Below are 72089 nucleotides of genomic sequence, written 5' to 3'. Positions count from 1 at the left end.
CAGTAACTCGAATAAGCACTCTTTACAGCCGTGGTGAGCAGAAAAGCAGCTCAGACACTTGCATATCCTCTTGATGCATGTTTAACGTTCTCCTTATTATGTTACCACGCAGTTCAGTTGCATGTAATACAGATGATGAGAGACAAAATCACTTTGTCCCAGTTAAACCACCATTTTTCTATAAAGATATGTGTATACAGGATGGGTAGAAGTTTGTACACCTTGCAGCTGTAATTAAATTTGAATCAAACCTGAATTAGACCCTGGATGAGTTGGGGCAAGAAGCACCTCAGTTTATACATTTATACAGACACCGGGATAAACCACGGCGAGACAGATTATTCCATGATACACCACTGAGCTTTGTCCTTAGTTCTGTTCAACAAAAACAAGTTCCTCCTAAATCACACTCTCTGAAATATTTGAAATGCAGTCTCCTCCCTAATTAATACTTAATTTCCAGACAGAGAATAGGCTGGTATAACCAGTTAACCTCCTGGAATAACCATGCAACCATATATTCCATGCAATATCAATCATTTTTATTGAATACAAATGAACTCAAAAAAAAGGGATATCTAGTTTAAGTCCCATTGATCCTTTGGCTTTCTCTAAGGGTTCCTGTGTGTTTTGTGGTAGGCTGTAGATTTCTTGCTCATCAGAGTGAATGTATGTACACTATATATATATATGTATATGTATATATATATGTGTGTGTATGTATGTATATGTATATATCTATGTATGTATGTATATGTATATATATATATATATATGTATTTATGTGTATATATATATATATATATATATATATATATATATATATATATATATATATGTATGTGTGTGTGTGTGTGTACGTATATAAAATGTGTATTTTATGTGATCAAGCACCTTCCTGTCTATCATCTTAATCTCTCCATTATCCATCCATTCATTCTTTAATTGGTGTGTGTGAGTTTCATCACAGTGTGTGTGCTTAGAACAGCAGTTTAGAGTATGTGTGTGTGTTCGGGCCCTGCCCCGTCTGGTCTCGTGACGTGAGGTGACGTGCTCTGTGAGGTGCTTTCAAGTTTGCTGATGCAACTGTATGTAAGGCTCCTCTATTATAAAGGGCCCCATGTGTCATTCCTTTATTGCTGTATGTAAGAACCTGTAGAACTTCACCTGAGCTTCGCTAGTTTTAACTCTAAATAAAAGTCTAAAATGGATTGTTTTTAGATCCTTCGCTCAGGTTTAACTGTTATAACTTGGTCTGATTTTGTATAAAGATGTGTTTCTTGAAATTAAACGTCATCCAGAATGTTGAATTCTCAAATCCGATTTATCAGAAGGTGCTGGTTTGAATTTTTCAGAACAGCAGCTCTGACAGTAATGCCAGTTCTAAAGCGCTTGTTCAAATATTTCACTGTTTGTATAACAATTCGCTCACGCGCTCAAAAAGGTGCCGGTATTTAACAAAGCGGGGAAAGTATCATTGTTGATAGGATGAAGCTTTCTGTAAGTGGATGTTTATTTCAAACTTATGGAAGGAGTCTCCAGTGTCAGCGCTTTGTAAACATCAGGAAGTCTTCAGGACAGAAGGGTTTGTAGTTTGTGGTATCTTAGTAATGTGACAGACTTTGATTTTTGTCTTACTGACTTCGAGAGAGGGAAAAAAGAAGGGCTGATGGGGCATAATCCACTTCAGGGTGAGAACGGGAACTTCGCTTTGTATTCGCTTTGTATCACAATCCCGTATCCTGACATAATATTGATATTGTGATGAAATCATGTCAGAGTGTATTTTCCGAGTTATCGTGAGTATCAGCAGTATTTTAATAGAAATGGCTAAATTAATTTACGTAGATGAGTAGAAGTATTTTTAAATTGCAATACTACCTTTTTTGGTTTGATAGCAAACATGTACAGTACCGGTCAAAAGTTTGTGGACAGTCAACTGAAATGTTTCTCATGATGTTAAAAAGCTTTTGATCTGAAGGTGTGTGATTAAATGTTTGAAATCAGTGTCCTAGACAAAAATATAATCGTGCCGACGTATTCATTTCTTTCATTAGAAAATTAACATTTTGTTTACATAAATATTTATTTTAAACGGACGACTCAGAGTGAAATATTCCGAAAAGCCGCCAATAAGAGTTCAGCGTCGGTGTGAACTCCTTTAATACTGTTTAAAAAGCATCTCAGGGAAATTCCTCAAGAAATCGGTTGAGAAAATGCCAAGAATATATTTCTGGAAATTCTAGGCAAAAGGGCGTCTACTTTGAAGATGCTGAAATACGAAATTATTTTGGATTTTTTATCACAATATAGTTCCATTTTTTCTGATAAGCAATTTTGGTGCCAGCCAACATGTCCGGGAACGATAAAGTTTATCTGACAAACTGGAAAAAATCCGGTCATCTCATTTCTGTGTTTATTTTGCACTGTAACGTTTTTGGACTATGCATAGTATATACAGTTGTGGGGGTGGGGGCGTGGTCAAGTGTCAGGTGTGGAAGGAGAGGAGGCGGGTTGAATCAGCAGGTAACTGTGACCTGTGTTGGATAAGGCAGAGTTTACTTGTGTGTGTGTGCTTTTAGTGTCTCCTGTTGCGAGAGAGAGCGAGGACCAGCACAAAGACGTGTGTGTGTGTGTGTATGTGGTTGAATGAGTTGAACAATGCGAGGAAATCATAGTACACGTTACAGTAGAAGCATTTGAGAAAAAAAATATTTGCGCAGACACAGAGACTTTATTCAGGTGTGCAATTGCGAATGTACTAAATGCAGGAAAAGCGACAGTGTTTGATTTTATTGGACATTTTGAGTTTTTAATGGTCAAAAACTGGTATCGGAAACTCTGTGAGAGACAGATATATATATATATATATATATATATATATATATATATATGTATGTATGTATGTGTATATATATAAGATGTTAATGATCATTTTTAAAATTACAAAATGGCAAATTAATAGTCTGATGGTGAATAAATGACATTTTATTTGCTATGTTTTCTCTAAAGTGCCAAAGACGACGGAGTTGACATTGATGCCTTAGCAGCTGAGATCGAGGGAGCTGGAGCAGCAAAAGAACAGAGCAAAGGCATGGGCAAGAAGAAGAAAGGAGGGAAGAAAGATGACTATGAGTAAGTGTTTGTTTCTCTGCGTTTTTATTTTATTTTTTATATAAACCCCCTCAATCACTATGACTACTTTCAGCAGCAGGCCAAATCCGATCTTTTTTCTTCAAATGTGCCACAGATTTGTTACCTGCGTGGCGGTGTGAACGACAGAAAAAAATGCAGCGAATCTGACATTGTCAATTCTGATTTGGGCCGCTTTCATGTGTGGTACCGAAATCCGATCCGTATCCAGTACGTATCTGATGCATGGCGATACAGCCTGAATTCATGCGACTTTTACGTTAGTCCAACAAGAAACCAAGGACGCGAACTGCCCAAGTGGCCGAATAGCATGCCCTTTTTACAGCGCGCTTGAAGGCATCATGTGACACACCGTTCCTTTGTGCATACGTATCAGTTAAGAGCGTGATCTGTTCAGACTATAGTCAGATATAGACCACGCTGAAGACACAATGGAAACAGCCTAACAAAAACACCAATCGGATTTGAGCAGTAAACTGGATTTGGGCCTCTTTTGCCTGCTGTGTGAACGTAGCCTAAGTTACTAATCCAAAACCAGAGATAAGTGTTAGTCTAGTGTGCTAATGGTTGATGGTGGTGTTTTGCAGTGAGGATGACATCCTGAAAGAACTAGAGGAGTTATCACTTGAAACCCAGGGTGGAAAAGCAAAAGAACCAGCAAAGGTAACTCGTAGAGTGTTCAACATGCTGTGCAACTGATCTACATTTACATTTATTCATTTAGCAGACGCTTTTATCCAAAGCGACTTACAAATGAGGAAGTACAAGCAAAGCGATATATCAAGCGGATATATATCAAGTAGTATGTTACCATACAAGATTTTGTATGCTACTATACAAGATTTTTTAATTGAGTTCTAGAAAAGCAAAGTGTGCAGAGTAGAGGTGTAAGAGCCAGAGTAATTATTATTATTATTATTATTATTATTATTATTATTAGGAGGATAATGTGGGGTTGGCATTTTAGCGGTTAGTTGCATGCTCACGGAAGAGGTGGGTCTTTAGCTGTTTTTTGACGATGGTGACAGATTCTGCGGTCCGGATTGAGGTTGGACGTTCGTTCCACCACTGAGGGACAGATAGTGTGAAGGTTCTGGAAAGGGACCTGTGTTAATCGATCGCAGATTGCGTGAGGGAACGTAAGCCTTGAGGAGAGAGTTGAGGTAGGAGGGTGCTGTTCCAGACAAGGTCTTGTACGTGAGCATCAAGGCCTTGAATTTGATCCGGGCGGCTACAGGAAGCCAGTGGAGGGAGATGAAGAGGCATGCTGCTGCGTTCTGAATCGTTTGAAGGGATTTGATGGAGTTGGCTGGGTGATCTAATGATATCTGATGTTACAAGAAATGGGTATTCACCTAAAGTTTGTAAAGCTCCAGTAGTATAAAATTACATGCCTGTAAAGACCTAGACACAGTAGCCATTGTGTGTTGAACTAGAGTCGTTGAACTCTATGCCTTTTTTCCATACGTCCTCTGCTCTGCTTTTTTTTCATGTATTTGTTTCACCTTCTGCCAGTTGAAGACTGCAGCGTAGGATATTTGCATGCATAAGTGTTCATTCCAATGAAGCAGTCATATAATGCATGTATACATAACACAGTATTATTTAAAGCTAAAAGTAGCTTGGGGTGGATTGGAGAGCTTAGCTAATTAGTTACAGTCACAGTTTTCTTATATATATAATCACGTAAACTCTCTTAGCCACTCAGAAAGCCACAGGCTTGTCCCTAATGATCTCCTTATCTCCCACCGGCTGCTTCCAGAAATCCAACTCCATAGAGGACACAGAGTCCGAGCCAGCCCCAACCAAGGCGGAAAAGAAGAAGACCAAGAAGGGCAAGCGTGAAGACGATGAGCGTGAAGAAGCTCCGGGTAAAGACGACATGGAGAACGAGAGCAGGACGAAAGGCAAAAAGGCACCTGCGGCTCCCCCTGCTGCTTCTGCTGCTTCTGCTGCTTCAGAGTCTGACAACGATTCGCAACCCCCATGCAAAACCAAGGCGGTCAAGAAGGGCGGGAGGAAGGGCATGTCCGACTCTGAGGATGATCGTGAGAACGGAGGCGCAAAGAAGGCTGGAGGAGGTGACAAAGAGCAGTCGGACGATGACTCTCAGGCCGCACGCAAACAGAAAAAGAAAACAAAAGTGAAAGCGAAGGCTGACAGCGACAACGACGACGCAGAAGACGATAGCTCCTTTAAGATGAAGACGGCGGCACAGAAGAAGGCGGAGAAGAAGGAGCGAGAGAGAAAGAAGAAGGAGGAAGAGAGGGCCAAGATGAAAGCGAAGAAGGAGGAAGAGTCCGCTAAGAAGGATGCAGCTAAGGATGCTGGAAGTGCTGCGGCCCCTCCACCCATGGAAACAAAAAAGACTGAGGTGGAGGAGGTGGGCGGGGCCGAAGACCAGGGCGAAGGTAAGATTTCTTAGAACGATTCCTCACAAAACATTAGACGTTCTTAGCATCTTTTTTTTTTTATTGCATTTTATCTACTATTAAAATTTCTCTTGCCAAATTTGCCTTGACTGTTTTAATATAGATGTTTAATAGTTTTCTTGCAATTTCTAGTTACTAGTATTACATGTTAATAAGACTGCTTAGTTTAAAAGAAAAACAGTTTAAATAAGTTCAATTCCATGCCTAGGATTTTAGAGCTTGTAAAAAAAAACAAACAACAATGTCGTTTTCCTCAGATGACGCCGAGGGTGAGAAGAAGAAGAAGGACAAGAAGAAGAAGAAGGGAGAGAAGGAAGAAAAGGAGAAGAAGAAAGGGCCGAGCAAAGCCGCAGTGAAGGCCATGCAGGAGGCCCTGGCTCGGATGAAGGAGGAGGAGGAGCGAGCCATGAGGGAGGAAGAGGAGCGGGAGAGACGCCTGGCTGAGCTGGAGGCGCAGAGGCTCGAGCAGGTCAGTCAAACACAACACGGCTCTTCTGAGAGTCAGATTTTCTTGGAGAAATCCGGATACGCGATACATGCTATCTAAAGTAATCTGAGGTTTAGATTTCAGTAGAGAATAAAATGCTGTTGTTTGATTAGCTAGGGACTCTGCAAACCTACCCGTGTGTTTAAACCATACGTCAGTCATAGCTCAGAAGGTTTTTCCCACAGTTGTCGAAATGTCACTGAGATAATGAGCGCCGCTGCCAAATGTTTTCTCTCATGCAGGAGCGACTGGAAGCAGAGAGGAAGGAGAAGAAGAAGCAGAAGGACAAGGAAAGGAAGGAGAGGCTGAAGAAGGAGGGCAAGCTCCTGACCAAGTCACAGAAAGAGGCTCGAGCCCGAGCTGAGGCCACGCTCCGTGCGCTGCAGGCCCAGGGTGAGAGAGAAAGGCAGACACAAAGAATGAGCAGTAGAAGGGGTGAACTTTATATCAGAACATCTTCAGCAGCATATATATATATATATATATATATATATATATATATATATATTATATAATATATAATATATATATATTATATGCGCAGCCTCTGCATGAAATAATTGGCTGTTTCTTAGCTCTGGGTGTTTCTCTAATGAGGTCAGTTGTGCTGATCTAGTTTAGTAAAAGTTATCTTGGGCCTGGGTGTTTGCTGAGCACATTGTCAGAGACCTGGTTATGAAAATGTTTGATTCAATTCAGTTTTATTTGTATAGTGTTTTTAACAATGGACATTGTCCCAAAGCAGCTTTACAGAAATATATCAATTCAGACAATAAATTTTAAACGTATGAATTTATCCCTAATGAGTACGCCAGAGGTGACGGTGGCGAGGAAAAACTCCCTCACACAATATGAGGAAGAAACCTTGAGAGGAACCAGACTCAGAAGGGAACCCATCCTCATCTGGGTGACACCGGATAGTATAATTATAAATAAATCCCTTCTATAAATGTGCTAATACTACATGTTGGAATAGTGCAGGTGTGCAACCAGGAAAATTCATCAGTTTTTACATGAAGTCTGTTTTGTTGAACTTCTCCACTGTTCACTGATTGAGACTCGAGTGCAAAACTGTTTGTGGTTATTGTAGTGCTGAGGGTATAATTGTAGTCCTGGCCAACATAGCAGAACTGTTCACATGAACTGAGGTCCAAAGCCATCTTAATGGTTTTTAAGTGCCATCCTCAGCAATCCCAGTGACCTCCAGGCTGCACCATGCGGGGCCATCCTCAGCAGCTGCATGTGACTTCCAACTGATGAGAACTCCACTCGGAAGTAGGGCATTAGGATAGATCAGGCAGGTCAGGATCATTGGTATCGCAGGAGTATCATGTGTAGCTCGACAGAGAGAGAGAGGGAAATAGAGGGAGAGATTATTAGTTATGCTTATTGTCCCGTAATGGTTAAGGACAATGTACTTTGCGTGAGTGCAAGCAGGTACTCCGGCAAGACTAGCTATGACAGCATAACTAAAGGGAGAGCCAGAAGGTAATACAGACAACAGGGCACCCTGGGACAAAAGGCAGCCAGCCACCCCACCATCAACAATTTTTCAATTCAATTTTATTTGTATAGCGCTTTTTACAATAGACGTTGTCTCAAAGCAGCTTTACAGAAAACAAGCCTGGGTGAACGAGTTAAAGTGGCGGGGTGACTGCATCCAAACATCCCAGTTCACCACATCACACTCTGCCTGTGAGCCCTCTAGATCTGCTCCTTTACCTAAGAAAAAACTATTCACAAAATGCTTGAGTAAACAAATATGTTTTCAGCCTGGACTTAAACACTGAGACTGTGTCTGAGTCCGGAACACTAATTGGAAGACTGTTCCATAACTGTGGGGCTTTGTAAGAGAAAGCTCTTCCCCATGCTGTACCCTTCACTATTCCAGGTACCAACAAATAGCCTGCACCTTTTGAGTGAAATAGGCGTGGTTGATCATAAAAGACCAAAAGTTCGCACAGGTACTGTGGAGTTTTATAGGTCAATAGTAGTATTTTATAATCAATGCGAAATTTTACTGGGAGCCAATGCAGTGCGGATAAGATCGGGGTGATGTGGTCGTATCGTCTGGTTCTAGTAAGGACTCTTGCAGCTGCAGTCTGGACTAACTGGAGTTTGTTTATGCTCCTACTGGAACATGCAGACAGTAAGGCATTACAGTAATCTAGCATAGAGGTGATGAAAGCATGAACTAATATTCCTGCATCATGTAGTGACATTATATTTCTTATCTTAGCAATATTTCTGAGATGAAAGAAGGCTATCCTAGTAATATTATCTACATGAGCGTCAAATGAAAGACTGGGGTCAATAATCACACCAAAGTCTTTTACTGCTGCACATGATGAAACAGAAAGTCCATCCAGAGTAACTGTGTAATCAGAAAGCTTACTTCTAGCTGCACGTGGTCCTAGTAGAAGTTCTTATCAGTCTTATCAGAATTAAGTAAGAGGAAGTTAGTAAGCATCCTTTACATGGTCCTCAACTTTATTGAGCTGGTGTCTGTCAAATGTTGCAAAAAATAGTAATGTTTTAGTGTTAATTAATCAGGAAAAAACCCATCTCGGAAGCATTTTGAATAAGTAGTCTTGAAGCTCTGAAATTCAAAGGGTTTTTTTGATGAATAGTTTGGTGTTAGATAGCTAAATAACTTAACACTCAGATAGAGTCAGACAGAGATACAGCACTTATATATGTATAAATATGTATTTCTTCCAGGATAGTTCCCATCATCACCATAGAGCCCTGTGATTTTTATTTTGTATATATTATTATTATTATATTATAGGCAGTATTCTGCACTTCAGAAGTTTTGTTAATACTTAAAATGTCCTGGTACTATACATTTTAAGCTTTTTGTTTCCTTTTTTCCCCTTTGGTGTGATATATGTATGTTTATGCTCATTCTCAATGCTTATTGTTTAAGGTGTTGAAGTGCCATCCAAAGACACTATGCCAAAGAAGAAGCCTGTTTACTCTGACAAAAGAAAAAAGAAGCCAACAACACACACTCCTGAAGGTAACGTTTCCGTAAACCGTACAGCTTTGTTCAAACCCTTGGTTCATTTATGTAGTGGAATACAACTGTTACAATATTCCTGTTTGCTCTGCCAGAGACCTCAGAAGTGGCTTCACCCACGTCGGAGGTGGCGGAGCCTATCGCCACGGTGATGGAAGCGAATGCTTCCATGGAGGAGCCAGGTAATTGTGCACATGTACCTTTTTTGGTTGCTGTTCATTCCCGGGCTGATGCATGCAGTATTTCGATATTTCCCACGAGGCCAGGTTGTGAACGTTTTCTGTTTGTTTCTGCAGAAGCTGAAACTAAGGCTGAAAGCGCAGACCTAGATGACTGGGAGGCCATGGCCAGTGATGAAGAAAGAGGTACGACCACAGACAACTAGATCCACATCAAGGGCGCTTTCACATGTCCAGCGTTTAGACCGTTTGAATCTATCCTTTGTTTCACACACTGTGCAGAACAAAACAGTCGATACGAGACTGCCCGAGCGAGGCAGTCCAAACTCTGAGAAAGCAGTTCGACCCTGAATTACTTCCTGTATCCAGGAAGTAAATATGCTGTGTATTATGTGTTATGGGCAGCAGTTTGACGTGCACTGAAGAACCAAAAAAAAAAAAAACCTGGATACAATCCACAAAATATCTTAAAGTAGTTATTTATTATTTAATCATTTATTTCGAGTCTGTTCTGTTCTCCATACTTGGTTAAATTTTGTAATATTTCTACACTTATTTGCCAAAGCTTTGTTTACCTTGTCCCGTCATTTTTATTTTTTGTAACCAATGAATGAAGGAGTAGATTTTTCAGGGACTTTTTCCAAGTCCCATTCTAATACAGTTCCTCAGCTGTGTCTTAAAAATCTGTATTGAGAATGTGATCAGTAGGTGGATAAGGTAGTATTCTGCCGTAATTCGAAATGTAGACTGTTTTTTAAATGAAACCTATTGTTGGAGAAGCTCAAAATTGCGAAACTTAAAAATGGACATTATAATGACATTATAATTAACACACTTGAAACTTCTGAAGTGGAACTGCAAGTTTTGTTACCAGACCAGTGGCCAATGTAATATTATTACATAATATTATTACCAATGTAATATGCAACGCTCCAGTTTCCTAACGCCAGATGTGCTGTGGAAAAAGTCCTTAAGCTTAGGAAAGAAAATCCGACAACTTGTATTATCGCGAACATTAATGTGTTATTGTTTTTTCTTGTCTCTCTCAGAGTTGAAGAAGGTTCACATCGAAGTGAAGGAGACCGCAGCCACTCAGCCAACCCGCAAGGCTCCTGCTCCTGCCGAACAGGAGAACGGTAGCGAAGAAGAGGACGACGAAGACGGGGACGACGAAGAGGAGGACGATGAGGACGAGAGCGAGGAAGAGGAAGAAGACGAAGAGAAGGACAGCCAGACAACCAAAGAGAAGAATGGGAAAGAGGAGAGCTCGGAGTCGAGCAGCGAGAGCGATTCGGATGACGAGCGCACCAAAGAGGAGAGGATGTACGACAAGGCCAAGAAACGCATAGAGGTACAAGCGCAAAAAAATGCGACAATGACCACAAAGACATGACATGGAGGTACAAGCGGTAAAACAAAATCCTAAAATGACCACACACACAAGACTTAGAAACGCATAAAAAGTGTAATACACACACATATACACACACAGCCAAGGAGATGAGAAAATGTTGGTATGCTAATGATACTGAGGAATAAAAGGCAGCTGGAACGGAGACTACTCGCAAATCTCAGTCTGAGTTGTTTATTTGTTTTTTTGTTTTGCAGAAACGGAGACAGGAGAACCTGAAGAACATCAACTTGGACAAACTGAGAGCTCCTGTGGTCTGTGTGTTGGGGCATGTAGATACAGGGAAGACCAAAATCCTTGACAAGGTGTGTATGCGCACGCATTGCTGTATCTACCAATTCCGCTTTTGGTTCACAGAGAGTACGGTATGAGTTTATCAGTACAACTCAGTTCTGCTTTTTTACACCTCCAGCTACGACACACGCACGTACAGGATGGAGAGGCAGGTGGAATCACCCAGCAGATCGGTGCCACCAACGTTCCCTTGGAAACCATCGTTGAGCAAACCAAGATGGTGAAAAATGTGAGTACCTTATTACACACTAATAGGAATATGTGCTCTATTTGGACACTTTATAGACAAAAGTTTCAAATATTTTCATGACGCTGGTGTGTGTGTTGTATTTTTTTTTCGTTTAGTTTGAGAGGGATAGTATAAAAATTCCAGGAATGCTGATTATCGACACACCGGGACACGAGTCTTTCAGGTGAGCATTAATCGCCAGCTGTGTGGATTCCTGATCGGTCCCATCGTTTGTTGTTTATATAAGGTTCGTCTGCCTCTGATCTGCCTTTCTTTCAATCTTCGTGCTTTTATTTTTTTCTTCCTGGTCTGTCGTTCTGCTTTTGTCTTCCTTCCTTTTCTTCTTCCTGCTTCTTCCTTTCCTTCATCTCGTTTCCCTTTTTTCTCCCTGGATTCTGTCCATCTCTGCAGTAATCTGAGAAACAGAGGCAGTTCCCTGTGTGACATCGCGATCCTCGTGGTGGACATAATGCACGGACTGGAACCGCAAACCCTCGAGTCCATCAACCTGCTGAAGGAAAAGAAGTGCCCCTTTATTGTGGCTCTTAACAAGGTGGGGGTCTCTGGAGATCTGAGATCAGATGCTCAGCCGTGTTCAGATCGCACTAGTTTTACTTGTGGAGGTGGGGTGATATCATTATTACTGGAGTACATTAGGGATTTTATTTACGGGGCTGCACATCCACGTGTCTGGAAAGGTTACGCCATATTTGACCTTCTCTCAAATGGCCAGTTGAAATAACCCCAGATCGTATACTGTATATCCTGTCTGAATTGACATGTTGGTAAAGATTCAGTTATGTCTTGTGCAGAAAGAAGAGGTTTTAAAGTGTAAAGAAACTCCAGGAAGCACCCCAACACTCTTTTCTCTTGTTTCTCACCAGAACTAAAAATGAAGCAAAGTATTGGAGTTTATTGGAGAGTAATAACATATAGATAACGTTTCACATGAGGCAGAGATACAGCCGACAGGCAAATGATAGTCATGTGACCTACTAATGATCACACGTTGAGGCCACGATCCCTAAATGAAGTGGTTCTAACGAAAATCAAAACATTCTTGTCAGTCAGTATTAAAATGTAGGTAGTACGCATGGTATTAGTGTGGTGACCATGCGTGCATTGTGAAGACCATCTAATGTACTGGGAGGCTGAAAGGGCTGACGATTTAAGTCTTGGTACTAAATATTTAATGATCGTGAGATGTGGTCGCATGTCAACAGGATGAAATCCCTGTTGTCCCAGTTTTTGCTAGAGAAACGTGTATTATTATGTATTAATATGGCACGAAACTTCCGCCTTTCTCTCTTTCTCAGATCGACCGTCTCTACGACTGGAAGAAGAGTCCGGACACGGACGTGGTGGCTACACTGAAGAAGCAGAAGAAGAACACTAAGGATGAGTTCGATGAGCGAGCCAAGGCTGTCATGCTAGAGTTCGCCCAGCAGGTTTGTCCGCACTCGATGCCATTCATGCCTCGCTTATACCTTAATAATCTGAGAAGATCCTTCACTGGTATCTTGTAATATTATAAAACGTGATATTTATCACACAGAAGCACAAGTGTGTGTCTGTACTCCGAGTTAGCGCAGGTCGCTCTACGGGTGAATCTCCACATCGCAGTAGAGCAGGACGTGTGTGTTTAAAGACGCTGTTTTAAGTTAAATTAAAAGTATATATAATGTATAAGTTGAGATGATTCATGTTTTTATTGTGCGTATGTGCGCAGGGTTTGAACGCAGCTCTGTTCTATGAGAATAAGGACCCACGCACTTTTGTGTCTCTGGTGCCCACCTCTGCGCATTCAGGCGACGGCATGGGCAACTTGATCGCCCTGCTGGTAGAGCTCACCCAGACCATGCTGGCACGCAGGCTGGCCCACTGCGACGAGCTCCGAGCACAGGTCATGGAGGTGAGTTTTGAAATTCCGTTCGGTCAAAAAAACGTCAGTGTGCATGCAAATTAGAACGTACACTACCGGTCAAAAGTTTGTGGACACTCGAATGAAATGTTTGTCATCATCTTAAAACCCTTTTGATCTGAAGGTGTGTGATTAAATGTGTGAAATCGGTGTTGTAGACAAAAATATAATCGTGCCGACGTATTCATTTCTTTCATTAGAAAACTAACATTTTATTTACAAAATCTTTTAAACAGACGACTCGGAGCAAAGTATTCTGAAAAGCACCCAATAAGAGTCCAGCGTCGGTGTGAACTCCTTTAATACTGTTTAAAAAGCATCTCAAGGAAATTCCTCAAGAAATCAGTTGAGAAAATGCCAAGAATACATTTCTGGAAATTCTAGGCAAAAAGAGGGTCTACTTTGAAGATGCTGAAATATTAAATTATTCTGATTTATTTTGGATTTTTTTTTTATTGCAACATAATTCCCATAGTTCCATTTGTGTTCCTCCAGAGTTTTGATGACTTTATTATTATTATTATTCTAAAATGTGCGGCGGGAGGATAAAGAATGTGGGGGGGGGATAAAGAATGAGTGTGTCTAAACTTTTGACTGTTAGTGTATTTTCATATTTATTGTATGAGAACTAGTAGTGATGATTCAATTGGGTAAGAGTACAAAACAAAGGTATCGTCTGAACCACAGTGAACTACAGTGAATGTTTAGTCATGCAGCAGATGCTCAGGATAATTCTTTGGAAAGTAGGAAACTGTTTATGTTGTACATTTTTTTATAACCAGCCGCAGAATTACAACAGAATATGCTTCCTGCTGTTTCTTGGCCAGGTAAAAGCTCTGCCTGGTATGGGCACGACGATAGACGTGATCCTGATCAACGGGCGCTTGCGTGAGGGCGAGACCATCATCGTGCCGGGTGTGGAGGGGCCTATCATTACTCAGATCAGAGGACTGCTATTGCCTCCTCCTCTCAAAGAGCTCCGTGTCAAGGTCTGGTTCTGGCTTTCCACAACTTCCAGCCGACATGCTGGAACATACAGTGCCATAAATTCCTACAGATATGTAACAGTTTCCTGTCGAATATCTTTGTATATCTCAGAATCAGTATGAGAAGCACAAGGAGGTGAATACGTCTCAGGGAGTGAAGATCCTGGGGAAGGATCTGGAGAAGGCTCTGGCAGGCCTGCCGCTGCTCGTGGCTCATAAAGAGGACGAGATTCCTGTACTGAAGGTGAACCTTTTTTTCTTCTTCTTTGTCTCTGCTCTTTCTATACTGTTTCATCCACTTAGGAGGAACATATGCTACTGTTTTAGTTTGTTTATTTATTTTTTTAACACATCGTTTTTTTGGCTCTTGTTGTTTGGGATCATGGTGGCACACTAACAGCGACAACGCATTAAATAGTTAAATAGCAAAATGTTCTTCTAGACCACGGTAAATATTTAATGTTGGAGCTGTTAATCATCAGTGTGAGAGTTAGAACTACTAGCAAACTAATGCGGGGGGGCAGGCAGAACAAGACTGTGTATTGACTCTTTCTCTCAATCTTTATGGCATAAATATCTCTTAACTTAAAACACGTTTTTCTAGGACTGATTTATGAAAAATCCTGTTTCATCGCATGTTTGTTTTTGTGTACGTCTGTGTAGGATGACCTGATCAGGGAGCTGAAGCAGACACTGAACGCAATAAAGCTGGAGGAGAAGGGTGTGTATGTACAGGCATCGACATTGGGCTCACTAGAAGCGCTGCTGGAATTTTTGCGCACATCCAAAGTGCCTGTAAGTACAAAGAGAAATCCCGAATCTAATCTGCATTCACTGATTTTTAAAAAATATATTTTTATTTATTTTAATTCTTGGTTTTTTTTACATTGAAGTAGTGTTTTTGGCTCCACTCATACATGCGTTTTCTCATATATGGGTTCAAATCACTACTTGCAATTTTTTTGTAATTGAGCCACGAGCCTCTAATATTTATCAGTGATGCGTTTGTTTTGTAATATGCCTCCGAGGCTGTGTACATGTTCGTAGTATATTGTATAGATTAACCTGAACTAAAACCCGTCCATTGATTGTATTTGTTTATTTTTTGGGTTTTGTTTTTTTTATCTCAGTACGCTGGCATTAATATTGGTCCTGTTCACCGGAAAGACGTCATGAAGGCATCTACAATGCTGGAGCATGACCCACAGTATGTATTTGCTATATGTCTCTCTAAACGTGTTCTTTTTTTTTTTTTTTTTTCCTTCAGAGCATCTAAATAATGGATTCTAATGTTTAATAATATTTTCCACAATATGGCTTAAGGGTATTCTCCTTTACACGTCACGAACCGCTGCATTTTTCTCTTGTCTGCTGCAGGTACGCAGTGATACTGGCGTTTGACGTGAAGATCGAAAGAGACTCTCAGGAGATGGCCGACAGTCTGGGCGTGAGGATCTTTAGCGCCGAGATCATTTACCATCTGTTCGACGCCTTCACCAAATACAGGGAAGACTACAAGAAACAGAAGCAGGAGGAGTTCAAGTACGTGGTCTTTCTGTCTGGCTCTGTAGCTCCCAAATCATAACACTTATGTACTAGATTAGTAAAATCAGACATGTTCTTAAACGGGTTTGTAGATGAGAGGATTTATTATTGAAATAAATACTATTTGGCAATTGAAGGAAATGATACTGAAAATGCAGGAGATAAAAGGGGCACATATTACAGACAAGCTTGCTTGCTTGGTGGTTATCAGCCCCCGCTCCTCCCCAAATATGTGTTTAGCAAACATGGTCCATCATCCTGGTCTTTTTATTATTCTGTATTTGTTCTTATACCTCACTGTGAACACTATAGATCTGATTTTGTCTTATTGTTGTATTCTGCTGTATTTCTATAATCACTTGCCCTTAAAAGTATTTGTTTGGCTCAGATATATATATAGGTTCAGTTCATGCCATATTGTACAGAATGATTTTCCAGAAAGAAAAGATGTTGTGTGTGTAGTAATAACCTATCCCCGTCCCTATCTTTTGCTCATCTTGTCTCTACTAGGCACATAGCAGTGTTCCCCTGTAAGCTGCGCATCCTGCCTCAGTTCATCTTTAACTCCAGAGACCCGATAGTCATAGGGGTGACTGTGGAGGCAGGAGTACTGAAGACAGGCACCCCGCTGTGTGTCCCTAGCAAAGCAGTAAGTGTTTGCGTGTGAGTTTGTGCACGGTTTGATTTGGTTTGGTTTGGTTAGGTCAAGTTAACGCACTATTCCACCTGCCTATACCTTTCATGATCTTTGTTCAGTTCGTCGAGATTGGCATCGTGACCAGTATTGAGGTGAACCACAAGCCAGTGGACACTGCGAAGAAAGGGCAGGAGATCTGCATAAAGATCGAGCCAATTCCCGGCGAGTCGCCCAAGATGTACGGACGACATTTCGAGGCTGTGGATATCATCGTTAGCAAGGTGAGACCGTATTTAACGTTTTTTTTTTTGCGCCTCAAATAGTAAATGGGAACTAATTTCAGGTACGAACTAAATTTGGCAGAACTGAATAAATGTCACACCACACGTGACCTTGAGTCATTGTATTTGTCACGTTACTGCATCAAACCTCATCTGCATAGAATTGAAAAAAAATCTCAATTCAGATGTCACTTGGTGTTGTCAATGAAATCATGGCTCTGTGTTGTGCATGTACATAGAAATACTTACTGTACACGTGCTGGTTACCGAGGTGATGTCACCAAAACATTAATACATGAATAATGCATACAGAAATTCTCAAAAGGAGGAGGGAAAAACTTCAAGTTCGTCTTTTGTTAGCAACATGCTAGCCAGCTAACTGTGACGAGTGATGTATTTTTACCTCCTCAAATAAAGTCACCAACATGTAAAGTCAGGGTTAAAGATTTAGCAAGCTCATTTATTTTTGCTGTAGACTGAAGACATTTGGGTTTGAGATCAAAAGATGAATATAGGGAGAGAGTTTAGCTTTTATAGATTTTAGCTTTTATTTCCAGGCACTTTATGTGTAGATGATAAGAATAAGAACATTTGTACCAGACCACCCAATTCGTAGGCAAGTAAAAAGTATTGGAATACGTGACTGACAGGTGTTTCTTGTTACCCAGGTGTGTTCTTTTAGATTGATTGTCAAAACAGCAAATAGCTCTGAATATCTACTCCTGGTTTTAGCCTTCGGTTTCACCTGTGAAGACTGCATTTGTTTTTAAAAAGGTTTAGCCAACATGAAGATCAGAGAGCTGTCTATGGGAGAAACGCACACCATTTTGAAGCAGAGAAAAGAGGGAAAATCTATCAGAGGCATTACACATACATTGGGCATGGGCAATCCAACAATTTGGAATGTCCTGAAAAAGAAAGAAACTTCTGGTGTACTGAACAACAGGCACTGAATGGGTCGACCCAGCCACGGAAAACGACAACATCTGATGACAGAAACATTGTGAGAGCTGTGAAGAAAGACCGTCAGTAACATCAACAACCTCCCCAGTGCAGGGGTGAAGGTATCACAATCCACTGTTCGAAGAAGACTTTGAGAGCAGAAATATGGAGGCCATGGCACAAGATTTGTTTGTGTACCACTCATCAGCAGTACGAATCGGAAAGCCAGATTGGAATTCGCAAAAGAAATACAAAAGTTTTGGAACCAAGATTAACCTCTACCAAAGTGATGGAAAGGCCAAAGTGTGGGGAAAGTAAGGATCTGCTCATCTGTGAAACATGGTGGAGGTCGTGTTACGGCTTGGGCTTGCATGGCTGCTTCTGGAGCAGGCTCACTAATCTGTATAGATGAGGTAACTCATGATGGCAGCAGCAGAATGAATTCAGAAGTTTACAGGAACATTTTGTCTTCAACAATTTACAGAGAAATGCATCCAAATTAACCAGGAGGAACTTCATCATGCAGCAAGACAACGATCCAAAACACACTGCCAACTCAACAAAGGACTTCATCAGGGGGGAAAAGAAATAATGGAAGGTTTTAAACTGGCCAAGTCAGTCACCAGACCTTAACTCAACTGAGCAGCATTTCACCTCCTGAAGAGGAGACTGAAGGGAGAACCTCCCTGAAACAAACAACTGAAGGAGGCTGCTGTAAAAGTGTGGAAAGGCTTCACAAAATAAGAAACCAACAGTTTGGTGATGTCAGTGAGTCTCATGATTGATGCAGTTATTCCAAGCAAGGGATATGCACCAAATATTGTGTTATTTACTTGTAAATACCAGGAAGTAAAAGCTGAAATCCTAAACTCTCGTCTCATATCCGTCATTTGATCTCAAACCCTTTGGTCTTTGGTGTACATCTCAAACAAATGAATTGGCCTTGCCGTTCCAATAGTTTCGGAGAGGACTCTGTCTCTTAATGTTGATTGATCTAAAGCAAATCCTTCTGTTTATACAATATAAAGTCATTTAAAGGTACTTTGATTTCTGATGATGCTGTGATCAGACATGTTGATTTGACGTCACTTGCTGAAATAGGGATTTGAGGGGTAGGAATTCCTTTAGTCGTATGCACCGTTATTCCTGATGGTGAATCCCAGTCAATAAACTAAGAAACTGGTGACTGCGACGTTGACTAAGCTTTATTTATTATTTTTTTTACCCCACAGATTACCCGTCAGTCCATCGACGCGCTGAAGAACTGGTTTAGAGACGAGATGCAGAAGTCGGACTGGCAGCTAATCATGGAGCTGAAGAAAACTTTTGAAATCATCTGAGCACACACAATGACTTTCAAACTGACCTACATGCTGAGACCACACACACACACACACACACACACACACACACACACACACACACACATACACATATACACTGACAAATGCAGAGGGTAAGTGTGGGTATCTGCAGGGTTGAGAAGTGCTCCTCCCTGTTTTCCCTCCATCTCCTCCTTTATGAGCGGTGGAGACGACTGAAAAAGAAGAAAAGTGAGAGAAAAAAAAAGTTTTTCTGTGAGAAACTGAACCTATTACCACTGTTTTTAACAGTGACCGTTAGAGAAACATTTACACACTATTCCAAACGTGCCTGTTATTTCCTATCGACCTGTTTAGTTTCCCTGGAGCGTGGAGCTGCTTTTAAGGAAGCGTTAGAGGAATAGGTCACCCAAAAATGCCTAACATGGTTAATGATGTATGAAAATGAACGAGAAGCCGTTAGTAAAGTTATTATCGAATGCTAATCGGCTTGTGCTGGCTTTCATGAATTAATAGCAATGTTAACATGTTTGGGTTAAGGTGTAGTGCCAGTTTTGCAAGCTCAGTTTCGGCCGGTCTTTGTGTCAACTTTAGTGTCAGTGGTGATGACACTCCATCAAATCATACACTGTAAATTTGTTCAATACAGCATATAGTGTCAGAGAGGGGAAATGTAGGCAAGAGGGGATTTCACTTGCTTAAAAAAATTAAATCAAGGATTTTAGACTATGAGTAAATATGCCTGGTCAGTGTTTTGTTTTTATATATAAATATAATGGTTTAATTCACAATGGAGCATAAAAGACTGGATTGCAAGTGTTTTATGCTCCTTTGTGAATTAAACCCACATTATACGGTATTTGTCGCAAGACCTTTGCCACTATACTTGACGCTGCCTTGTGCCTGTCTTTACTGACATTGTTCGATTGGTAAAAATCTCAATTTCCCCCGAATGAAAGGAAGAATCATTGTCGGTTAAATTACCAATAAAGAAATGGCATACTTATAGGAGTTGTATTTGAAACGTGATGCGAGTTTCTCTAGATGTTCCTCTTTGGGTACTGTCTTCACCTGCTGAAGGGAAAAGCTTTCTGAAACACTGCATCATTTCCAAGGGAAAGAGCATGAGTTTGAAATGGTATACTACACCAGAATACAGTCCCTTCTGAAAGTATTGGAACTGTTCCATATCTGTTTGCTCAGTACACCACTGGTTCCTTTCTTTTTCAGGACATTCCAAATTGTCGTATTGGCTATGCCCAATGCTTGTGCAATGGCTCTGATTGAGTTTCCCTCTCTTCTCAGAATCAAAAGTGCTTGCTTTTCCCCCATAGGCAGCTCTGTGGTCTTCATGTTGGTTTATCCTTTTTAACAACAAATTCAGTCTTCACAGGTGAAACCCCGGGCTCAAACCAAGAGTAGACATTCAGAGCTATTCATTCTTTAAACAATCAATTTAACAGGGCAAGAAACACCCATCAGTCTTGTGTTCATATGAGGAAATTAAAGCCAATCTATGGTCTCATATTCATCTTTTGATCTCAAACCCAAATGTCTTCAGTGTATAGCAAAAACAAAAGAATTGGCCTTGCTGTTCCAGTACGTTCGGAGGGGTCTGTATTCTACACACTGTTCATCTCTAGTAATATCATTTATCGTATGCTGTATGTGATATTTAAGGAAACCTCCACCCTGAAATGCGTTTTTATATTGAAATAATGGCGATGTGCTTGGTGATTCTTCAGCTAAATTCTTGGTGCTGTGTATTCGCTTTTCCTGTGAGAAGTTAGCGGTCGTCTGCTGTACTAATGTCAACAAAAGAACAAGAGCTTCTTTCACCACTCACCATTCATCATTCGTCAGTGGGCAGTTGAACAGCATTGTGGGTGATGTAGGAAACCAAAGGGGAAAATAGACCAAGATGTTGAATTTTTAAAAAAATAAATAAAGTTTCAACTCAAAACAGTCACAGAGAATTGAATCAAATATTTTGTACAAGACCATGTATTGATTATAAATATTGTAATCAGTTTGTTCAGGGTGGAGTTTTCCCTTTAACTTTTGATATATTAACCAATAATATCCCCCCAATTACTGGTTCCCAAAACATTCTGGGAACAGATCTTTTCAGTTTCCCAGGGAAGTTTTCTGTAACGTTCATGTCTTGTGCATTATGGTTCAGAGAATATTCCCCTAACATTCTCATAACTTTTACATAACCTGCAATGGTTTGGAGAACGTTCCCCTAACATCCTGGCAACCTTTGAATGACTTGAACCTCCGGTGAACCTTGCACAAACCTGGGAGTTTTCAGGAATGTTCCTGTAACGTTAAGGGAACATTCTCTGAACCATTCCTATTCAGACCTGTCCCTATTGGTTGTCATAAAGTTCTTGTTGCATTTGTATCTAATAAAACAAGATGTGCACAAAAAGCCTTGTTGCTGAGAGAGGGGGGGGGGGGGGTCAAGGGAGAATGGCCAGGCTGGTTTGAGCTGACAGGAAAGGCTACGGTAACAATAACCACTTTCCAACCGTTATGAGCAGAAAAGCATCTCAGAACTCAAAAACATCCAACGTTGTGGTAAATGTTCTACAACGGCTGAAGACCCAACCCCACCAGGTTCCACTCTGGTCAGCCAAGACAGGAACCTGAGGCTGTAGTGGGATGTTTTCCCATCTTCAGCTGTACATTTTTGGTATTCTTGTTAACAGTGACATTCTCAATCACCTGAAGAACAGTTGCTGTTTTTCTTACAGAGCACACTGACTAATACACGAGCATCAGTCACTGAATGTGTGCTTTTGATTAAAATTTCCAATCCTCCAATCAGTTCCTAATAATGACTCTCTCACAGTCACTATCTCAGATCTTTTCCTCCTGCCATCCTGATCTAAATTCGGAGGTAAACTCTGCATTTTATACATGACACAGCACATGGCATTGAAGGATGCTCCTTTCTTAATTTTGTCGAGCAGTACACTGGAAGCATCTGCTCTCCTTCACCTCTCATTTATTCACGTTCTTGTGAATAGGAAGCCGTTTAAGGAGCCTTAAATCACAAGACGTAGTGAAAGAGAACGTACATTTCAATAGGAGTTCAAGAAAGTAACAGCAAATGTAAAGACCTATTTTTAATCATGTGTGACGTTAAATGAGAAGAAATTTTAATGGAATGTATTATTTAATTATATAGAAAGGTTTAATATTGAATTATTGATATAACTATTTAATTATTAAGTATTATTAATTAATAAAGTAATTATTTGATTTTTATATTATTTAGTAGTGTTTGGACGAGTCTTCTTGGGGGACACTGAAACATTATTTGATTATCATATTGGAAACATTTTATCGATTTAAAAAATGTCGAAGAGAGATTAAATTAATACATGGAATTAAAAGACACCAAACTGATATAATGATCAAGTAGCAGAAAGTTTAGTAACAAAGTTTCATGTAGTCATTTCAACAAAACTGTTAGGTTTGAAATCTGATCTTTCTCTTTAATATTTTTATTGGATAATGTTATTGTTTAGGGATAAATAAATATTTTCATAGTAACTGAGTTATAACTGATAATCAACATGTCAAAAATATATTAGTTATAATTAAACTTCTTGCACTACATGCACAAAAATCAGTGGATGTACAAATTATTACACCGGGTAATAAATATATATGGGGGGGGGGTGAGAGAGAGCAAGAGCGCACGTTCGCCTCACACCTCGAAGGTTGGGGGTTTGATTCCCACCGTGGCCCTGTGTGTGTGGAGTTTGCATGTTCTCCCCGTGCTGTGGGGGTTTCCTCCCACAGTCCAAACACATGCATGGTAGGCTGGTTGGCGTGTCTAAAGTGTCCGTAGTGTATGAATGGGTGTGTGAATGTGTATGTGATTGTGCCCTGTGATGGATTGGCACCCTGTCCAGGGTATACCCCGCCTTGTGCCCTATGCTCCCTGGGATAGGATCCAGGTTTCCCCGTGACCCTGAAAAGGATAAAGCGGTATGGAGGATGGATGGCTTGAGAGAGAGAGTGAAATTTTTTACATCATTGTGTCTAACAAGGCGATTAAGACACATTGCATGATGCATGAGCAGGGCGCATGACGTTTTACGTTCCTCAAGATATCACAAACATTAATTTCCAGCCGTGTCTGTTAATTCTGGTACAATATAACAATGTACACTAGTTATATATTGTATAAATGGTCGATTATTATTATTGTTGTTGTTGTTGTTGTTGTTAAGGTAATATAGTCCTCCAATACTACAGACTCAAATTTGTCATAAGCACTGGGTATACATGTTTTGCTTGCTTGTTTGTTTGTTTTTAAGGAAGCCCATGTCTTTTCTTTTTTTTTTTTTTTTTTTGTCTTTTTTTTTTTTGCAATGTTTGTTATTCTGAAAACTTTTTAAAAAATTCAACTTATTACTGGTAAAAAAAAAAAAAAAAAAGAGAGAAGAAAAGTTGCAACTCCACCTCATCTGCAGATAGACATGTGTTAAACAGATGGTAGTAGCCCCTACGTGAAACAACATGCAGTACATTTTAAATGTGATCATGTTTTTCCACACGTGATTATATGAGGAATGGACAAAGTGCATTTCAACACGATCTTCCCTGAGAATTGCACACATGAATTCATATGAATCACAATATGTGATCACGTGAACAATAATTATTAGCGTAAATAAAATAAATCATGTACACTACACTACATAGCCAAAGATATATAGACACCTAACAATCACAACCATATGTGCTTGTTGAACACCTCATTCCAGATTTAGTTCTTATGAGAACAATAACGTCTAAATTTGGGGGAAACCAGCCTCCAGCAGGGGGCGCTGTAAACCAACATCTCTCTCAAGTACACAAAACCTATTGCTGGATTATTGCTGGATTATTTGTTTCATCAAGCAGCAACATGTCAGGATTAATGGTGCCTGTGGAGTTTGAGTAAGATCATTTCCAGATGAGAACCCAGGGCCAAATATGAGTTGAGTTTAGACACAAATGTCAGTTCTGGCATAATAATTTCAGTTGTGGTCCAAAAGTAACTCAATGCTAGGCAGACACATTTAAAGTTTTAATGTAGCAAATGATTGTGTGGCATTGACGTTTTGGGCTGAAAGTGGACCAGCTGTAAACATATGGTCTCACCAAGACTGAGTTGTGCTGTGTTCTTGTAGCCAGGTTGTTCAGGTGATGAGGTAATATGTGCTATGTATAATGATTCTTTATTGGTCATGTATATGTATATATATATATATTACAACACAGTGAAATTCTTTTCTTCGCATATACCAGCATGCCAAGGAGTTGGGGTCAGAGTGCAGGGTCAGCTATGATACAGCACCCTTGGAGCAGAGATGGTTAAGGGCCCAACAGTGGCAGCTTAGCAGTGCTGGGACTTGAACCCCAGACCTTCTGGTCAGTAACCCAGAGCCTTAACCACCACCGCCCCCAATGGCAGTATTTATTTCAGTAAAAGCGAATCCCAAACCATTTTTAGTTTCAGAGACGTGAGCTTGGCTGCCTCTTTTCTTTGGTCTTATCCTTACTGAAAAAAACAAAACCCCAACCTTATCCTCACTACATGTGTTTTTAGACACATCATATGATTCATTTATTTTCACACGTTCTTATTCATATGTCTCACAAAGCAATTTCCCACTTATTATGATCACATGTTGTTTACTTGAGTTCAACTTCACAGTGGTCACTTGCACTCTTCCATATTTTTTTTTATACGATCAGTATTACTCACATAATCACATGTGAAATGTATGCTGGGCTATGTGATTTTCCCGTAAAGGAATTCATCACCATCATTCCACAATCATATGTGGACTAGATGATGTGCAATCACTGGGCCGTTACTCATATCCCGTCAGGGATTATTACAGTAAAACTAAATCCGAAACAGGACAACACCTAGGACAAGACCATGGATTTGTTTGCACAACACCCACACCACCAACATTCCTGTTATTATACATGACATATCCTGTATTTATAAATATTTATTAGCTTTGTCACTGCAACTACCTGCAGCTCGATGTTGCACAGCACGGTATTGCGCATACAACTCCACTTTATTCCATATATAGTCTATACAGTGTTTTATATCCTTTATTGTATGTGTTTACATTCTTCTTTTTTTCTTCTTCTATGTAACTACATTCTGTTTTTATGTAAATTCTGTTTTAAGTCACCGTAAGACAGTCGTAAAAGCATGTCACTGCATGTCACACTGTGTATGGTTGTGTGAGACCAATCAGATTTGACTTTGGGTTGTCAGTGTCATGGTTTTTATGCCAAATTGGAACATTGTTGCGGATGGAAAAGTAAGCCTGTGGGTGGAGTATTTTGGGGTTATTTCCCACTAAGATCGGAATTAAACCAATTCACTTCCAAAAACATGGGCTATGACAAACAAAGGGAAAGTGCAAGTGCAGGAAGTGTATCTACAACGTACAGAACCGTTTCTGTTTTAAGATATATCACAACAGGGGGGCCATGGGGGCTTAGTGGTTAGCATGCTTGCCTTGCACCTCCAGGCTTGGGGCCTTGAATCTCTTCTCCGCCCAGCATCTGTGGAGCTTGCATGTTCTCCTCATGCCTCACTGCTTTCCTCCCCCAGTCCAAAGACATGCATTTCCAAAATGTGTGTGATTGTGTCGTCCAGGGTGTCCCCTGCCCTGTGCCCAGAGCTCCCTTGTATGGACTCCAGCCTCCCCCACAACCCTGTGTAGGATAAGCGGTATGGATGGATAGATAGATAGATATATTGCAAAGATTGTGGACTTTTTTTTTTTTTTAGAAAAAAGATGTATTGCAGATACACTAAACAGAAATGTGTGCACACCACAGTGAACTTGTTTCCTGTCTATTTCCCCTTGTCCGCTTCCTAAAATCTGGTGTCTAGCGTCAGGTATTCAGTGTGGTTTTTGAAATGTTCATAAGATGTGTTAAATTGAACTGACAAACCCAGTCCCCAATCATTTTCAGTGTGTGGAGATGGGACTGCTTGCTTTTTTGCTTTGCTCTCAATATTGTATTGCATACAGGTTTTGCAAAAAATAAGTACACCTTTTAAACAAAGCTATCTTTCTTCCTTTGTTTTTTAAACTTCAGCCACTTGTTATCAGCAGCAGTGAATAGACCTACAGATATATATTTGCATGAGATGTCAGTGTCTCCATAGGCGTGTTACTTTTCGTCTGTTGATTTCGGTTACAGGAAAGGAGAGGAGGAGAGGAGAGGAGAGGAAAGGAGAGGGGGGTCACTCTGACATCCTGCCAAAGCAGTTGGAAAACGCACCAGAGCACGAAACCAGACCCCTACTAGACAAATCGAGGCAGCTCGTTATGCACACAGCAGCCAGAGAGAAGGAGGGATCACGTCCACGAGCTACCCCTCAGATGTCTCGCGCTGGAGAGAAAAACAACAGGATGTGTATATGATCTGACGCGACCGCGCGCTCCGATTTGATTGATTATTATTATTATTATTGTTGTTATTATTTTCAAATTGGAGGACGCACGTTTGCGATCATGAATCCGGCCGAGCAGACGGTTACGTGGCTCATCGCGCTCGGTGTGCTGGAGTCGCCGAAAAAGCGTGTGTCGGATCCCGAGAGCTTTCTGCAGAGCTCGCTGAGAGACGGCGTGGTGCTGTGCAGGCTGCTCGAGCGACTGCGTCCGGGCTCGCTCCTCACGGTAAAATGCCTTAAACGCGTTTAGTCTGATTCTAAAACGATGGGAAGCTGCGCGCGCTTTAACCGGGACACACTGCTGCTTTTTGGATCAACCGCGCGAGCTCTTTACTGTCCGATCTTTATTGCGGAGAGCGAGCGCGCTCAGATAGAGTCGATGCGCGAGCTTTATGCGGCGCGGGGTAACGCGCGTGGTGCGCGTATATACCGAGTTTTACGGCTTTGCATGAATACACAGGCGAGCTTTTATTTATGAAAGGCCAAACACTTTACACACGCACACTATTTGAACCGATCACGTTATTAGACACTCAGAATGGTGAGAAAAACAAAAAAACAGCAGTTGTGTGAGTGGTAAAGCCTTGGTGATGAGAGAGATCAGAGGAGAATGGCCAGACTGAACTGATTTGAGCTGACAGGAGGGCTACGGTAACTCAAATAACCACTCTGTACAACCGTGTTGAGCAGAAGAGCATCTCACAACATGATGGACCTTGATCCGGATGGGCTAGACCAGCAGAAGATCACATCGGGCTCCGCTCCTTGAACAGGAATCGGCGTGCACACGTGGTAAACAAAGAAAAACATCACCGGGTACATTTTTACAATGTTCTACTGTACAGTTTGAGTGATTTGGTGTCCACTGTAGCCTCAGAGTCCTGTTCTTGGCTGACAGGAGAGGAACACAATGTAGTCTTCTGCTGTTGTAACTCATCCACCTCAAGGTTTGGTGTGTTGTGCATTCGGAGATGCTTTTCTGCTCACTACAGTTGTAAAGAGTGGTTATTTGAGTTGCTGTCAACTCAAACCAGTCTGGCCCTGTATATATAAAATACTGCTCACATATATTTATGAAACACTTACGCATACCTGCGCTTTCTCATATAATCGTACTTGTACACGTACAGAGTGCTCGCTCGTGCATGTTCGTGAGCGCAGATCATTTTCCGTATGTCCAGAAGTCATTTCATTGTAAAAGGAAGGCTTTATGAAGTTTCTGAACCCTCAGTATATGAAAGCTTTGCCAGAAAGTCTTCTGATGACTTCTTCCAATCTTTAAAGACAAACAAACACTTGTTCCTGTTGATTTATTTGGTAGGTAAGTAATGAAATACTTAATTTTTTTTTTATTTTTCAATATGTCCAACTTTTTATATACTGACAGGAATGTACATATTAAAACCTCTGCCTTCCTGTTACAATGAAATGACTTCCAGGCGCACTAAAGATTGTCTTGCCTTAACACACATCTATCTAGTTGTTGTAGACCTAAATGATAAAACTGAGATGTTTTATTATTATTTTCTATATTACATTTACATAAAATAGATTGTTGTCATTGAATAAACATGTGCAAAACGTCCATTATTTTATACAGAAAAGATGTTATGGGCATAAAGGAATAAGAAAGTATCCATGTAAACCTTTCTAAGGTATATTCATTTGATCTAAAACAGACTGAGTGGCAGCTTTCCCCCCAAGCACCTAGGCGTTGCCATAACACCCCATATGTAAACATACTTTTCTACATCAGCTGCCTTGACAGTGGTCTTTTACTAAAACTGTTTATCCCACAAAATGAAACACCCATGTACAGCAATATTTCCTAAATAACAGTAATAACTTACTCATAGGACAGCAATTAGACAGGCCATTTGAGTAAACACTGAATTGGGATATTGTTTAATAAGGTTATATTAGAGAGGTACTATGTGTACCTAGAAGCGCTGCTGGGCTTCAATGTGGATGATCTTTATACAGTGCTGCGGAAAAGTATTTGCCCGATTTCTTCTGTTTTTGTGTACATCTCATACGAAATAGTTTTAGATCTTCAAACAAAATACAACATAAAACAGTGGCAACCTGAGTAAACACACAATACCGTTTTAATTTTTTTTTTTATTGAAGCAAAAAAAAAAGTTATCCAACACCTCTCACCCATGTGAGAAACTAATTGCCCCCCTTAAACTGGTTGTGCGACCTTTAGCAGCAATAACTGAAACCAAACACTTCGGATAACTGGAGCTCAGTCTTTCACTGACTTCTAGACTTACTCCTATGCTTTGGACCATTGTCTTGCTGCGTAATCCAGTTGCGCTTGAGTTTCAACTTACGGACTGAAGACTGGACATTCTCCTTTAGGATTTTCTGGTAGAGAGCAGAATTCATGTTTCCTTCAATTATTGCAAGTTGCTTAGGCGCTGAAGCAGAAAAGCATCCCCACACCATCACACCTCCACCACCATGCTTGACCGTAGGTATGATGTTCTTTTTGTGGAATTCTGTGTTTGATTTACTCCAGATGTAATGGGACCCCTGTCTTCCAAACGATTCCACGCTCGACTCATCAGTCCACAGAACATTCTCCCAAAAGGTTTGAGGATCTTCAAGGTGTGTTTTGGCAAAATTCAGATGAGCCTTAATGTTCTTTTGGTTTAGCAGTGGTTTTTGTTCTATTTACATGTTGATTTGATTGAACAGGGTTTGCAGTAATCAGGCCTGGTTGCGTCTAGTCCAGCTGAACCTCATTATAAATACAGTTTCATAGATTTGGGGAATTCGTAACTATGGGGGCAAATACATTTTCACACAGGCCCAGTTGGTATTGGATAACTTTTTTGCTTCAGTAAAAACTGTGTTTTGGGTTTACTCAGGTTGCCTTTTTTTTTCTTAGATTTTGTTTTAATTTCTGAAACAATTTAGTATGAGATGTACAGAAAACCAGAAGAAATCAGCACAGTATTTATGGGGTTAATACCCATTTACAAAGTGGCCATTGATAAGAAAGCCAGGAAAGGATTCCCCTCACATTTAAAGGTACAGTGCACATTTTAATAGCTATTGTGTCTGTTATTTATTTATTTATTTATTTATTGCAGGCACAGCTTAATTCATCAGACACAATTACTGCAAACTATATTACGATCTGCTGAGAATATCCCAGTCAATTAATAGACTCCAGTCTGGTTCACATCATCTCTTTTACAATGATTGTAATAATTAGATGTTAAAGAAAGTGTTTAGTCAAAAAATTTAATGTTCACAATTTTCCCTTTAGCCTAAATGTGGTCAATCAGACAAGACACATTTGGCGTCCTAAGCTTTTTTATTTTTATTTTTTTTTGCACTGGAGCTATGAGTATAATGTTAAGGAAGGTTATGGCTACCAGTTTAGCATTGTGCAAATGACATTCATAAAGTGTATAAAGTTATCAAGCAATCTCACAGTAATTTCTGCATGGCACACTGTTGTCTGGACAAAATTATGTCTAAACAGGCATCACAGCCAGGTATCCGAAGCCTCTGTCAGACTAAGGTTTCAGAGCCTACTCTGGGAACACTCAGGATGAGGCAGGAGTACGCCCTGGATATGATGCCAGTCCATCACAGGGCACCATGCATACACAAACTCATTCACATGTATGGGTGATTTAGAGTAGTCAGTACTGGCATGTTTTCTTGGCCAGTGGGAGGAAACCATAGAACCTGGAGGAAACCCACACAGACACGAGAACACGCACAGAAATTCCACACAGACAGTAGATAGAGCATTGTGGAAACTGTTACCCAGCAGACCAACATGTCGATGAAAGAAGTATACTGCTGAAAAAAACAAACAATAGAAACCATCACAGAAATTCTAATGGTTTCCACTACAAATAGCATTACAAACCATCCGTTAACCATTACAACCATTACCAAATATCAAAGGTGTTCATTGGTCCTTAATGGTATCCACTTGACATAACACGACACCAATAGAAGGCAACAAGTGACCATTAAAACCAATAAAATTCTCATTGTAACCATTAAATCTATTATAAATTCTATGAGGGTTTCTATTGTTGGGCGCACGGTGGCTTAGTGGTTAGCATGATTTCCTCACACCTCCAGGGTTGGGGGTTTGAATTCCGCCGTGGCCCTGTGTGTGTGTGGAGTTTGCATGTTTTCCCCGTGCTGTGGGGGTTTTCTCCCCCGGTCCAAAAACATGCATGGTAGGCTGATTGGCATGTCCAAAAGTGTCCTTAGTGTATGAATGGGTGTGTAACTGTGTAGTGATTGTGCCGTGCGATGGATTGGCACCCTGTCCAGGGTGTACCCTGCCTTGTGCCCCATGCTCCCTGGGATAGGCTCCAGGTTCCCCGTGACCCTGTAGGATAAGCGGTATAGAAAATGGATGGATGGTTTCTATTGTTTATTTCAGCTTTCAGGTTTTTTTTTTCTCAAACATTTGAACAACAACAAAAAACTCCAAATGTACTCATAAAGTGAATCTTTTCCACATATCGATCATAATATCGGTACACAGTTATTCGGGGTGGACTTTTCCTTTTAAGAACATGAGTAAGGTGTCTTAGAGCAGGTCAGGCATGAAAAATTTCATGAAAATATCCAATGTAGAAAAAAAACAACAACTTTATTTATTATAGATAGCACGTTTCATTTTGAGTCCAAAATGTGCTGAGTTCAAAGTGCTTTGTTTAAAAGATTTTAAAATGAGGAATAAAGCAATAAACAGTCACAAAATTACACATGCGAATAAAAAACATTTAAAATCAAGCATTTATTTGAAAAATTTTACAAACATTTTTAGCATATAGCTCATTTGGAGTATCGTTTTTAAACACTCCTCCACTCACTGCGTGTCGCCGTCATCTTGCGTCACTTCCGTTTCTTTAACGCCTACTCGGTGGATAGGTAGCGTTTTCCAGCTACAGTGGAGATGTGAATAAACGTTTCTTGACCACTCTGTATGGTGTAGCCGGAGAGTGCGAAGTGAATAGCCGGGTTTTAAACCACTGGAGCAGAGAGGGAGAGAGAGATAGTTTCAGCCATTTTCCTCTCATGCACACAGGTCTTCCAGGAACCGAAGAACGACGGCGAGTGCTTGGGCAACATCAGGGAGTTCCTCAAAGGCTGTGCTTCATACCGAGTGGAGGTGAGCAGCCTGCTGTTGACTTGTTTATGTTTACTGTTTATCTCAGATCGGGTGCTGTTTTTGTTTATATCTGTAGATGCAACTCTGTTTGAGCTTGTGGCGTTTGAGGCAGATCGGGTAAGGCAGTCTAGCGCTCAGTGGGACGCTGGGAATCATATTGGACTAATCCTTTATAAACCGAATCAAACCGCAGTGGCACGCTGTGACTTGTACTTCAGTAGGTTAGGTGTTGAGGGGAAAAAAACCCTATGGCTTAGCTTTCATGTTCCAATAAATATGTGCACAGTGCAGTACTAAATCTTGTATCAGAACATTGCGAAACAATACTGACAATGAGGTTATTTACATCCATAAATATTGGAGTCTCTAAACGACTCCTGATTCGATTCGAATTTGATTCAGTGCCATATATTTAAAATGAATCTTTTAAATGAATTGATCTTGATTTCTGCTTCCTATAACCTACATTATGACCCCCCCCCCCAATTATTATGCCAGTAACTATGGATACAATTTTCATATGTATTTTGAGTGTGTAAATCCAGCCGCATGCTTTTGCAGCTGTAACTCCTTTCTAGAAGTTATAACTTTTACATGCTTACTAGGAGGCAAAACAAACCTCTGCAATTTCTAGTCTGGAAAATGCAGAATTTTAATCTAACACATTTGGTGTCCTTTTTGATTATATGATACTTCCCACCATTGTATGTTTTTTCCCCCACATTTTTAAATATATATTTCTATTACTTTAAGTAATTCAAGTAATAATCTATGAACATTATTTTTTAATGTAAATGCAATAATTTGTGCAGTAGAGGGTTAAAATGAACTGTTATGTTTAAAGAATATTATATGATCTTATGCGAGGGTTATAGGAAAATAATCAGTGAAAGGGTTAGTTTAATGCAGCCTGATGTAAAGGAACTGTTACCGCCCAAAAGTTGATTATCTTCCAATAGCTGAAGTGTCCTGAAGTGTTTTACTCCTCTTATACCACAGCAATTTGCCAGAGAGTCATTTTCATGCTTTTTAACCATTTATAGTTGCATTTAATATTGTTTAACATCCACAAAAAAGCGAGTTCTCGTTATAACCGCTATAAACAGCCGTTCCCTTTTTTCCTTTTTCCTGAAGTTAATGAGACAAAAAGAAAACACAGTTTCCGCGATCTCAAGAAACCGGAAAGTGCAAAGTCCTCTGTCCAAGATTACTTGGAGTGGTCAATACACAAGCTCCTGTTACTATAGAAATGATTACAGCGGCAGCATTAATATAAACTATTGTCAGAGCTGCTGCTATAGAAAATGAACCATCACCTTCTGACCAATCAGATTAGAGAATTCAAAAGCGCTTTGGAGTAGCACATTACGTGCTTTATTTATTGTTCTCATAATACTAAAGGTGTAGAAGCTTGCCATATGGAACTGATCACTTTAACAAGCCGAAGTGTTTCTTATTGTGTACCGTAAGCATTCTCACCTCTTCAGGGTTCCAGATAAGGGTTCCACATGGGGGTTTCGCAAGATTGTGGGATTGGTGAGCTTCAATCTTTAACTGTGACGCACATTCACCGGTTTTCTTTAAATAGATTGCGATGCACATCATGATCATCATGATCACAATGTGTAGTTGCAATATTGTTGTCAATATTGCGCAAAGAGGGCTTCTCAAAGGTTCCTTGGAATAGTTACGGGTTCTTGGATTACTTAGGAGTGTCTACTGAAAGGGAAACCATCTGTGTAGGGTCCTACATAATCGTTTCTCCAGAGAGACAAGCCTATCATCAGAAATCTTGGGTTGCACTGACTTTTTTTTTTTTTATAGTATAAAATTGAGATTTTGTCTTAGCGCAACAACTGTTTCACCATTTTCTGCATTAAAGCTGGTTTTATCTATAGCTCTGGCCCATGGTCAGCCTCAAGACAAGCCCTCTATTGTAGTGAATGGAGCTGTGTGTTTGAACGAGCCTGTCTTGCAGTTCATTAATGGCTTTCAGGGACAGGCACACTCCAGCCCAGTGAGAGGCTCTCCAGTGAATAAGAAAGGGGGGAAACCCCAAGAAAGGAAAACAGTTCTTCTTTTAGGAGGAAAAGAAAGGTTAGACAGTGACGGTCCAATCGCTGGTAGATTAGTGGCATCGCAGTAGTGATTTTATCACGCACCACATGGATACACGTTGTATTGTGAACACGTTTTGTGAAAGATATTTATTACAGTTGATAGATTGTTGTGCATGCTTTAAAGGAAGTGCAGCTTTGGAGTCAGCGAATTCACAACATCACTGTGTCACCAGTGTAGGAGGGTGAACGTTTAGTTCCTGTTAAAGTGGTAAACGATAAACATGATGGAGTCTAATCTGCCATCTGTGAAGTTCATTATTTACTACCATTATACCACAGAGCTGTTGAATATACCACAAAGCTGCTCTTTTTTTTTCTTCTTCTTCTTATTCCCTTTTTGGGACTGGATTTCCCCTATTTTCTCCCCAGTTTGGTCAGCTGCCAATTCCCACCCACAAGTCACATGACAGCTACTAGTTGGCAAGAGTGGAGGCTGTTGTGTTGTGCGAGACATGGTGAAGCTAAACAACTGCGTTTTTTTCTGTTGCTCTTGCTGCCCCACCAGACAGAGTAACTGCACTATAAGAACACGCTATCTGCCCTCTTCCACATACATGAGCTCACAAATAGCTCATGATTGACGAGCATGCCATGCATCCAACCCAGTTTTGCTCTCTTGGTTCTTGGCCATGGATGGCTCAAGCAACATCTGGATTTGCGTCAATCTACTGATGATCGTGAGAGCTTTTCTGTTTTGGTACTCGAGACCATCTTTTCCCCTCTTTATAAGCTGAGAGAGAGACGAGGGGGGGGAAGGCTGATGAGGGAACGACTGTTTACAGATGTTATAATGAAAGTGTTCAGAGGAACCAGCTTGGCATGTTTGATGTAACTATAAACAGATTAAAAAGTACATTTGTAGAGTTCTTTACTAAATAGAAAATGGTAATTGTTTGCAAACTACTGTGCTGTGATGGGAAAATAATAACCTTGGGGTTGTAACAGTGACTGCATTGGGCCGCGTAACACCACGTTGAGGTTGATTATTTCCCTATAAAAGCACTCCATGACATGTGCTATGTCTTATTCTTGATCACTTATACATTATACCATGATTGTCACGTTTTACTTTTCAAAAAATAACTTCTGTTGTTTGTTCTATTGGAGAGGATGCCGCCTTGGAAGGCAGACCTTTTGGGTAGAGTTTGTGCTCCCAAGGTTTAGAAGGTTGCTGTTCATCTACAGTTTCCTATTTTGGACCGGTTTGAAGGCTACAGTCCAGAGTCTCGTGAGAACTCATGATGCTATGAAAAAAAGGTCATTTATTCTAGTTCCTGTTAAGTTTATGGGTGAAAGTGTAGTTTTTGTGCTTTGTGTGAAAGTGCTGAAAATTTGAAAAACTGACTGTTTCACCCAAGCACCACTTGATACACCACCTGAAAACATCAGGGTCAATATGCAGATCATATTATATTGCTATATTATTTGTATTTTATGTAACTGGATTTCTGTCAGTTTTAGGTGTCACGTCTTCTGAATTTCATTTGCACCAATTGACAAAACCTTTTGTAGAAATGGTTACCTACAATAAAGTTGTTTCACCCGTATACCCTCATTATTATAATAACATAGTGCTTCTATGACAGATTGTATAATTCTGGAAGAAGTAAAGATGGTATTTATCTCTATTTTTTCAATCAGGGAAGTGGATTAAAGTGTACACCTCGGCTCCATTTCAGACCCAGTTAAAACGAAAGCAAGAAAGAAAGACATGTAATAAACAAAATGTCTGATTATCTTTTGCTGTTAGCTTTCCAGGTTAAGGCTCTTCTCTGATGTATAGTAAAGCTCTCCAAAAATCTGTCATCGGCATACCTCAGCACCTCTCAGTGTGATTTTAGCAGCTCAGTCAATCATCCGTAATTGCTTTGGCTTTAAACAGACTGCAGTTGCCAACGGTTTGAAATTTAACATCGGCTTGTTGAGTTGCAAAACCAGACTTTGCCGATTCAGACCGAAAAGCATTAATGAGAGGATGTGCAGAAAAGTTGAGCAAACCAAAAAAATGCAACGGCAAATGAGCAAACCCAACATATATAGCAAAATATAGATGCAAGCAGCGATTAGTGGGTCCAAGCACCGGGGTGCACCAATGTCTCTTTTCATGAGCAAGTGTTGGCATTTGGATATTATTATTTCACATCACTGAACGTACATGTGAACTTTGCACCACATCACGTGACATACAGTGGAATTACACAACACCTGCAGAAGGTGCACGAATGTGTTAATGATTTCTGTTTGACGTTAACCATTTGATTGCTGAAAACATGCTCTGTTTCATTGCATGATTTATAGTGGAATTATGCCACTCTTCCCATTTGAGCGTCATCACACGTTAAATTATGGCCTCACCATGGTAATACCATTTAAGATATGATAAATTCCTGCACAGTTTGAATCATGGATATCTTCATTTGTTGTTGATCAAATTGAGTATGAATCCGATGAACCTTCTAGTCTTGTGGTCGCCAACCCTGTACCTGGAGATCTACCCTCCTGAAGACTTTAGCTCCAACCATATTCGTGCCCACCTGACCATCTAATCATTGTCATAAGAAGTTCTTGATCAACTAAAACAGGCGTGTTAGATTTTGGTTGGAGATGAAACCTACAGGAAGGTCGATCTCTAGAAAGAGGGTTGGTGTCCACTGCAATTTAGCATCCTGGACATCTCGTCATCATTCTGACCAAATTTTGTTTGAACCTGACGAATCCCCTACGAGGACACTTTAAAAGTTTGATACCGGTCAAAATCCCAAATGGCTGACTTTGTGTTGAGGGGTTAATTTGGGGGTGATTGTGAAATGTATTTGTCTTGAGAAGAACCATATGCTTAACATTTGGTGCTTGTTGGTGAAACTGGATGCTCATACTTAAGAGCAATGTCCGGCCTCAAATCCGTGGCTTAGACGGGACACAGAGGCTGGAGTGAGCCGGGCTTATCAGGCCAGCATGAGGGCTCTGAAGAAGTGCAGGAGCAACAGGGAGTCTGGAGTCAACCTGGAAAAACCAGACGGATACGAATACACACACTCCCACTAGTTCACATAGGTGGCTGAAAATGCTCAAGTCTCTCTCTCTCTGTGTGTGTGTGTGTGTGTGTGTGTGTGTGTGTGTGTGAGAGTCACAAGCAAGGGAAAGTGTGAGAGAGATTAATAATAAGAAAGCATATATTACAAATGCTTCTTGTTTTCTTTTTCAGCTTTTTCAGAGGTGTCCCAGCACTAATATTGTGGTGCTCATCCAAATTTAGGAGCGTCTGTCTGCTATGTGTGATTGTGTGAGAGATTCATGGCAGAACTAGTGAATAACGGACTCCGTGCGACATTTTGCATGCCGTTGCTGTGTTTACATAAGCTATTCTAAGCTGTGCTCAGAGGCGCTAACATACGGTTTTAGCTGTAGCATTTATGAGATTTGATCCCGTGCTATGATCATCTTCTTTCTCAGTGAAACAGCCTTTAGCAAATAACAAACGCACATAAAATTTTAGCTGGCGGAAAAGGGAACGGGAAAGGATGTGGGTGTGTAAGAGACGTGCTTCTGGTAGTGCAGTAGTTACTTTCACTTCACACCAACTTTATCAGGGTGAACGTTGACCTGTGAACTCTCAGACCTCAGTCTTGGGAGCTAGTAGAAAACAAGAGACCGTGGTTCCCGCTCTTTTCAGTGAATCAGAGTAGTCGGCTCAGTTCGTCAGTAAGAGTCGATGCTTTTAACTCTCTCATGGCTCCTTGATGGTTTTCCCCCCAAAGTTGGCCAAAGTCATCGATCTTTGCCTGTTGCACATCCTACACACAAATGAGTCATTTCTGTGCATTGCTAACTGTTAGTCAGATCATATTTTAGCTTCTTTCACTGGTTTGGTTAAAAATTGTCAGCTGAATGCAATGTGGTTAAAAAGCCTAATTATTATTAAGTCATGTGTAGAGTCTAATCGAGTTAAATCTCGTCATATACCCTCAGCTGTGGAAGCTATTTTTCAGCCGTATTTGTTTATGATGTGATCTCCAGGTGTCCAGTAAAGACAGCAAGGATGGTAATGGTTCCACAGGTTGTAATGATGTGCTAGAGAATGAAAAATGTCCAGCATAATGTCTGGGACCAATAATCAGTTTTGAATTTCCAAGTCGGAAATGTGTCGTTATTGTAATTCCATCATTGTTTAGTCCTGCATTAACGTACGTACCAAACATATTCATTTGATTATGATCGTTGTGCTGTGTCTAAAACCGCACTTCAGAACCTGCTATTGTATTAGTATAGTTTAGTTTTTGTATCGTTAGTGTTGCTGTGGTTCAGCACCTTGTTTTCTGTGGCCGTTAAAGCTTCCTTATCCTAAGCTCTATGTGAGGCCTGGATAAGATCTGTGGAAATTTACATCTTTCTATTCAAACTTTCTACTTCCACACGTAACTGATTTGGGGAAGGATACATAAGAGCTCGGTTTGTGATGTCACAAAACATGCTCCACAGTTTTGAAACTGATATGCACATCTGATATGCAAATTCTTTGAGGATAACAGTCAGAGCCTTTTAGCCAATGATACTGCATGCTAAGCTATACGCTAGCTGTTAGGGGAAACCGATTGTGGTTTGTAGTGTGTATTTTGACATGTTTGGTTGCTGTTCAACAAATAACTGATAACATGAGTATGCAAATCGATGCTTGGGTACTGAATCTCATGTCTACCTGTGACCAGTGTGAGCTGTTTTGCTGACAGGTAATTTGTCAGCTAGTTATTTGAGATGGAAGTAACGCTGTTAGCGAAGATGAAATGGGGGAAAAAAACTCATTATAACTGACTACTAAACTCACTAAAGTCATAACTGCTAAAATGTAACCATGTGATATCAGCGCTCTGCTAAATTTATGATCAGAAAATGGAGTAGTGGCTGCTCTGGCCTGAAGTGTGGCTTTTGTCATGGCGTTAATTTTTGGTCTTGTCAGACGGGTTTAGCTGGAATAAATGTGTGCGTGTGTATTAGTGAGTTTAATAAGTTGTTGTGCTGTTTTTTCTTTTCTCTGTGTGCAGACATTCGAAGCTGAGGACCTGTTTCAGGGCCAGAACTTCACCAGGGTGCTGAGTTCCTTGGTTGCTCTCAACCAGGCAACAGCAGGTAAGGGGTGTGTGTGTGTATATGGGTGTGGGTGCAGGGGAATCATAGTGCATCTGGGCACATGAAAGTTTTGTTTAACTGCTGAAATTGTCTATTCACATATTCATGCTTAAGCGCGTTTGCTGTAATGAAGTCGAATGAGACTATTTGCAAGCATCTGTACAATGTGCTTGTGTATGCCAATGTAATATAAGCTGAATGTTTCTCTGGATGTGTAGATACTGGATCCGACAGTGACTCCATATGTGTTCAACACTCCTCTCTGCGAATCAAGTCCTTTGACTCCCTGAACTGTCAGCCTTTCCGCAGGAGATCATCCAAACGAGTGCACAGCCAGTACTGCAGTCTGGTGAGTACTACTCAGTTCAATTCAGTTTTATTTGTATAGCGCTTTTTACAATGGTCATTGTCTCAAAGCAGCTTTACAGAAATATATAAACACAGAATACACTAACACTATTACTAACAAAAAACAGTATCACAGTGTGCTGAGTGCTAGAACTAATTTAGCATTTTGTTGAATGTGGTAAAGCTAAACGCTATTACTAAAGCTAATACCAGGTTTAAAATATATATATATATATATATATATATATATATATATATATACACACACACACACTAGTAAAGCTACCATTTTTTACCTGCTCCTAGCTTTAGTAATAGCTGTTTTTGTTTTTTTTCCTTTTAAACCTGGTACTAGCTTTAGTAATAGTTTTTTAAAAAGCTGGTACTAGCTTTAGTAATAGTTTTTTTTTTTTTTTTTAAACCTGATACTAGCTTTAGTAATAGTTTTTTAAAAAGCTGGTACTAGCTTTAGTAATAGTTTTTTTTTGTTTTTTTTTTAAAAAGCTGGTACTAGCTTTAGTAATAGTTTTTTTTTGTTTTTTTTTTAAAAAAGCTGGTACTAGCTTTAGTAATAGTTTTTTTTTTTTTTTTTTTTTTTAAAAAAGCTGGTACTAGCTTTAGTAATAGTTTTTTTTTTTTTTTTTTTAAACCTGATACTAGCTTTAGTAATAGTTTTTTAAAAAGCTGGTACTAGCTTTAGTAATAGTTTTTTTTTTTTTTTTTTTAAAAAAGCTGGTACTAGCTTTAGTAATAGTTTTTTTTTTTTTTTTAAACCTGATACTAGCTTTAGTAATAGTTTTTTAAAAAGCTGGTACTAGCTTTAGTAATAGTTTTTTAAAAAGCTGGTACTAGGTTTAGTAATATTTTTTAAAAAACCTGGTACTAAAGTTAATACAGGGTTTTTTTTTTTTTTTTTTTAAAAAAAAAAAGCAAAAATAAACCCCAAACTAATACTAGCTAGTAGCAGTTTTTTTAAGGTTTTCAACTTGTGGATTATGCTGTTTGAGGAGATTTGAGTGTAAGAAAAAAACATAAGAATTAGATTTCTTTTGAAACTAGCATTTATGTATCATCTTTCTTTCATTTTCTCTCTCTCTCTCACTCTCTCTCTCTCTCTCTTTTTCTTTCTTTTACACATCAGGACATGTCTGAGAACAGTTCAGCTCAGCCTTTGGTGAAGGCGCGGTTTAATTTCCAGCAGACGAATGAGGACGAATTGTGCTTTAACAAGGGTGACATCATCCAGGTGACTCGGCAGGAGGACGGAGGCTGGTGGGAAGGCACGATTAATGGCAAGACCGGCTGGTTCCCTAGCAACTACGTTAAAGAGATCAAAGGAAGTGGTGAGTTTTTGGCTTACCCGGTGTTTCCTTTGATCTTTCCCAAGATGTGTTAAATCCACATAAACTCCATTTTTCTTTTTCTAGTGCTTTATATAGGACATGGGATAATAGCTGTTAAAGGTGTGGCTGGGGATTTAAGTACATTATGGGGGGGGCACTCATAATGAAACAAAATGATGTGTTCCCCATTCACACTATCACAATATTAATCAAAAACAAACCGGTGGAGAAAATTAAAAGGCTATATTTATTATGAAATCTATGTACAGAAGTATCTTTGCACATCCTTGTGTGTGTGTGTGTGTAATATATATATATATATATATATATATATATATATATATATATACACACACACACACACACATATATATAAGCAAAAACTAATGCTAACAGTTCTTCTAATAGTTCTATCTCTTCCTCCGTCAGTGTTTCTCATGCTGCTGAAAGAGAAGGTGGCTGTGAGGAAAGGTGGCGCACTGATGTCAGGCACTGGATAAACATGATATTCGATAATGGACAGAAATGCAGGGGGCATGGTGACTTAGCGGCACCCCAGGTTTGGGGGTTCGAATCCCACCTCCACCCTGTGTGCACTTAGTTTGCATGTTCTCCTTATGTTTTGTGGGTTTCCTATGGGTACTTCGGTTTGCTCCCCAGTCCAAAGACATGTTGTAGGCTGATTGGCATTAAGCTCCAGTCTCCCCACGACCTTGTGTAGGATAAGTGATATTTCAAATGGATGGATGCAAGGAAATGCATTTTAATCGGATTGTACACCGTGACGTCATAACAACAGGGCCAACATCTAACCTATCAGAACTAGGAGGCATCTTTACTTACCTGTCCATCACAAAGCTCCACCTCGTCACTAACATTCTAGCTCAGTCATGTTTGGAGTGTTGAGGGGACACTTAGGGGAGGAAATGTAATTGTTTGAGGTTTATTTTTTATTTTTTTTTATAAATATAAAAACCTCCAGTTCCAGCAAACGTCTCTGGGGTGGGGGTTTCACTGATTAGACCTTTAAGCCACATATAATGGTGCATGAAGTAATTGAAAGGATTTGGCCAATGTTTTCAAACCATTTGGCTTTATTTGTTTATTCCAAAAGAATAAACAAACCTGAACCTCACAGTCCTGATAAAATTCATTAATGCATGGATTATTATGTTATTGATAGAATAATAACTTTATCTGTTGTGTGTTATGTTAGATATGTTTTATCTGCTATAGATTTTAAGAATTGTGTGCCTCAAATCCGGCCGTCAAAATATCACCGGGTGTTTGAAAACCCCATTTGGTTTGGTATTTGTGAGTCAAGCATCATTAAGCTTCCTCTGAGCACAACGTAGGCTTTTAAAAGGACGATTAACCTTTACATAGATTAAAGCTTGGGTGTTAGTGGAGAGAGCAACAGCATGGAGGTTTTAAGACTCTGGATTGGATTGCACGAAATGATGTGACCCCAGTTTGATTATCAAAAAATGCTTCTTTTAAAGGAACCTGCATTCCCCTCCGAAACTATTGGAACGGCAAGGCCAATTCATTTGTTTGTGCTGTACACCGAAGACATTTGGGTTTGAGAGCAGAAGACAGATATGAGATGAGAGTTTAGGACTCCAGCTTTTACTTCCTGGTATTTACATCTCGATGTATAAAACAACATAAAACATAGAACCTTTTCCCTCAGACCACCCAAGTTTTAGGTGAGCAAACGTATAAGAACAGATAAGTCTTGAAGTAAATTAAAGTAAATAACACTTAATATTTGGTGCATATCCCTTGCTTGCAATAACTGCATCAATCATGAGACTCACTGACATCACCAAACTGTTGGTTTCTTCTTTTGTGAAGCCTTTCCACACTTTTACAGCAGCCTCCTTCAGTTGTTTGTTTCAGGGAGGTTCTCCCTTCAGTCTCCTCTTCAGGAGGTGAAATGCTGCTCAGTTGAGTTAAGGTCTGGTGACTGACTTGGCCAGTTTAAAACCTTCCATTATTTCTTTTCCCCTCTGATGAAGTCCTTTGTTGAGTTGGCAGTGTGTTTTGGATCGTTGTCTTGCTGCATGGTGAAGGTCCTCCTGGTTAATTTGGATGCATTTCTCTGTAAATTGTTGAAGACAAAATGTTCCTGTAAACTTCTGAATTCATTCTGCTGCTGCCATCACGAGTTACCTCATCTATACAGATTAGTGAGCCTGCTCCAGAAGCAGCCATGCAAGCCCAAGCCGTAACACGACCTCCACCATGTTTCACAGATGAGCAGATCCTTACTTTCCCCACACTTTGGCCTTTCCATCACTTTGGTAGAGGTTAATCTTGGTTCCAAAACTTTTGTATTTCTTTGCGAATTCCAATCTGGCTTTCCTATTCGTACTGCTGATGAGTGGTACACAAACAAATCTTGTGCCATGGCCTCCATATTTCTGCTCTCAAAGTCTTCTTCGAACAGTGGATTGTGATGCCTTCACCCCTGCCCTGGGGAGGTTGTTGATGTTACTGACTGTCGTTTTTGGGTCTTTCTTCACAGCTCTCACAATGTTTCTGTCATCAGATGTTGTCGTTTTCCATGGCTGGGTCGACCCATTCAGTGCCTGTTGTTCAGTACACCAGAAGTTTCTTTCTTTTTCAGGACATTCCAAATTGTTGGATTGCCCATGCCCAATGTATGTGTAATGCCTCTGATAGATTTTCCCTCTTTTCTCTGCTTCAAAATGGGGTGCGTTTCTCCCATAGACAGCTCTCTGATCTTCATGTTGGCTAAACCTTTTTAAAAACAAATGCAGTCTTCACAGGTGAAACCGAAGGCTAAAACCAGGAGTAGATATTCAGAGCTATTTACTATTTTGACAATCGATCTAACAGGACACACCTGGGTAACAAGAAACACCTGTCCGTCACGTATTCCAATACTTTTTATTTGGCTGAAAGTTTGGTGGTCTGATATAAAACGTGCTATGTTCTATGATGTTTAACACAGCTACGTATAAATACCAGGAAATAAACGCTGAAATTCTAAACTCTCTTCTCATATTCATCTTTTGATGTCGAACCGAAATGTCTCCAGTGTACAGAAAAAAAGAATTAATCGTCCTTGACGTTTGAATACTTTCTGAGCGGACTGTATTATCCAAAACCAGCAGTTTGAATGAAGGAGTCAATGAAGCTAGAGGAGAGCTGATGGACTGCTAGCGTTAAGTTATTATTAGCCATATGAGTTTTTGGGTGAGGTTTTCCTGTTTGTGTTCCTGTGTTACGGCCCACGTGGTGGTGTCGGCTTCACCATCTGCTCTGTTTGGAATATTGTTTTTTTTTTGTTACAGGTTTATCATACTACGAAGCCGGCTGTTTAGGTTCCCGGTATGTTTCGCTACCATGTTGGTTCTTTTTAGCAGGTGGTGTGGTGTTATGGCATTAATGCAAGTGAAACTTTTAGTTCTACCCACACACACAGAGCTGGGTTAACCACAGCGTGCCATATGCCTCTGTGGTTTCAAATCACTGCATAATGCGGATAAACGAGGGTTCTTTAGGATGATATCACGGCGCGCACTAACGTCCGGATCAGGAAGGAAACCGTGTCCTCAGACAAAGGCAGGAAGTGGTGCAGGCAGCGAGTGCTGTTTCCCTTCAGTTAAACACAGCAGTGTTGTGCTACTGCCTCTGTTCACTCCGCTGGCTGCCTCCGTGCTCACCTGTATACACACTTACACACAAACACTTGGAGCTCTGTGTGCGTGTGGAAGGAGGGGTGGAGAGAGAGGGAGAGAGAGAGAGAGAGAGAGAGAGAGAGTGAGTGAGTGTGTGTCTTTACACATGTGCTGGCATTCAGGCCAATCAGCAGCTCAATCACATGTTGTATGTAGATGGTCTCTACGTAAATTTTTTAGAAACTTTTTTCTCATTCTTTCTTTTTCTTTCCTTCTTTTCCTGCCTTTTTTGCTTTTGCTTTTTGATTTCTCTCTTTCTATATCTCCCTCGACCCTTTTCTCTCTGCCTCCCAGTGCTTTTCTTCTTTCTTACATTTCCTTTATTTCTTTTTGTTTGTTCGTTCTTTCTTTTTTACTCTTTCATTTCTCCCTTCTTTCTTTCTTTCCTTCTTTCTTTTTTCTTACATTTTGTTACTACTTTCTTTTTGTTCTTTCGCTTCTTCTTTCATCCCTGCTTTCCCTCCATCTTTGTTTTGTTTGTTTGTTTGTTTCTTTTTTCTTTTCTCTGGTGTTTTCTCACTTTCTTTTTTCCCACTCTACCATCTAAATTTCCTGGGAACACAGACAGTACATTGGGTTGCTCTTCCGATATTTGATCCGTTTCGGTTGTTGTTTTCTGAAAGTCTCAGGACGTCGCTCTCTCCTCCACAGCTACATTTCTCATTCCTCTCTTCACACGTGAGGTGTATGATACTGCCCCCCACAGTGCCTGAGACAAGCACACACACTCGCTTTGTCTTGGTATCCTTCACACTGAGCTGAAAGAGATCCACAGAGCGATGTGAACTGATCTGCCCCTGATGGTTAATCTTTTATCTCCTTCATCTTGCTCTTCAGGAGCAGCTCACCTCTACTATTCAATCTAATAGAAAGAAAATGTCTCCACAGGCTGCATGGAGTATGTGACCTATTTGTTTTTCAACCCTTCCTCTGTTTGTTTTGCAGACAAGCCCATCTCCCCCAAGCCTGGAACGCTGAAGAGTCCTCCCAAAGTGTTCGAGACCAGCGCTGCTACTAAAACCTACTATAACCTGGTACGAGTCATTCAGCTCTAATGCTGAGAGATGAGCACATTATAGCACATTATTATTATTATTATTATTACTGAGTGTGAGCTGAGTATTTCTACTGCACTCTCGCTCGCTCTCACTCTCTCGCTCCATTTGTTCTTGTTCTTTTTGTTTTTCTTTTTCTTTTTTTATTTCATTTTTTTCTTTCATTTTTTCTTTCTTTTTATTTCTTTTTTCCCTTTCTTTCTTTTTTCTTTCTTTCTTTTTCTTTCTCCTTTAATTTTTTCTTTCTTTCCTTCTTTCCCTTTTTCTTTCTTTCTTTTGTTTATTTCTTTTGTTTTTTCTTTTTTTGTTTTTTCACCCTTTTGTTTCTTTCTTTCATCCATCTCCCATCCATTTTTATTTAGCTCCTTGTGTATTTCCTTCATAAATTGCTAATGGTGATTATTATTATTATTATTATTATTATTATTATTATATGAGGTTGAACCTGCACGTTCAGCTTGATTCATACTGATTACACTCGAAATATTCATTTTACGCAGTTCATCATTCAGCGTGCCGCCTCCTTTGGCTCTGGAGACAGTGCAGGTGTTGAACAGAAAGGGGTGTAGCTGAAAGGGTTAAATGGTAGCTGCTCGTAGGTTTGTGTGTTGTGCTGAAATCTGTAACATCTAACGTAGACATTTTCTAGAAATAGTGCCGTACACAACTTCGTGTCATCATGTTGAGTAGTGTATTTATGTGTGTGTAGTGTGTATGAGTGAGTTTGGGTTCATGACCTGTAGTTTTGGTGAAGTCTCGTCTCCCGCTGTTTAACCATTAGAGTGTCAGGTCAGAGTGATGTTTGCGTGTCTCTGAGTCAACCAGGCTGTGTTTAAATTGGTGTGTTACAGTGTTAGTGGTTCATGTGTGCGCATGTGTGTTTTTGTCCGAGTGTGTAGCTGTAATGTAGGTCATTGTTTCCTTCTCACTGATCTTTGGGACAGCTGTGCCTGGGGCCCTTAGCGGTGCGTGTCTGTGTTTATGAGTCAGGTCCTGTTTCATAGTTAGAGAGATCAAAGGTTTATATAAATTTGATTTAGTTTAGTGTGTGTATATTGTTGCGTGGGATGGAATTAAATTATTGGCAAGATGTCAAACTAAGGCCTAATGTCCAGAATTATTGGCACCCTTCAAAAATAGTATTTGAAGGAAATCCAAGCAAATTGTCATCCTTGAATTATCTTTGTTTTTTTCGCACATCTCCTATTGCCTTTGACCAGTTCCTGTTTCCCTTGGTATAAATATAAGGTCGCGCACACGTAGAATCCCTGTGTCACCAAAGCTAAAAACGCTTTCAAAACAAAAGCATTAGATGGTTGTTAAAGTTGTTTAATGTAACAGTTGTAAAAAAATTTTTTTACCTCAAACATACATGCACATCTGATCTGAATCGAAGAGTGCTTGCAAATGTGCAGACCTTCTAATATATGGCCGAGTGAGAGACGAATCGGGCCAGCGGCAGCGGTGTTTACATCTCTGTGGTGCTGGGTCAGGCACGTCCCAGTGAACAGAGACCCAGTGCAGACTCTGGACCCGCTGGACTGTTGGCTTGGGAAACGTCTGCGGATTCCCCAGGACGAGCTGGAATCTGTGGCTGGTGTTCGAGAAGTCTGGACTGAAGGAAAGAAGGATACATCCTCATACATATTTTACATCCTTGGTAGACTTTACAGAAAGAGGCTCAGTGCTGGTGTTCACTCCAGGGTAGATCGAATATGAAATTCAAGGGTGCTGATTCTGAAATCAGTGTTTTTCAGAAGAAAAATCTTACTACTTGAGAAATCATACACTTGAAACATATTGTATTTGAATAGAACTGTACACCGATCAGCCATAACATTAAAACCACTGACGAGTGAAATGAATAACATTAATTATCTCATTACAGTGACACCCACCAAGGGCTGGGATGTAGTACTCCGCAAGTGAACTGTCAGTTCTCAAAGCAGGGAAAATGGGCAAGCACAAAGATCGGAGCAACTTTGATAAGGGCCAACTTGTACTGGCTAGACAGCTGGGTCAGAGCATCTCCAAAACGGAAGGTCTTGTGGGGTGTTCTCGGTATGTAGTGGTTAGTACCGCCCAAAAGTGGTCCAATGTAGGTCCACTGCCGACAGCGCCTACAGTGGGCATGTGAGCATTAGAACTAGACCATGGAGCAATGGAAGAAGGTGGCCTGGTCTGATGAATCACGTTTTCTTTCACATCATGTGGACGTGTGCGTCAGCTGTGGAAGAGATGGCACCAAGATGCACTATTGGAAGAAGGCAAGCCGGTGGAGGCATAGTGATGTTCTGGGCAGTGTTCTGTTGGGAAACATGGGTCCTGGCCTTCATGTTGCAGACCAAGTAAACCCTTCATAGCAACGGCATTCCTTAATGCCAGTGGCCTCTTTCAGCAGGATGATGCGCCCTGCCACACTGCAAAAATTGTTCAGGAATGGTTTGAGGAACATGACTGAGTTCACGGTGTTGACTTTGCCTCCAAATTCCCCAGATCTCAATCTGATTGAGCATCACTGGGGTGTGCTGGACATCAGTGGGGTGTGCTGGACATCAGTGGGGTGTGCTGGACATCAGTGGGGTGTGCTGGACAAGTCCAATCCATGGCGGCCCCACCTCACAACATACAGGACTTGAAGGATCTGCTGCTAACATCTTGGTGACATATACCACAGCACACCATCAGAGGTCTTGTGGAGTCCACGCCTCAATGGGTCAGGTCTGTTTTGCTGGCACAAGAGGAACTGCATAATATTAAGCAGGAGGTTTTAATGTCCTGGTTGATGGGTGTATTATATATGTACATTTTCATTAAGGGTGCCAATAATTCTGTAGTTGATAGTACTCCTGTGTTATGTTTGACTCTCAGAGATGGAACCCACTTTAAATGTGTTACTCTTACTATTACTCTTAAAGCAACGTGGATTCTCCCAGTCTGCCTTCCTCCTATTTTGGGCTCTTCATTAGAAGAGCCCAAAATAGAAATAGAAGAAGGTGGCTTTCAGACTTATTTCCACTGTGACTGGCCTGATTCTGTCGTCGTCGTCCCCCCCCCCCCCACGTTTTTTTCCCTCTTGGTTGTGGTATAAAAGAGGATGAGTCCTTTCTCTGTTCTCTGTGTGTTGTAATTGCTTTAGAGATCCTGGTCTCTGTGCACTCAGAGATGAGGGCATGAGTCTGAGGCTGTATTAAAGCATCTGTCAAAGTGATCGGCTGTCAGGGGGAAAGCTTTTATATGTGAAATATGTGTGCTGTTTTGAAGTACTGTGCATGTGAGTGCAATTCTACATTCAGGCTGCCAGGCTAGTTAATCAAATTGCTTGGGCCGCTGGGCCAGTTAATTTCATTTTCAGGCCAAAATAAGTGAATTACGGATGCGATCCCTGCTCTCTCGTTCTCTCTCTCTCAGCTCAGTTTTGGCCATTTAGTGCTGCTTTTCAGTTTTTAATGTGTTAATCTAACTGAGCGGTATGTGAAAATAAATGAATGGCAGCATCAACAGCTAATGACTTCATGCATTTCAGGAAACATGATACCATTTGATAGTCAAAGGTGTTTTTCATCACAAATTTGAATGCTGTGAAATATGGATTCCTAGTTTCATCGTATTGTCTGTGTGTGTATATGTACAGCCATGTGAAAAAATAAGTACACCCCATGGAAATTGTTGCGCTTTTTTTTTTTTTTTGGACAAGCAAGCATTTGATCATCTTTGAAGCAGTGTCTATTAATGAAGTTGATTTACTTGAACAAAACCACAAGGAAAGGTATAATTTTCAATCATTTATTCAACAGAAATGTCAATAGATGTGATATTTTTCTGTGGAAAAAGTAAGTACACCCTTGGCCTCAGAAGCTAGTATTCCTCCCTTTAGCAGAAATAACTTCTTGTAGGCATTTTGCAGAATTGTCCACCAGGCTTGCTGGAATTTTTAACCACTCTTCCATGCAATATTCTTTCAGTTGCAAGATGTTTGAGGGTTTTCTTGCATGTACTGCCTGTTTCAAATCCCTCCCACAACATTTCAATGGGATTCAAATCCGGGCTTTTACTAGGCCATTCCATAACAGTCCATTTCTTCATTATGAGCCATTCCTTGGTGGATTTGCTTGGCATGCCTCCCATGCAGGTTAAATTTTGTGTTATCTCTTTCTGATTGTAGAAGCACACACTTTGACAGCAACAGTTGCAAGACTTACTAGCAGATTCTGCGATGAACTGTTGGGGTTCTTGGAGACAGTCTGCTCTTGGACTGAATTTGCTAGGACAGCCAGTCCTGGACAAATTTGCAGTCATTTGAAATCAACACACAGACACATTTGTAGATTATTTTCCTTATGGTGGAGTGATGTATTTCAAATGATTTGGAGATCTTTTTAAATTCCTTTCCAGACTCCTAGGCTTCCACAATCTTTTTTCTGAAGCCCTTACAGAACTCTTTAGATCTTGCACCACTTGCACTCCCTAAGCAGGTTCTAATCACTGGCACACAATCTTGAACACCCGATTCTAATTTTATGGATTTGACGGCATGATAAATGTAGGGGTGTACTTACTTTTTCAATGTGACTGATAATTTAAGTAGTGAAAATTACTACAGAATGTCATTTGGGAATGTATCAACTTTATTAATAGGCACTGTTTCAAAGAGAATCAAATTATTGCTTGTGCAACATTTTCTATGGAGTGTGCTTATTTTTTCCACATGACTGTATTTTTAAAATGTCTCGTTTGTGTGTGCGTGTGGCTTTTATTATTTTTATTTTATTTTTTAGGTGATCCAGAATATTGTGCAGACAGAAACGGAATACGGCAAAGAACTGCAAGCACTGCTTTCGACATACTTGAGACTACTGCAGCCCACAGACAGGTAGCTATTGTATCCGTTGTGGCTCATCCACAGGGGCCATACAGTCTATACAACCAATTTTGTATAGTCTTCAAAGTCCTCATTCACAACTCCATACATCTTCAGGTCTGTTCAAATTCTAATGATGTCTTTTGAGTGACCAATGATTAAAAAAATGTTGGTATTTGACAGTTATATGCAGATGTTCTATTGATTTGGTTTTTTAAGTGTTTTTAAGTGTTTTACCGCTATAGACTTATTGCAAATTCCTAGTGGTCAAAAATGGAACTGCAGCAAGCATTAATTGAGGCCTATTGGGGCACGAATCACGTTGTCCCATACTCACACTCTGATAATTTTTTACTGGAGGAGTCACAGTGGACAGGAACGTTAAATACTGTATAAACAGGGTCATGGGTTTTATGCCGAATTAAACTAGTTTAGAAACACTCTCTGGCCTCCAAATTCTTGTTTTAAAGCAAATAATCAGAATTTTAGCAAATTATCACAAACAAATGCATTGTTTATGTGCAGACAGTGTGCCTATGATGTACAGAACCATTTCTGAGAGAGAAAGGGGGATTATGGAGTGGGTAATGTCCGTACAGTAGAAATGCGTGTATACTACGATGACCCAGACGCAAAGGCTGAGGAAAAGGGAAAATCTCTCTTCCTTTTCCAGTGTTCAGTTTTTGGTCTAGTTTCATATCTTTTCTGTGGTCTTTGAGACGTAGTTTGTCAACTGCCTCTTAGGGGTTTACTAAAAAATTTCATGAGATCATAGCCTATAGCGTAATTCAAGTGTTATTTCCTATTGACGTCATTTTTGTTTGAGGCTATGTTTATATTAATGTCGTTCTGCCACACCAACAAACTTTGGTCATGATCCGTTGCTATATTTTAAATTCTCTAAGAAGAAGCTAGTCTAGGATCAAATTTAAATATAGCTGTATATCCAGTGTAGCCTTCTCATGCAAGCTTACTGCTGCAAAGCAACATTCACTGTCGCTGGAAAAAAGTACTTTTATTCATTTTCTTTTTGAAAGCATATGTAATACCCCTCGGTATACAAGTGATCTAACACAAATATACTTTTAACTATTACGAGTTGATAATGTGTAAATATTCTCCTTGTGTAGTTGTTTTTGTTAATGATCAGTAAAATCAAAGCATTAAAAAATGTGTTATTGACAAATTGAATAAACCTTTTGTCAACAAGCATTTTTGCTTATTTCCTTCGCTAATGCTTCTGTCTTTTACTCTCGTTCTTAGACTGACCGTGGCCGATATCGCTCACATTCTGGGTAATCTAGAAGAGATCAGCTCCTTCCAGCAGACACTGGTACAGTCACTAGAGGAATGCACCAAGTAAGGCTAAGCTGATGTGATCGTGCTTGTGCCATTTCCTGTACTGAAGTAAAAGTTAGAAATTTCTGACTGAGAGACCCTCAGCAGCATAAAAAGAGGATTTAAGTGAAGTGTGCTGTATGAGATTCTTCCTGTGAGCTTCCGAGGCCATCTACTGGTGGATTTCAGCATTTCACCAAGCACTTCAACATCAACTATATTGAAATACATGTTCATTTCTCTGGATCGACTGATATATTCCTATTTCTGGTATTACGGTGCATATATTTGACACCCTCAAAGACTCTACGATCGCACAATAGTCAAAATAGTGCAGGAGTTGGGATTAATGTTTTTAGAGTGACTGACTAATATACTGAATACAGTTTTATACCTGAAATAACTAAGTCATTCTGTTCATGTGTCTCGTGTGTAGATTTCCAGAGAGCCAGCAGAGGATCGGGAGCTTCTTCCTGTCCCTCATGCCCCAAATGAAGAGCCTTTATGTAGCGTACTGCTCCAACCACCCTTCTGCTGTCGATGTCCTCACGCAACACAGGTATATACACATGTACACGCTAGTGTCTATAGATATATACATGCAATGTGTGTAATACGGTTCTATATGTATATGTACACACACCAGAACTGTAACAATAATTGCGTTTTAACTTTTAGTTACTTAAAATGTTCAGTATTCATGTACCTTTCAAATGCATTCGCTTTATATGCTATTAATACATGCTGTTATAATTTTATCATTTAAATACTTCAGATTTATATATTGCGTTCTATATTTTAGACTCTCCAATACAGTTAGACCAAACCCAAAATGGCTTCCATAATTACTGTGCATGCTCACGACACAGGGTTGAACACAATGATGTCATAAAGCCTACTTAGTTTTCTGTCTGCCCCCTTTTGAGATTTTGTTCACGTATCATGATGGTATGTTTTCCTCGCTTCAGAGGCTTGCACAGTCCCCACAATCTTATTCCTGTTTAAGATTCTGAAGCTTGCATCCAGAAAAGTGTACAAAACATATCAAATGCTCTGAGTCTGAGACTAAATGGGGTACAATATGTTACTAGATAGTTGTGTCTGATAAACAGGACTAATGTGTGTGTTTTTGTCGCAGAGGGGTTCATTTCTCTGTGTTTGTGTGTGTGTGTAATTTAACCTGTGAGAACGTTTGGAGAGCAAATACACGTGTTCTTGGATGTAACATGTTTATTTTTAAAAATACACCCCCCATTGTGTGTGTTTGTGTGTGTGTGTGTGTGTGTGTGTGTGTGTGTGTGTGTGTGTGTGTGTGTGTGTGCGTACAGTGAGGAGCTGGGTGAGTTTATGGAGAGTAAAGGTGCAAGCAGTCCTGGGATTCTCACCCTCACCACCAACTTGAGTAAACCCTTCATGAGACTGGATAAATACCCCACACTGCTCAAAGAGCTCGAGAGACACATGGAGGTGCTGCTGTTTGTATCTATGTGTGTGTAGGTTAAGAATTAAAATCATGGTATGTTTATTTGCTTAGCGAGAACAGTGATGGATGTTCAAATCGAGGATTTGTACATGTCATGATATAATATTTAGTTTTGCTCTGTGTGATTATTGGAGACTTATTTCCTGTTTTGTTCCTGTGCTCTCCTCAGGATTTTCACCCGGACCGCCCAGACATTCAGAAAAGCTTGACGGCTTTCAAGAATCTTTCTGTAAGTCTTCCTCAGTGTGAGCCGTGTCTAAGAAATAGCTCTCTCGGAAATGGTTCAAACATGCCGTTAGACTTTTGCTCTTAGTGTCTGGTAGTGACATGAAAGGATGGGAATTGTCAGGAAATCCGACTGTGCTGAAGGCTTTTGAGGAGAGGCTGTGGAGATGCCGTGTTGGGCAATAATTAGTTTAAATAATAATTTAACTCTGTTTCCCAATAAGTATTATATTCACTTCTGTAAGTCGCTCTGGATAAGGGCGTCTGCCAAATGCCGTAAATGTAAATTATATTCAGTGCCCTCCAATAATATTGGCACCCTTGGTAAATATGCGCAAAGAAGACTCTGAAAAATTTTCTTTATTGTTTAACCCTTTGATCTTTTGTTCAATAAATTTACAAAAATACTCTGCTCTCATGGATCTCAAACAATTGCAAACAAAACACCGGCTTATAAAAAAAAAATCTTCATTAAATATAGGTGTGCAACAATTATTGGCACCCCCTATGAATTCCTATGATAGAAATATATTTGAAGTATATATGGTGGTGTCTCTTTTTTTTTTTTTTTTTAAAGTAGCACAAGTTGTAGCTTACTTCAGTACATTTTATAAGTATGTTGCTCAAGACTACCGAGTCATTGTGGTTCTAACAAAGACTGTATCATCCGCCCCCTTTCTTTTTTTTTTTGAGCAGGCCACAAAATGCACATTTTGCTGTTTACTGTCCCCCCTCCTGGTTTGTTGGACGACCAGAATAATAGCTGTGAACCTCCTTCTGTTGTTCTGAAAAACCATGAATCAGTTCATTTTAGGATTTTTTTTTTTTTTCCTCTCCAGAAACATTTATGGCAAAATATAAACCAGAATATAGTTTGATGGAAATAAATGTACTTTTTTGTGCTTATTTATTATTTTTATTATTATTATTATCATTATTATTCACATTTTTTTAAACGTACAGAGTTAGCCATTTTGTGGATTTTCTCAAACCATGTTACATTCACCCATGTGCATTTTCTATTTAAAACATTCCGGACTGCACGGGTTAGCTGGAGTCCAGGGTGTGTAGTCTATGTTGGAATAAGACGTGTCTATAGTATGGTTTGTTTTGTAAAGGGACTGTGTTAAGAGGTTTGCACACTTGCAAAATCCTTTGCTTGGCACAAATGTATAAAAATCCTCCATCCCTCTCGCACGTTTCTCTTTCTACATTGTTCTCAGGCTGTCTATCACAGCTCAGCTTATCCCCTCAAACACCTCTTATCATTCTGTTACAGAGAATAGAGAGAAACACAGAGATGAAGGGAGAGAAAGTGGACACAGTGTGCTATTTCATTAGGACCGGCCACATACGGTCCACTATTGTCCTCGGTTTTTATTTTCACTTCCTGTCGTCTCGTAAATTATTGTTGAACGACGTTCAATCTTGGAATAGTTGGAATACAGCTTTTGTCTCGCCCATTTGCTTTCACAATAATGACTGCTGGCTAAACGCCTGTGTTACGCTGGAGCACAGAGGATTGTTGGACCTGCAATACCAATCATAGTAATGTAATGACATGTAGTGCATCCTGTGGGGTGTGTATGTGTATGGTATAATTCTTTTGTGTGTGTGGTCTCAGGCACAGTGTCAGGAGGTGAGGAAGCGGAAGGAGCTGGAGCTGCAGATTCTGACCGAGCCGGTGCGTGGTTGGGAAGGGGAGGGCATTAAGACCCTGGGCACCGTCATCTACATGTCTCAGGTCCTCATGCAGAACCATGGCAGCGAAGTGAGTCTACATACACACGCCACTGTCCTCAGGCACGTCCTGATTTGTCTCTGCATCAACAAGACAAGAGCTTCAATTAAATTTGGTCAGCCAAACATGAATTTGATCATGTGACATCACTTTGAAACTTTTGTGTCCAGTGTCACTGTTAGCATAATTTGAATTTTTTGATTTACTTACACAATATAAGTCGTATACTAAGCATCGCTTCTCCAGCAGTAGCTCCCTGATGTTAAACCGCTAGCCTACATCAAGTAAACTATTTTATTCTGTATTCAAAACCAATGAGTTACTTTTTCTTTCATGAGGGCAGTGTGTAATGAGTAGTTTTGACCCCCCGCCCCCCCCCCCCCCTTTCAGGAGAAGAATGAACGCTACCTCCTGCTCTTCCCCCATGTGCTGCTGGTGCTTTCTGCGAGCCCTCGGATGAGCTGCTTTATCTACCAGGTAAATTAACAAGGAGTGTGGGTGTTCGTTAGCGAGCGCAGCAGTTTGCTTTTGGATAGTGTCTGCAGGAAGTCCCAGCATATTTTTGTTGCTCCGCAGGGGAAACTTCCTCTAACAGGGATGGTTGTTAACAAGAGTGAGGAAACAAGGAACACTTTTGAACTATCCGGTGAGTGAGTAATTGCATCATTGCTGTTAGATAAGTAGACAAATACACACACGATGAATAATTCAATATTGTAATATATGGAATGATGTCTGTAGCTTAATGTGCATTGATTTTGTGTTTGTGTGTCTCCTCTGTAGGGAGCATGATTGACAGGATCCAGGTGATCTGCAATAACCATCAGGATTTACAGGAGTGGGTGGAGCATCTTCACCGCCAGACCAGACGCACGTCAAGCAGCATTTCCAGTTTGAAACCATGCCATACGGTCAGAACACACTCGCAAACACAGAGTGGACATTCCACATACGTAGTCTAAACTGAACAATCAATGGATTTTATTAAACATAAAGTGATGTTATTTACCATCACCATTATATTCATTGATTTGATGAGAGGTTTTCTGTAACTTATGGAAGGAGTCTCCGGTGTCAGGACTTTTGTAATGATCAATAAGTTTTCCACCAGTGGAAAGACTTCCGGCTAGAGGACTTTGCGCTTTGTGGATTCTCTGAAACATGTAAAGTTGTAGGGAACAACAGGAACTAACACAACAATATAACTATAACCTGATAAAAAAATGTGACACGTCATTCTTTAATAAATAGGGGGGAAAAATCATTATATTTGTAGTGTGCAGATGAGATGGTGTATGTAAATATATTCAGCTCAGCAATCTTGTATTTTGATTCCTCCTCTCAGCTCCCCGCTCACCCACCCACCCCTTCGAGACACTCGGAGAGCCGGGGAGCCTACCACACCCTCCCTCACCCCTCGTCCCACTGCACCCCCCACAGCACCATGATGTGGGGACCCTTGGAGCCACCAAAAACCCAGAAACCATGGAGCCTGAGCTGTCTGCGACCAGCACCACCTTTAAAAGCATCAGCAGCTCTCTGTTATAAAGAGGTGTGGATATTGGAGTGGTTGCTACATTTATATTAGGAGTTAATATACAATTGTGTGCAGTTAAAGTGTCATATGAGCTCAGTATAGATACAGAGTTTGTTTGAGAACATACCAAAGCAAAGAGCATCATTAAGACCAAGGAGCTATCGAATAAATGTCTGGTTTGGTTATAAATATATCCCAAACATCTTGCAGAGCGAGAAATCCAATATTAAAATGTGGAAAGAATATGGCACAACCACGAGGCTGTGACTAGGTAAGGAATTCGCTTTGGAGACGCAACCAAGAGGACAAGGGTTACGTGCAACACCATGCTACCACCACCATGCTTCACCAGAAGGATCAGTGATAAACAGTGTAGCGATTTGTGCCAAAGGAAAAAGTTCAATTTTAGACAAGATAGTAGACAAGATAGTAGGATATTATTTCCCCAAACAAAACGGATCATCCGCCGAAACACAGTTCTGTGTTTGATAGAGTATTGGCACACCAGATTGGGCCTCCTTTACTGCAGCTTAACAATCTTCTTGTGCCTCATGCTTTGTACTTTGCCCTCCGAGGTACTAGGCAAGTGGCCATGCATATTTTGATGCGCATTGTATGCATAATCTATCAACTGCTAAGATGATGGATCTAGATTTATGCAGATCTCAATCCATTCATTGACTTGCACATGCTCATACTAGCTGTAATTCATTGCTTGAAATTTTTTTTTTTCTTTCTTTTTTTTTTTTTCTACACGTATTTTATGAATAGAATGGCTTTACTATTCTTCTGTCTTTGCACAGGATCTCAGCAAAAGTCCCAAGAGCATGAAGAAGCTTCTGCACAAACGCAAAGAGAGGAAGCCATCAGATGAGGAGTTTTCTATGAGGAAAAGTATGTAGATGCATGTCATGTTGAGGGCTTATGCTTTTAAGGGTTTTTTTTTTGATGCATTTGTTATTATACATGGCATATTTTGTGTATCTTAAGTATCCTGTCCCATTTTCCATTCAGGCACTGCAGCCCTGGAGGAGGATGCACAAATCCTAAAAGTAATAGAGGCGTATTGCACAAGTGCCAAGACAAGACAAACACTCAATTCAAGTAAGAGCATGCCATAATTGAACTTGTTAAGCTCTCAAGCTCTAGGTGTTTTTGACTTGATTCTTTGAAATGTAATTGCTCATGTCTCCTGAATTTCTTTATAACGCATACAGCGTTTTTTCCTGCTTGGCCGTGTGACAAATAAAAATGGACAATGATAATCACAGAGACTATGGCTGCATTTACACTATAGGTCTTGATGCCCAGTTTCGATTGGTTGACTATATCCAATTTTTTTACGACCCGCGTACATCTTCTTTTAAAAGCGACCCATATCCGATATACACTATACACTTCGTGAAACAACCCGAGGCAGACGTCACCGGAAAAGCTTGGGCCGAAAAGGAAGTAAAAAAATGGCACAATTCACAATGGACGCAGACGAAAATATAATACAAGGTAAGCAAAACCCCGGCCTCTTAAGGCGGAGAAAAAAAAAAGAAGAGAGCCCTTGTTGCAGTCTGGGTGAGTGTAGCAATGATTGCTGCTACATCGGTTCAGAGAGGCGTGTGGATGCGGCAGAGGACTCAAGATTGGTGGGATCAAGTTGTTGAAACCTGGGGTCAGGAACAGTGGATCAGCAACGTTCATATGAGACAAGAAACTTTTTATATGTCGTGTGAGCGGTTTTCACCAGTGCTCTCTTATGAGAATACGACTTTTTTTTGGTGTCCACCCGAGTTGACGTCATTCGCCATCGTCGCTTTTTCAATGACGTACGACTCGCGTTGACGGGGGAATATCCGATCTGTCCACTTACACTGCAGACGCAAATGCACGTATCTGATTCGTATCAGATTTATTTCCACATATGAACGAGGCCTGAAACCAATCTGAGAATATCGGATTTGTGTGCTTTTTTCCCTGCTTACACGTTCGTGAGTCATATCCGATCTGCGCCACATGGGAGGAAAAAATCGGGATTGGGTCACTTGAACTATGTAGTGTAAATGCGGCATATGTTTTATTGTAATAAAACCCTAGTATACATGCTGAATGATGCCTTTTTCAGTTTGTTTAGTGTTCAGCATTGTTGAGCACTGTAATTTCCCACACATAGCCCAGTTGATACCTGATCTGGATGTTGAAATACACAACATTTTATTTCCCAAGATCCTCTGACTGTTGGTGGTGTACGGCACCTGGAATTAAAACCACAGCAATTGGTCAACGATTGCGATTTTTTAAAAATGAATTAATGACCAACACTTTATCCATTGTATCCAATGTTGTGGAGAATCTGTGAGAAGTCGGTTGCTTACTTTAAAACAATAACATAGTAGAACAAATTAATATCAAGCTGATTTGCCTTGAAGTCGTCCACTACTGTCAGACCTGCCATTATAGAAAATGAATCTATGCCTTCTGACCAATCAGATTCAAGAATTCATCAGAATTCATGTGGTATAAAGTATTTTTACGATGATGATTGATGATGATGACCCTGTGGAGCGGTTACTAGTTGGACTCTTCTCTCATGCATTGGACTGGCTTTACTGTGCAGACCCTTGGAACAACATTTAAACATAGCAGTGCTACTTTTTGAATGCTGTGAAGAATAATGACATCTTAGTCATCGAGCTATTTCTGCCGTCTCAACATCATTTGTGGCACAGCATCTGTTCGGTCTAAAGGAAATCAAGGTTGTGCTTCATCCTGTAATCTTCTTTCCACTAATCTTACCTTCTGTCTTGCATTAACTGTTATTTAGGGATTCTGTTCTTCTGTGTAACAAATCTGATTTTAACCACTTTCTCTGTTTTCTGTCTCCTTTTTTCCTCATTCACTCCCTTCTCCTGATTTTCGGTGCTCCATTGCGTTTACTTCAATAAATGTCCCATTTATTTCTATTTGATTTGAACATGCTTTCATTTCAATATTAAAATTAATTGTTTTGGCCCTTTTTTTTTTCCACTCATCATAACAATATCTTTTGCTTCTTGGTTGGTTTGCTCCACCCCCAACACCCTCCCCCTCCCCCCACTTCCGTTTGATTGGTTTGAACATTTGACCTGCCCCAAATCATTAGCATGGCAGGGCACTGATTTGATGCATAATCACGTGCTGGCTGACATCGGCCAGTCGCGTGTGGAAGCTGCAGGTTGCCGTGCCAGCGTCTTGCGCCTGGAACTGTCGTCTGACCAATCAGAAGACTCGGATTATGACAGTATATGGACAACCCATAGTTACAGGATGGGTTCAACCTCTCGTAAGGGTTACTGTAAATAAATATGCTTTGAAAAGTAGAGTTTTCTACTTCCTTGGTGTGAATGCTCCCATTTTGCTCGGTTTTTTTTTATCCTCATAATCTTGATGTTAGAAGTCAGTTTCTCTGTTGACTAGCTGCCTCTTTCCTTGCATTTCTTTTTGTATTCCAGTTTATTTGAATATTATACTTGTTTCTCTGACCGCGTGTGTATAGTGCACTCTCCATTAATATTGGCACCCTTGGCAAACACAACACAGGTTTTTTTATATATTATATATATATAAAACAGTGTAAATATGTGTGCAACAATTATTGGCACCCTTTTAGTCAATACTTTGTGCTACCTCCCTTGTCAAGATAACAGCTCTGATTCTTCTCCTATAATACCTGATGAGGTTGGAGAATACAGGGCAAGGGATCTGAGACCATTCCTCCATACAGAATCTCTCCAGATCCTTCACATTTCGAGGTCCACGCTGGTGGAGTCTCCTCTTCAGTTTACCCCACAGGTTTTCTATGGGGTTCAAGTCAGGGGACTGGGATGGCCATGGCAGGACCTTGATTTTGTGGTCAGTAAACCACTTTTGTGTTGATTTTGATGTACGTTTTAGATTATTGTCCTGTTGGAAGATCCAACCACGGCCCATTTTAAGCTTTCTGGCAGAGGCAGTCAGGTTTTCATTTAAAATCTGTTGATATTTGATAGAGTCCATGATGCCATGTATCCTAAAAAAAAAAAATGTCCAGGTCCTCTGGCAGAAAAACAGCCCGAAAACATTAAAGAGCCACCACCATATTTAACCGTGGGCATGAGGTACTTTTCCATATGGCTACCTCTCTCTGTGCAGCAAAACCTCTTCTGGTGTTTATTACCAAAAAGCTCTATTTTGGTTTCATCTGACCATAGAACCCGATCCCATTTGAAGTTCCAGTAGTGTCTGGCAAACTGAAGACGCTTGAGTTTGTTTTTGGATGAGAGTAGAAGCTTTTTTCTTGAAACCCTTCCAAACAACTTGTGGTGATGTAGGTGGCTTCGGATTGTAGTTTTGGAGACTTTCTGACCCCAAGACGCAACTAACTTCTGCAATTCTCCAGCTGTGATCCTTGGAGATTATATAGACAATACAGAGACACGTCCTCTTCCAGGTTGTTTCATAACAATTCCAGTTGACTGGAACTTCTTAATTATTGGCCTGATGGTGGAAATGGGCATTTTCAATGCTGGTGCTATTTTCTTATAGCCACTTCCCATTTTGTGAAGCTCAACAACCTTTTGCTGCACATCACAGCTATATTCCTTGGTCTTACCCAATGTTATGAATGACTAAGGGATTTTGTCCTGTGTTACCTCATACTCATACCCCTGTGAAACAGGAAGTCATGGTTAAGTAATTTCCTGTTCCTAGTCACCCAGGTGTACTAACAAATGTCAAATATCAGTGGGAATATACTTCAAATATATTTTCCTTACATGAATTCATAGTGGTGCCAATAATTGTTGCATACCTATATTTAACAAAGTTTTTTTTTTGTTTTTCTTTTTGATAATCCTGTTTGCGCAGTTGTTTGATATCCATGAGGACAGAGTATTTTTTTATTTTATTTTATTTTTTTTGTCAAAAGGTTAAACAACAAAGACAATTTTTCACAGCCTTCTTTGCTCGTATTTACCAAGGGTGCCAATATTATTATATTGAAACTAATGTGTTTCAATATGTAGTTGTCTCTGCCACTAGGTTATATTATGCTTTAGATTTAATTGTACATCTCAAGTAATATCTCAAGCTTCAAGGGCCAAGTTTCCAGCATTTCATATGCAAAGCTATAGTCACATTCGTAAAATGTGCAGAAATATATCCGCTTCGGTGGTATAAAATATCGTGCTTTAAAGATTTGTGGGAATAAGAAAGATATGATCATGAACGTCTTGACTGATTTTAAGTGTTATACTTTAATGTAATGTGAAATATACTTTCTTGACTGATGTTGTCAGTCTTTTGTGCATCTTCTTAAGCATTGTCACCTGAAACAGCAGTAAGTTAACGATCGTTATCCGGATGACTTCCTCCAACTGTGACATTTTAAACCTCCAGATTTTTGTTTTCCTTCTTTTTTTCTGTAACAGGTTCAAGGAAGGATTCAGGGCTGCATATGCTTTTCCCTGAAGAGGAGAAGATCATTGTAGAAGAAATAAAGAGCAATGGTCAGACAGTGATTGAAGAGAGGTAGGAATAGTATTTTAAAGAAACACACACACACAAAAAAAAAAAACACTAAAAAGTGTTCTGATTATATCCATTCAGTGATATTCATTTAAGAGTGAAGACTGTTCAAAATCTGAAAATGATCACTGCAGAGAAACCAGGTCAGCTGAAAATCCCATTCGAACATATGAACTAGTATTGAACACATTACAGGAAATATTATTGCATCATCAAATGTAAGAGCCAATCAGATTCTTCTATGTAAATACAGTCCATTCAACACCAGTCTCTCAGGGGGTGGGAGTGGGGTTATTTTCACACATGGCATCTGGATTTAAGCGTAAAAGCATGGCATGGGATACCATTTTCTGTTTTTGCCCTTTAATTTCAAGCAGTTTTATATTTAATATAAAAGTATGTTTTCTATGAGTAGATACGGTTCGTGTAATAATTATTGTACTGTGTTGTAATCACTTTCATCAAAGGAGTTTGGTGGACACTGTTTATGCACTGAGGGATGAAGTTCAGGAACTCAAGCAGGTACGTTTTTTATGACTTATTTATGACATATGAGTTTATGATGAAATGTTTCAGTGGATGCGATTTCAAGATTGATGTTTAACAGGAAATCAGGTACATCCTGCATATTCTCATAGTTCTTTAAATCCTGAAAGTCAAGGACAATTCAATTTTATTCTTCAGGCATGGAAGAGTTTTGGAAAATTGTACAATATTGCTTGAATGTTTTTTATTTTTATTTTTTTTATTTATTTTTTTTTAAAGTCTATGTATTTTTAATTATCCACACATTACCCACTCTTTAAAGAAGGTGATTTTAGTTTACTGGTGTAAAGGACAGATGTGTGTCACACACATTCATATAGACTTTAAAACTTTATTTATTTTACAACAGTCTACATGTTTGTTACAATGTTTATGAATTCATCAAGAGCCTATAAAACAAGAAACAAAATATGAGCTGCATTTCAAATGGCTGGAATATTCAGTGAAAAAAAATCTATTCTAACCATTCGGCATGCACTCCTGAGCTTTAATTGCTTATGAATCGATATCTGGTGCCATGACCCGGATTATTCAAATTTTATTTCCCCAGGATAACAAGAGGATGAAGAGCAGTTTGGAGGAGGAGCAGAAAGCAAGAAAAGAGCTGGAGAAGATAGTCAGGAGAGTATTAAAGAACATGAATGATCCTTCATTTGATGAAACAAACCTGTAAAGTTCAATGAAGATTGTTATGCATGTGGGCCATGCCGGCACGGACGGAGGATTCAAATAAATAAATAAATCAAACACTGTAGAACTGAGAAAAGCATGATGCAGCTGAAGAACTAGGCAAAACTTCGGACCAAGAAAGCCTTTTCAGCTGGGCATAGAGTTGAAGGTAATGGCGATACTAACAGGCTGGAATGGATCCAGTCGCTGAGTAAAGGCTCTTTAAGTTTGCCTGTGCCAAATTTGCTGATCTTTGCCAAATAGCCTCTGAACTACAAGAATAAATCGAGGAACAAATATTAAAATAAGTGGCCAAATACAGCTTATGGCTTTGCCTTAAATTGTTTTTTTTTTTTTTAAACGTTTTAAGAAAAATACACTAATATATAATTAAGTATGAGTTACAACTTTAGTAAAAAGTTTCCTATTCACTGCGGTCATTTCCATCACATCCTTTCTGCACCACTGACGACTTGTACCAGCATGTACCCCTTCTTTTTTTTTTTTTGCAAAAAAAATCTGATGTCACATGGTTCTCAGATTGACAGCAAACTGGGAGTCTCAGGGAGTCCTTGAATAAATCTTTCCGTCAGGATCTTCTTAGTAATCTGTAGCAACACTGTGAAAAAGCAGATTTTCAACAAGAAAACACAGCAGGTACAGTACTGTAAACATTCAGAGGAAACTGTTTTTTTTTCTAAAAACCTTCTTTTTTTTTTTTTTTTTTTTTTTTTTTTTTTTTTTAATGTTGTAAATTACCTTCTTTTCCTTTTTTTTTCTGGTCAGCTTATACTCAAGCACCAACTAAGCAATTACTTTTTTTTTTTAATCGGTTGTTTTTCTGCTAATGAATTTGTACAAAAAAAATCTATATTTCAAAAGTGCAGATGTGCCTTTTTTTGGAAATTCCATTTCCGAAACTTACTCGGCATTTTGTCTGCAATTCCAAGACCGATTTAAAGACAAGTACATATGCAACAGATATTTTTTAATATGCAGCGCTACTAACTGGCAACTCAACATTCTTACATTCTGTCTAATTTATGTATTTAAATGAAATGCAAACATTATTGATTTCTGTTCCATTGTCTGTGTACCATTTTGACCAGGAATATTTCTGTTAATTGCTTCCTAATGTACTTACTTACTTTCATAGCTTCTCCTACATTTCTATTCATTCTGTTCTGCTCTTTCTACGACTCCTTTAATGTATATGATAAATTATGTGAATTTAAATAAAACATTGCTTATTTATCCTTTAAAACCTCTGTGATCTGGACATTTGTGCTCATGGCTTTGACCACACTTTAGTACTCTACCACAAGAGTCCCTCCCTCTTAGGACATTGCATCAACAAAATGGTGTATTTATCAAAAATTATGTAATATGATTCCGAAAGTTCCTTTTGTCTGTGCTTTGGTTCCACACAAGCAGTAACACATCTGTCTCCAGATGAAGAAATACAGCAATGTTTTAAGTGATTGAATGTGTAGAATCAGCGCAGTGAGCAACTGACTGGATCAGAAGTCAGGACCCACAACTCGGCTTTAGTTAGTAATGTAGCTAAATAAAGTTTAAAAAAAAAACAAAGGGGTTGGTAAATAAGTGAAGTTAGGTTAGTATTTAATAGTAAGGTTTGTAAGTAATGTTAGTAAGAAAAATAAGTTGGTTAAGTAAAATTGAGTAAATAAAGTTGGTAAGAAAATGAGGTGCTGTTACTAGGTAAAGTAAGGTATGTAAGAAAAGTAATGGAAGTTTGGTTAGTAAGTCAAATAAAGGAAGTAAAGTTGGTAAAGAAAGTAAGATAATGAATGTTAACTTAGCATCAGTTTTCAAATTCTTGAATCTCTCACGTGTCGCCAGACCTTTAAAACACTTCCTTGCTCTAATTTCTAATTGGAGCTTTACTTTTCTGTCGTACTCTGGTGCAACACACTGTTGTTGTAACAGTAACTCTAGTGTAACACGCTGTTGTTTGAGCGAGTGGAACAACAGCTTTTGGACACATGTCCCTCTACTCTGCCATTGCTTTTATTAGATGTTATTGATCACTTCCTGGGTTTATCTCGTACTCAGAGATGGGTAGTAACACACTACATTTACTTCATTACATTTACTTGAGTAACTTTAGTTTTTGGGAAAAGAAAAGAAAAGTATTTTAAGAGTAGGTTTAACTGTCCATACTTATGCTCTTACTCAATCACAGAAATGTACTTCTCTATATTCTGTGGTGGTCCAGTACTGCTAAATGTTAATGAATATATGGGTGTAGTTTTAATAATTAGTTGATATCCTGTATAATGAGGTCACGAGTCTTGCGATACGCTGCAGTCATCTGAATGCGGACGCAACAACCGCTCACTTTTTTTTTTTTTAGTGGTTCAGTCCTGGAAGATAATGGAAGAAGAGGGAGATGAAGCGAGCGTGTCGACGGAGCCAGGACAAACAAACATGCTAACACACGCACACACTCACTCTGTGTCTACACATGCTTTCTCTTCTGTTCTGTTACAATGCTGACAGGTTTGTGGTGTTAATATGTTATGACAGTTGGGAACTGTGGGGAAAGTGTGTGTTTTTTGGGGTGTGTGTGAGATTTTGTGGTGAAAATAACAGGTTCTGTGTTATTATACCCTTCACAGGACTGGGATATGCTGCTTCATCTTGAGCCCAAGTTTTATATATCATATAAACAGAACAGACAGACGTTCAAGGAGAGGTGTGACTCAGAGTTCTCCATGTAGTCTGAGATTCAGACATTTGAATGAGATCTGAAGTAACTGGTAACTTGCTACTTGAGTAGTCTTCTCATTGGATACTTTATTACTCTTACTCATGTAGTTATTACTTTTACTGTTACTTGAGTAATTATTTTTACAAGTAGTTTTATTTGTACTTGAGTAAAATGTTTGGCTACTCTACCCATCTCTGCTGGTACTCTATCGTTCATCACTTACTGTCCATTTATAGTTAAAGCTTTTGTCTTGTCCCTTTGGGGGAACCCTTAAAGAGGTCCTGAGTAGAACCATACTGGGTTTCATATAGAACATGCGTCCAAAGTTTGTGGGCACCTGACATTGACGCCCATACGTGCTTCATGAACAACCCATTCCAGATTTCGTCTCCTTTTTCTATTATAATAACTCCCACTCTTCTGGGAAGGCTTTCCACTAGATTTTGGAGCATGGCTGTGGTCATTTGTGTTCATTCAGCCACAAGAGCGTTAGTGAGGTACTGATGTTTGTCGAGGAGGCTTGGGGTGCTGTGGAGTTCCAGTTCATCCCCAAGGTGCTCAGTGGAGTTGAGGTCAGAGCTCTGTCCTGCATTCAAGTTCTTCCACTCCAAACTTTACAAACCAGGTCTTCATGGAGCTCGTTTGTGCACAGGAGCGTTGTCATGCTGGAACAGGTTTGTGCCTCTTAGTTCCAGTGAAGGGAAACTGTAATGCTACAGCACACAAAGACATCTAATAAAGTTGTGCGCTTCCAACTTTGTGGCGAGAGTTTGGAGAAGAACTGCATATGGGTGTGATGGTCAGGGGTCTACAAACTTTTGGCCATATAGTGTATTGAAGAAGTGAAGAACCCTTAACAGAAATAACTGCCTCATAAAGACAAAAAACATTTGACTGGCAGTTTATATCTTTTCCTTGTTGCCCAGGATACCTGCTGGTATCCAAAACGTCTAAAGTAAATATCTATTATAAATCTGGCATTTGTCAATTCTGAGCACAATTTACCTTGCAGGATGGAAACACTCGCACACTCTTTAATAGTAATTATTATACCATTTATAGCAGTTTAGCTTACCTTTAAGCAAGTGACTGTTCAGGGTTAGCATCAACAGAGCATCGAGCATCAATAGCATCAGCAGCAAGAGAGTATAGACTGCTTCTGAATCAGATTTGAGTAAATGTACAGTGGGGATGATGAGCTGAGATCAGCAGTGCTGGCTGCTTTGTATCCCTGGGTGTTTTTCTCTTCCAAACCCCATTTTGTCACATGAACCTTTTTGCTCTGACCAAGAATATTGGCTTGGCGTAAGCTTTCCTGGAGCACTTCTTGTTAATTCCTCTATTGTCGCTTCGCTAGTCATTGTGTGTGGCTAATCCAGATTTGAGGTAGAAACTGTGGAGCCAAGAGGGTTTGTATGTGGATTTCACATACAGGGAGTGGCCAGCAAATGCAGGAGGACAATGGTGGGATTTGGGAACAGCATATTATCTGATATTGGCGTGGCTTAAGCAGTCTACATTTTGTTCTGCTGATTTTTTTCCTCTTCTTTCCCAGCTGATATTAGACTAAATGAATAACTATGATGATCAGGCTCACTGGGTGTGAGGCGTGAGGGAATATACCCTGGGTGGGACACCAGTCCATGGCATGGCAACAAGGACACATATTCACATCTAAGGGTAATTTAGAAAGCCAATCCAGGCATGTTTTTGGGAAGTGGGTAGGAACCAGAGAACCCAGAGGAAATCCATGTGGACATGGGGAGAACGAGCAAAACATCACCCTGACAGTAACCCCAAGCTCAGGATATGAACTAAAGTTATCTGGTAGAATTAAACTCTTTCCATTGACCATGTAATCAGAAATGCTTTTTTTCTCCCCATTCTTCAGGGGTTTCCTCTGGGTTCTCTGGTTTCCTCCCCCTGTCCAAAGACATGCATTGTAGGCTGATTTGGCATTTCCAAATTGTCCGTAGTGTGTGAATGGGTGTGTGATTGTACCCTGCGACGGGTGGGCGCCCCATCCTGGGTGTCCGCCACCTTGTGCCCAGAGTTCCCTGAGATAGGTTTCAGGCTCCCTGTGTAGGGTAAGCGATATGGGAAAAAAATCCATCCTGTTTGGATTGAGGTTGTCCCAGGAAACAATCTGTAATGAAATGTTTAATACATTAATAATATGTTTTTCTCTACTCAACTGCGATTGCTGTTTTTTGTAGATGTGTCGGGTTCCTATGGCTTCCTAGTTGCAGGTGTGACAACTGTTTGTGTGTGGGTGTGAAATGTGAAAAGATGTGTTTTCCCTCACATCCACCTTCTGCCTATTATAACAAACAATGAGCAGAATCAAAAGATTCAAAAGACACGCGATCCTCAGGGATAGCGAGCCATTGTGCGAGATTTTAATCGCTGGCTATGGCCCAGGCGGAAAGAAGGCAGGTTCTTTTTGTATGGGCATTGAGGCGATGGTGACATTTGGGGGAGAGAATGACGTTCTGAAGACATTTACATGAGGACAAAGCCTGTGGCGGCAAAGGAAAACAAGAAAGTGAAAGAAAATGTTAGCTGTCAATTAATTGGGCCTGTCTGGCTGGCTGGTTTCAGCTGCAGGTAGACACTGTGTGAGATGAGTAAAGATTAATGGCTTCCTTTCTATTCCGAAACACCTTTAAAGCCAGAATGGGATGTAGGTCTACAAAAGAGGTGTAGCCACAGAACCACGAATAGGTGCTTCACTTCTTAACATCAGGGTTACCATTTTTGATGAAGTGTTTAAGATGACACAGCAGTGTGCATGAGAGCTGACCTGGAAACAGTTTTGACTGGTGCACCTTATATTTGCAGCACACACACACTGATCCTAAAGCTGTCTGTAACTTCAAAGAGAAATTGTTTCTTTATTCCCTTCACAATAGCAGTGTTTTGTCAAAGCCGGCCTGCCGATAGCTTAGTTCCTATTCATAAGCATACAGAATGAACGACAACGGTCTATTCACTCTCTCTCTCTCTCTCTCTCTCTCTCTCTCTCTCTCTCTCTCTCTCTCTCTCTCCCCATATGCATATACACCTGAGGATTTGGGATGTATATACCGTGCCTTTATTGCGTTGACAAGTCAATTTCATTCTTTTTATGGACGCTGGCCGGCCCTCATTGACTCACAATGGGAAGCATGTAATTTTGCAGATGTTGGTGAAAAGCTCAAATGTCAGCCTCTTTTCAGATGGCCGCTGCTGCCTATGCCCACGAATGAATAATGTATCATTCACCTTTTGTCTAGAGTTTAATATTCGTACATGAGTACAAAGGCGCATAAAAAAACATGCAGAAAGAGCGTCTTAATTTATCATAGAGCCTCTGCGATAAGGGCGAACTCCATGGTCGGGTTTCCTTAACAAGAACACGAAGGAGGAGGTTTTAGAGTCTTATACCGCTGTCTCTGTTGAGATAAGAACAATGGGAAATTCTGCTTGACTGATGGCCTCTGGGTCAAAAGAACTACTGTTCATGGCTGAAGTTGAGGAAAGGAAGTGGAATCTATACCTACACCTCTGCTGCTAAGTTGCTAGCTCTCTCCATTCCACTCCATTCTCCCAGTTCTGACTCTGAATTTTGTAATTAAAATGCAAAACATTTTTTGAAATGTAACAAAGTATACTTTGGTAGAAATTAGATCCATAGTAACTGCTTTATCATGAGCAAAATGCTCATAATAGGTACATTGGATCATTAAGGGTCCCTGGCTTCCTAAAGGGGTTCTACTTGTAATCCCCTTTCTACATAGAAACTTGAATGTTTTTACCTGGAGGTGTGAGCGAAAGATCCCTTACAGGTCCTTTAGTAAGTAAGGCCAGCCTAAACCTACTGCAATGCCTCACTGTATACGTAATGCATACACTCATGGAGCACTTTATTAGGAACACCTGTACACCTACTTATTCATGCAATTATCTAATCAGCCAATCATGTGGCAGTATGGGCTAATTCTTTACATGGCTTGCATTACAGTGTAGCCAAAATTTCAAAGAAGCATTTACAAATATATCACATTCATTCATTCATCTTTAGTAACCGATTTTATCCTGGTCAGGGTTGTAGTGTATCCGAAGCCTATCCTGGGAACACTGGGCGCAAGGTAGGATAATTCACTTTGGATGGGTTGCCAGTCCATCGCGGGACAGCATGCATGCACACATTTACACACACTCATTCACACCTAGGGAAAATTTAGCATAGCCAATCTGCCTACCAGCATGGATTTGGACTGTAGAAAGAAACTGAACCTGGACAAAACCCTTGCGATCAGGGGGAGAACACATATCATTCAGTATTAATTTTATTCAATAAGATAATTTTAAAATTAGACTTAGGAATGTCTCTGGGAACTTCAGTATTGGCCCAATACAAAAGGTTTCCTGAGACAATTTACAATAAAAGCATTTGTAATTGCATTGTAAATGGAACAAGTTTAGCTATATGACATAACTTTAGTATTTAACTATTTCCTGAGCTGAGGTTACTGTCTTTGAGGAGTTTCACATGCTCCATATCCACGTGGAAGCTTGAATCCTCTGGATTCTCTGGTGTCCCATCCAGGATATTTTCCTGCCTCTCTAACTGTCTTTATACTAAGCATTTAAATGACCAACACTACTAAATAATTAATGTGACCAGGAAGCATTCTTATTGGAAAGCATTTTACATTTGATTCAGAGTTTTATACGTGTGAAGCAATATGAATTTATAATGCACATTGTGAAAGACACCTCATTCGGCAATGCAGGTTCCTCCTTTGAAGTTTCAGGAGGATCCAGACATTTCTATCCACAGAGGCACTTGTTCAGTCCTTTGTATTCTCAAGACTGGACTAATGGAACTCACTCCTGGAAGGTGTCCCCATGCATTCCATCTGACCCCTGCGACTGATCCAAAATGCAGCTCCATGACTTGTTTTCTCCCAAGTTCTCCCACCTCACCCCATTGCTGCTTTCCATCCACTGGCTTCGCCTGTTCTCCCACCTCATCCCTTTGCTGATTTCCATCCATTGGCTTTCCCACATCATATTTAAAACACTGATGGCATAGCGAAAAATGGCCCCCGATCTATCTGAAGGCACTTATGTGGAAGGCACAGTGGAACTCACTTCTGGAAGGTGTCCTCGTGCATTCCATCTGACCCCTGCGACTGATCCAAAATGCAGCTGCATGACTTGTTTTCTCCCAAGTTCTCCAATCTCACCCCATTACTGCTTTCCATCAACTGGCTTCTCCTGTTCTCCCACCTATAACACCTATGTGTTTTAAATCACATCAGATTTAAAACACTGATGGCAACATGGAAAATGGCCCCCCATCTACCTGAAGGCACTTATGTGGAAGGCACAGCACCATGTTGCCTTTGAGCCTCAGACATGGCTTGACTCACCCTACCACCCCTTGAGACACAAGGACAACGTGCGTCATAACTCGACTCTGTCCTGGCACCAAGGTGGTGAATGAACTTCCCCTGACTTCCTGAACAACTGAGTCACTGGCTGTTTTCAAACCAAGACTAAAGACCTACCTCTTCACCAAGGACTCAAACAAACTCTAATTACTTGTACTGTTTTTCTGTTGTTCTACCGAATAATTGTACTCCTCACAGGGTATTATATTATCTTGAGAGTACTTTTAGACCCCGACCTCTCTGTGCTAGCATGAGGATGTGTGTTTTGATGGATACTACATAGCACTTCTATTGCTTTGCGTAAGGGCATCTTACAAATGCTTTTAAATGTAAATGATAAAATAGCAAAAGGAAACTTATGGTGTGCTCAATAATGTGATGCATAAATAGTGACTTAAAATTAAGCAAAATATCCATCCAACCATCTTCTATACTGCTTATCCTTCAGGGTCTCAGGGGCTTATCACAGGGAACATCGGGCACAAGGCAGGGTGCCAGTCCATCGCAGGGCACAATCATACACACTCATTCATTCATTCCAGACACGCCAAACAGCCTACCACGCATGTGTTTGGGTGGGGAAATCACAGAGCCCTGCAGCACAGGGAGAACATGCAAACTCCGCACACACAGAGCCACAGCGGGAATCGAACCCCCAACCCTGGAGGTGTGAGGCGAACTTGCTAACCACTAAGCCACTATTATTATTTTTTGTTTTAATTATTTGTTATATAATGCAACACTCTTACATTTGGTTCAACACACAAAGCCTTATA

General features: G+C 40.1%; 2 protein-coding genes and 1 long non-coding RNA gene across 5 annotated transcripts in view; all 3 read left to right on the top strand.

The window, feature by feature from the left end:
• eif5b (eukaryotic translation initiation factor 5B) overlaps positions 1-21269 on the top strand; it is a 30091-nt gene extending 8822 nt beyond the window's left edge. For both annotated transcript variants that reach the window (XM_053615370.1, XM_053615371.1), the window contains exons 2-24: positions 3013-3135; positions 3741-3816; positions 4916-5564; positions 5843-6054; positions 6315-6465; positions 9002-9094; positions 9190-9276; positions 9391-9459; positions 10323-10624; positions 10882-10989; positions 11097-11207; positions 11324-11391; positions 11619-11760; positions 12524-12655; positions 12937-13119; positions 13956-14117; positions 14227-14358; positions 14778-14909; positions 15245-15321; positions 15492-15656; positions 16170-16308; positions 16416-16577; positions 18752-21269. In XM_053615370.1, the coding sequence (XP_053471345.1) occupies positions 3013-3135; positions 3741-3816; positions 4916-5564; positions 5843-6054; positions 6315-6465; positions 9002-9094; positions 9190-9276; positions 9391-9459; positions 10323-10624; positions 10882-10989; positions 11097-11207; positions 11324-11391; positions 11619-11760; positions 12524-12655; positions 12937-13119; positions 13956-14117; positions 14227-14358; positions 14778-14909; positions 15245-15321; positions 15492-15656; positions 16170-16308; positions 16416-16577; positions 18752-18859 (3583 nt within the window). In that variant the 3' untranslated portion in view covers positions 18860-21269. The remainder of the gene's footprint in view (positions 1-3012; positions 3136-3740; positions 3817-4915; positions 5565-5842; positions 6055-6314; positions 6466-9001; positions 9095-9189; positions 9277-9390; positions 9460-10322; positions 10625-10881; positions 10990-11096; positions 11208-11323; positions 11392-11618; positions 11761-12523; positions 12656-12936; positions 13120-13955; positions 14118-14226; positions 14359-14777; positions 14910-15244; positions 15322-15491; positions 15657-16169; positions 16309-16415; positions 16578-18751) is intronic.
• Positions 6664-8652, top strand: LOC128601926 (uncharacterized). The gene is made up of 3 exons (XR_008384778.1): positions 6664-7767; positions 7964-8036; positions 8153-8652. It is a non-coding gene; the product is annotated as an uncharacterized LOC128601926 (long non-coding RNA).
• A 4658-nt stretch (positions 21270-25927) lies between the features above and the next one.
• arhgef7b (Rho guanine nucleotide exchange factor (GEF) 7b) lies at positions 25928-68095 on the top strand. 2 transcript variants are annotated; one of them, XM_053615311.1, is made up of 22 exons: positions 25928-26568; positions 31420-31503; positions 38663-38747; positions 38966-39096; positions 40237-40438; positions 45094-45182; positions 49982-50076; positions 51328-51423; positions 51839-51961; positions 52731-52869; positions 53055-53114; positions 54735-54881; positions 55242-55328; positions 55428-55497; positions 55635-55762; positions 56197-56403; positions 57192-57282; positions 57403-57492; positions 59522-59707; positions 61827-61926; positions 62391-62445; positions 63020-68095. In XM_053615311.1, exons 1-22 carry the CDS (start codon positions 26404-26406, stop codon positions 63140-63142), a joined length of 2553 nt encoding a protein of 850 aa, XP_053471286.1. In that variant the 5' UTR covers positions 25928-26403; the 3' UTR covers positions 63143-68095. The 2 variants fall into 2 exon arrangements, with proteins under 2 accessions (XP_053471286.1, XP_053471285.1); XM_053615310.1 differs by lacking the exon at positions 59522-59707 and having other exon boundaries at positions 25932-26568; positions 63020-68093.
• The last annotated feature ends 3994 nt before the right edge of the window (positions 68096-72089 follow it).

This window comes from Ictalurus furcatus, chromosome 26 (assembly GCF_023375685.1).
Source record: "Ictalurus furcatus strain D&B chromosome 26, Billie_1.0, whole genome shotgun sequence".
NCBI classification, from domain to species: domain Eukaryota; kingdom Metazoa; phylum Chordata; class Actinopteri; order Siluriformes; family Ictaluridae; genus Ictalurus; species Ictalurus furcatus.
The sequence above is the reverse complement of the archived record's forward strand: the minus strand, read 5'-3'. Positions and strand labels throughout refer to the sequence as shown.

Excerpts from the sequence above, each read along its gene's own strand:
- arhgef7b (XM_053615311.1), top strand. The coding sequence starts at position 26,404 with ATGAATCCGGCCGAGCAGACGGTTACGTGGCTCATCGCGCTCGGTGTG. Across the intron at positions 39,097-40,236 it reads ACAGCCAGTACTGCAGTCTG|GACATGTCTGAGAACAGTTC; the intron begins GTGAGTACTACT and ends TTTACACATCAG. Across the intron at positions 62,446-63,019 it reads AAGTTCAGGAACTCAAGCAG|GATAACAAGAGGATGAAGAG; the intron begins GTACGTTTTTTA and ends TTATTTCCCCAG.